Genomic DNA, 72,089 nt, shown 5'->3' with positions numbered 1-72,089 from the left:
ATATTTCCCTCGATGAGAGCGTTCATACTTACAAACAATTCTTTTTAACCTAGTCGTGTGTCTAACTGAATCTGACAGTGTTTATTTGACTATGTTGATAACATGATCCCAGGAATCAACACGCATCTTTGACATTTTAAAGGAAAAACAGCATATTTAGCTGCAGAGGACAGAACTATTGATCTCATGTTTTCTCTATGCATTGGCTCTTCACATTTCAATTTATTGGCCATAAGAGCTTTGGCGCTCAAAAGATCGAAATATATTGTCCGATTTTTAGATCTTATTCGTCTTTGTTTTGTTGTCAAGCCAAATAAAAAGGTTGCCTTTAAGTTATGAACAGTTTCCCTCTCTACAATAAAAGAAACATATTCAAGTAAAAAGTAAAACAAAGGACACACGACAAAAGCATCCAAAATATTGTACAAAAAAATTCGACGATCTTTACAGGATTGTAGAAAACAATACATTCTATCGAAGCCTGTTATTGAGCTGTAATTTTTTTTTACTCACATAAAGAATGACTTGTCGTGTTAGGCAAAGACTCAGGCAGTTTCAACTTTCTTATGAACTTTTGACATATCTTGTTAGATGCATCAGTACATTAAGGCGAAATCCTCATCCTTAAGGCCCCGACCCTAGATGTAAATAATGTCTTGCAGACTTTGTAAAGGGAAACAGCGTACTCTACTATTTGACAGGGAGTTTCTTATGGGATTCGGGTATTGTAGAGTAATTATATTACCATTTATTGCTTTCATTTCTAAATCCCAAGGTAGGATTTTCTATAGCATTGAAAAAATATTCTTTGGATTCATTTTGTCTAATGATATCCACTGTCGATGTAGAATCAAAGGCATGTTCCCCATGGGTACAACTATGCTCAAGAGGACCAATCCACTACCGCAATGTTCTATGAGTCTCTGGAATATAGGTTTGGTGAAAGAGAAACAAAAGCCAGGTTATCTCCTAAGTATCCTCCATGGACTCCCCAGTAACTTTGCACAATATGGTTTTGAATAGCAACTAGTCTCTTTAAATGTGTGATCGCAGTGATGAAAAAGAGTAGGAATCACTTCTTTAGTTTTAAGCTATAAGGTTTGTGTGTCCATTAAAGGCATATCTCCGTCTCTAGTGCTGTTTATAGACATGCTATGCCAATGTATATTTGTATGTAAAATACATAAATTTCAAATGATAAGGAAAAGTTTTTCCAAAAAAAAGTATGAATACCAACCCAAAGGTTTTGTTTGAATTCTTAAAATGGTTGGAGGGATTTGTAGAGATATATACATGATATTGAGAAATCTATATTTGTAAAAGTGGTTTGATATTTATTAATAATGGTTCACCCACACACTCATCCCTTCATTTGCATCCAGTGATTAAATGTATGTACCTACAATATTCATTAGGGTGGGTCGTTTTTGTTTAATATTTTTATAGCCATGAACAAAGTTCATTTCTGTTAGGGGCACAATCAAAAACTGACATTGGCAAAGTTAGAGGTCTTTCAGTGGCTACGCTAAGCATTTATTAATATTATACATAGATGTGTGTCTGAGCTCTCTTACTCATTAATGTAGTCCCCCTTAGAAGCAATGATGGCTTCCAGGCGGTGACAAAAGGCCTGGCAGTCGCTACAGATGTAGTCCTTTTTCCTGGCGTCCAAAAAGGCTGACAGTTTCTTTGAGAGCCTCAGTATTTGGATGACTTTTCTCCTACATGGAAAAAAAAAGTTATAACTACATAAACCGTCGCATCGCGTGGTTATTCCACACGCCGTTGATTGTATTTTATCACATAAACTTTTCCCGAAATGAATCGGAAAAGGACGAATATCAGTTGATAGTTAGTAACTTCTTCCGACTATGAAACTATTGTTTAATGATTGTTCAAAATTGTTTAAAAAGAGCTAATTATAATTCAACCAATCAATGGTAAGAACAATGATTCGGAAAAAAAGAAGTATACACATCGATGGTTCACAACAAAATACACTGTATATTTTTGTGTTTGTGAGATAACCCCGTGCTCAGAAATACAAAAGTGTATACTGTATTTGGTTGTGAACTTTCCAAGTTTCCCCCTTCTTTTCCACTAATCTTTGCTCTTAACATTGATTAGTTGGATAGGAATGAGTTCTTATTAAGATGTGAACCATCATCAACTACTATTCAATACTATTTCCATAGATAGAAGAATTGCCTAACAACCAATAGATTTTGAGTTTTTTTCTGTATCTGCTCAAAGGAAAGGTTACGAGATACAATAGACGTTCAATGTCATGATTACAATCATAACAAGTAAGTATGTTCTCATAGTACGAACATTGGGTTATTTATTGCTTTGGCATCAGTAAAAATATATCTTAATCAGGAACCTGTTTTTTTAAGGTCTGAACTATGAGTAAAACCCTCCTAAAGTTCGAAACAAGTACTTGTAAGTAATCCAACTTTCAGGACAACCATGAGGAACTTAGGGGCGCCCTCCTATGTCTCTAACAAACGCCAGTTACTCTCAGATACCACCAAAAGGTCAAGACGCATAATCTTCTCCTCAACTGGATGAAACATCATTTTTTGGCCTTGGATGGCGTGGAAACAATCCAGCTCAGACTATAACCCCATGAACTAATGCATTTAGGGCACCGTTGAGCAGGAAGTGGTGAAAGTTTGAAGGTTGTGAAGGAATAGACCTATATGTCTGTTGAAATCGTCAAAAACAAGTGTAGGGCCCTCAACCCCTAGAATAAGGCAATTATTGGCACTGATAGGGGCCGTTTGAAAATAAATATGTATGTTCCGGGTTGAGTCGTAAAATGGGGGCCTGAAAGGTTGCTGTTTTTTTTTATTTGTTGTTTTCATACCGAAGATAGTCTTACGACTTACAACACTAATGATGACAAAACCCATTCACTTTGTATTTCACTTGCATTTACTTTGTATAGTTTTTTGAGAACTATTTATAAAGTATTGATAATTACAATTAATTATTATTGTAAAAAATACATATTATTTGGCTAATGATGGATCAAGATGAAAATAACCCAATCTTTAACAGAGAATACAAAATTTTATTGTGGGCCCAAAAATTTTTATCAATAAGAACAAAACTTGAACCATTTGATTATTATAGATTAAGAATAAACAGTCAAAATTCAACGGGAATCAAATTGGGGAAAATGCTTCAAAAATCTTCAGGATCTGATCAAAAAGAAAACGCTATTTTCCCTTTGCAAATTCAATTTTCAAGTTTATTTTTTATTATGTTGGTACATGTGTCGACAAAGTTTCAATTATTGTTACTTATCTTGACTGATAAAAAGGTTGGACGCCTTTTGATGTGCTTTTCATTTTCTTTAATATTGAAAAATAGGAAAAAAATAACGATTTATGGAAAAATTCTTTAAAAACTATAGAATGATTGTTTATTCTTCCAAATTTATCATTTTCTAAAAGATAACCATTACCAAAGAATATTCAATATATGAAAAGTTTTTAAAGAATTTCCCCCTAAAATAATTTTTCTTTCCATTATTTTCAATGATAGAAAATTGCAGAGAACACAAATATCTTCAGAATAAACTAATGAAACAAAATGGTGTTGTGGACATGTTTACTAATATAATAAGGAAATTTAATTGAGAGTAATTAAAATGTTCTGATGAATTTCTTTCTTTTGGAGTTATCAACAAATAACTTTTGTACAAAAAATTAACCAAATTCTAACAACCATTTTCGAGAGGGAAATCAAAAAAAGTATTACCTCTTCTTGACATGGGAATGATGAGGACCCAGAGCGTAGGAGAAAGTCTGGTTCAGATGTACATAATAAAAAGAGGACTTCAGGGTTTCATGGACGACATCAAAACTGTAAATTCAGAATTGTCCCACAACCAACATAAAGAGCATTGCCAAGAGCTTCAAGGTGGGCCAGACAGACAATCAGGGCAGCTTTAAGGGTCTTAAGGGCGTTCTTCTTTGTCCTTAGAAAGGTTCCAGCTACTGTCAGATACCAGCTAAAGGTCTAAGGCCCTCAAACCTGTACTCAACTGAATGAAGCATCATGTTTTGGTCTTGTAGGTACAATGTTGCCACACTCTGGGCGCTGTCAAGAAGATGACCTGTGCTACCCTGCACAAAACTTGAAGGCTTCGGTTGGGAAGGAATGGGTTAATATGTCCGTGGACTTAGTCAAAAGCACGTGTTATGTGTTCAAATTCCAAATTGAGGCTATGATTGGAACCGATAGAAGCAGTTTGGGCAGTAAAACGTGGCCTCGAGAGGTTGCTTTAGAAATAATTCAATATATATATTTTTTTTCAACAATAGTAAAAAATAAAAATTCAACAAAACTTGTAAACAAGGCCTTTCCAAACTTGATCACTCAATATGGTAACCTTCAGCATCAAACAAAGCCTTTACGCAAGGCCAGAAAGTCTTGCAGGAGAGGATGATAAACTCCGCAAGCATGTTGTCCCACGTAACCACTATGGTGGCATTCAGTGAGTCCACATCTGGGTGTCGATTTTTGTTGGTTTCTCTCTCCTAAATGATCAACACAGCAAAGTCCAAAATCTGGCGAGGATGGGGCCAAATCTTTAAACCTCTCGATCCTCTTGGCGTTAAATACCTCATTCAGAAGGTGGCATGGGGTCCATATGTATTCTCTATCCTTCTTCATCTTGACCACCTTGAATACTAGGCTCTTGGAGCACTTCACAATGTCCATAAAGATTATCCACTTCAACTTTACTTCAGCATCTAGGTGATATGAGATGTGCGGCCTTTTGAGGTTTTGCTCACTCATGATGAGGAGATGACGAAATTTTTATCATAGTTTGTTTATGCACAAAGGATGGGTGAACCAGAATGTCAAAAAATAAAAACCAAACCTTCATATACTTGAACGTGTTTCTGCCCAATAATGTATATATGCATATGCTATACTTGTTAGAAGTTTCAAAACTAAGTTCTGTGTACTTTATGAGAAATTTAAAAAGGTTTAACATATGTAAAAAACATTTTCTTCTCCACATTGTAGTTTCAACTGAATTAAGGAACCTTCAAAATACGTTTCATCGTCCTAAAATTTGAAATGGAAAAGTCTTTCATGCTATTAAAAAATTTCCCACCCTGATTTTCGAGCCACTCTAATGTACATTGTACATACTTAAACTGGCGTATTAATATATAAATGAATAATGTACTATTTTCGTTGCCAAATTTTCAAAGAAATAAAAAAGTTAATTATAAAAAAGCTCATTTGCGCATGTTAATGGAAAAATAATGATCCTAAGAAGACGATATTAAAGCCTTGCCTTTATGCAATTCTTTTCCTAGTCCTTTGGTCATATTACTGATTTCGTATGGAAATCCATGATCAACTCTTTAACAATTTTACAACCAGTTTGTTTCCCTATCATAAAGAAGTTTTGGGTCTAAATAAACTAAATTTAGGTATGTCATAAAATTGAAAATTATTAATTGAATCTACAAGCATTAGAAGACATAAAAATAGGTACTAGAAAAACTATCCGAGACGTCATGACGTGAAAATCATATTTATAGAATATCGTATAAGTATTCACGTTGTGAGAATAATGAAAAGAAGAAAGGGATTATCTGTTTAAGAACAAGCCTCACTAACTGAAATTTATTATATTGATGATATCAAAATTCTATTTAAAGTTTAAAGACCGCACGATCAAATTGACTGGACTTGTATATAATATGTCCATATTAAACAAATATCAATTATATTGGTAACTTGTTGAACACTTTTTCAGTGGTTTAATATTGTATTTGACTCTTTCAAAAATCCTCTTCGCTTTATCATTGAAATAGACAACTTATAATGTGGTTTTCTCTGTTTCATAAAAAAATCCCAGCTTACTTTTATGTTATCGCCACACATATTTGTTTGTTCTATACCCCAAGGGAGTACCTTCAAGTGTGAGTAATATCATTGCAAAATAATTTCCTTGATTTATTTTTAAATTCAATCCAATATTTTAAGAAATGGATCGAGAGGATTGGTAGGAGGAGGGGGGGGGGATAAATAGCTTAGGGCCCCTTAAAAAAATATGATTGATTACTCTCCGCCCTCGGCTTAGCCCGCGGATAGTGTGAGATTGCTAAAAAAAAACACCACCATTTCATCTAAGGAGCCCCTCTAATACCAAAAAATAAGTTGCAAGGGGTACTTGGGATACCCCTGAATCCATAAGAACAACTGATATTCATCCAATATTTATCAAGTATTATACCATATTTTAAGAGCCCAAAGCTATGGGTGTGTAAAAACAGATCTTCAAAATGATAGGCATCCATTCAATTTACATTTATACACATTCTATTTTATAAAAATTGAACAAAAATAGGCCAATGCATATTTGTTTGATATTATCTTTAAAAAATAATCAATTTCTATTTAAGTTGTGTTTGTAAATGCTGCGCGCCTATAAATTTATGAGGAAGGAGATGGAGCCATTTTATTTATAGGTTTATCAGTTTCATACATTCAAGTGATAAATATGTTTGTGGGTCGTATACATATATTATGTAAAAACATGGAACGCAAAAAACATTTAAAAATATGCAAATATCATTGGGGGGGCGGGGCTATATGTTGTAGTCTTTTTTTTTCCTTTTTGATGACCATAATTAAGATTTTTAAATAATAACTTTTAACATGCAAAAAAGCAGAGTTTGAAGGCCTCTGTTTCCTTAAATGCACTGGCTTTCAAACTGTGATTGATATAAATCATTCCAAGGAACACAAAATAACTGACTTTGCACTTTTACTTCAAGTCGAGCCTCAAGTATTTGCTTTCAAGTCCCAGTGGAGTTATCAGATTTCTTTTGAGCTCATTTTAGGTCCATCATATAAGATCCATAATGTTAAGGCTTTTTTTGCATTCAGTTTGAATCAGCTTGCAATTCCATGTGAAGTCATGACTCAGCGGTTCCCTTTCCCCATTGGGATATACATTCTAACACCGCGTTCTCAAGTTCAAATCCCCACCTCTAGCTTAAAGGAACTTCATCTTATACATAGAAAAACCAACTAGGGTTTTTCTCAATGAATTTATTGGTTTTAAACCTCTAAGAAATTCCCATAAAATTCTGTATTAAATTATGTATTTTAATTTGATACATTGATTGGCAGGTACAGTATGGGGTTGTACTGCGGTCTTTTCGGTACGGCCCTTACGGTTCGGTATATTTTTATCCTCGGTGTGGCGCCTATATATATAATCATATGCTAAATATTTTGGTTATTTTTTTAAAATTAATGGATTTAGATAGTGAAGTAATATTTAAATTCATAAGTATTCATTGATATCAGAAAAAAATTATGTATTTGTTTATACAAAAAGAGATAATAACTTACAAAATGATAAAATACATCCCCAGTTGACAAAAATCTAGTAGTATGGTGGAAGTATAATTTAAATAAATTTCCCTAAGTTTCCCGTGTTCTTTTAACTTCACAATACCTTGCAACTACAGGTATATCTTTATCAAGTTAAATATTTTTTTTACACAGCTGCCGATATTTTTCAAATTTATCAATTCATGAATAATAGTATTATATAAACAGTGGATATTATATCAACATCTGTTTTTTTAGAGAAATTAAGTGTATTTAGTTATAATTTATTTAACCAGAAAAGAAATGATTAAAGAATAAAATATCGAAATTTTCTGAAAAACTCCATTAATTCTATTAAACAAAACATTTTACTATTTTAACATAAGGAACTGTATACCGTGAAGGGTGTACCACGGTTCGTATAGAACCGTGAGTTCATTGTACCGTTCCAGACCTAATACATATTAGGTCGATTTTCGGTGGAGAACCGGGCAAAGTATAACTATGCCTTATTGTCCTAAATACCTTCCCAATTTCCGGTATCATTTGTCGTTGAGTCTTTAGGTCAATTTTTAATGTAGTATTGGGGTAAAGAGGCAAAGTAGAACTAGGAAATCAAACTCCACAAATTCACGAAAAACGATACAGACAATAGGGAAGGGTCCATAGGGCTATTAGACATGTTTCTACTTTGTCCGTTGCTCCAACAAAATGGACCTATTGAAGAAGATTTTATACTTTTAAAGATGCTATCATTATTCTTAATTTCTTAAGAAGGGAACGTTGAAGTATAAAGTAATAATTGGTGCGTACGCTTATGAAAGACGGATAGTAACAATGAAAATTAGGCCGGGAGTTATTAGGGGACTCCAAGTAGAATTGAGGATGGACATCGGAGTAATTACACCCTAAATAAGGAGTGTAATTTGTGTTTATTTCCTTCGTCTCACGGCTGCTTGCAACTGATTCAATAAAATTTCATGACAGCTAAGCTGCTCTCCTTCCTAACCTTACTCCAGTAGTCGAGGTTACCATGTGTGTATGGTTTTTTTGTTTTTTTTTCAAATACAGGACATATGTATTCAACACTGTCAATGATACCCAACGTAGTACCAAAATGATTCAAATGTTAGAAATTTATTAAAACAACAATTTTATACCTTACTAATCTTTTTTTTTACTTCGCAAACATTAACTTAACTTGTAGTAACCTAACTACAATGTTACTCAAAATGATACCTTTTTGAAGGTACTTTAAAAATTGAGAAGTTTTTTTTTTTGTATAAAATTATGGACTTAACATTCCATCAATCTAAATTACTTTAGGGAGAAATTTTTAAAATACTATGTTGGGTCATTAAAGGTAGGGACTGTTCCAGTTAATAAACAATGAGAAACATAATTTCAAAAATCAACAGTTGTCAGCATGGAGGTGAAAAGGCAAAAGTCTCTGATATTTTCAACGCCCCAGTAAGTGCTGAGTATATCATGAAGGTCGTAGGGTACTCCCAAAATCTTATTTACAAGATTAAAAACATAGTGGCTTTAGGTCAGTGCTTTGAGAGGTCCCCTGGCAGCAATAGAAGCTGGAAAATTGGGAGGACGTGGACACTGCAATCACCAGAAGTCAGGACCAATCAATGAGGCAAGATGCAAAGGCTCTCAATGTCATTAATTGGAATGTAAGGAGGTATGTGAAGGATTTGGGGAAATCCTCTTATGTACGACGACATCAGCAAATGATTTCAATGGCAAAACAGGCCGACTGGGTCAAGAGGAGCGAGAAGTTAGTTACTTGATTAAAGCCAAATGGGTCAATAGCTCAACCTCTCCTCAGATTTTCCCCCCTCGACTATGCCATTTTGGGTGTAGTTGGGAAGAGAGGATTGAGCACCAAAATTTAGATGACATCAAGGCCGCCGCCTAAAAGCAGGGGCGGCCACTTTTGAGGTATTCATCAAGAAGTGCAGAGGCGATTTAAGGCCCAGAATGGAGGTCATCGTAGCAGCCAAATGCAATAATTTACAACATAGAAAGATATATCAATTAAAAAGTACGTGATAAAGCCTTAATGTTGTACTTTTTTCATTCTTGAATTAGTTTACACTATTTTTTACTTATCAAAAAGTCCACGCCATTTTACCTCGTATTCGTCTGAATAGGGAAGAGACGTGGACTTTACATACAAAGAGCTTCAGTCTTAACTCAGAGCTTAGTTATTTTTATAAACACACATTCGGATATGGCTTGAAAAAAGTATAGTTTTGTTACTTAAGTATAAATTATTTTGAATGAAAGGTGAAGAGATGGTTAAAAGATCATGATGTGGACTATCTATATATGCATTCCAATCCTTGCTATATTTTTTTTGTTTTTAAAGAAAGGTTAAGAGATGCACCTAATGAATATATCCATGTGTCAACATTCCTTGATGTCCAAAATAGTCATTCCAAAAAGAGTTTATAAATGAAATACGTAGATGCATATGGAAAAAAATCCAGTCGATCGTGATTAGAAACTGAAGAGACTAAAGTTCAAGGAGAGAAATAGTTTGACTCTACATATAGTATTGAAAGAGATCAGGGGTCCATATAAATTGTTTATGATGTTAAAATGAAGTTAATTTTTTTGAATGACGATAATAAACTATTAAATACCTACCTTAAGTTAATGTTAACTTGCTTTTATTCTTGGGGGGGGATTTGAAAAAATGATTGGTATCTTTAATCACATACCATCGTAGGCGGGCCGTTTTGAGAAGGTAAAATGACTTTTTTTTATAAATAAATAAATGGCTAGTGATAAAAAGTTAATGCGTACTTTAAAAAACAGTGTGCAAAATTTCAAGTCTGAAAAATAATTTTTTTACCTCCCGACACTCGATTGAAATTCACAATGTTTTAATTTTGCTGAAAAGCTTACCTTTATTATATCAAAAATATTTAATATAAAAGGATTAGTAATATATTTATAGGTTATTGCTAATTATATTCATAAGTAGATTTTTCTAAAATAGCAAAGGTTTTACACATAAATTTACCCAGAAATAAATATTTTTCAGGCTTTATATACATTTTTTTTTTCTTTTTACGAGCAGCATTTTATTGTTTTTTAACAACAATTACTACAGCCAGTGCTGGTTTTAAGGGGTACTTGGCCTAGGCCTTGTGCTTTTACATCAAATAAAGGATCCTTGCATTTTATCTTTATTTAAAGCCCCCCTCAATGTAAAACCAGCCTGACAACAGCCATTTTCATATGAATCAATCAAAGTAAACTTATTATTCGTACTTTTTTGTCAATATAAAGAATAGCAATAGCTTATTACAGTTAGAACTATTAGTTGAATGTCATAAGTTAATAATTCCATCGCACAACCGACGAGTCTTTCCAGTATTAGAGTAAAATGTCCTACATACTTTTTATTCGGTTCCAAAATCAAGGACACAAGTTTTTTTTGTTTTTTTTCGGTAAAAATATCAGCTAATTTTAAATTATTAAACGAATAATCTTGTTTTGAATCAAAAAATATACCTATTACTGACAGACGAATATTTCCTTAATCTTCTTTTCTTTTAACAATCATTTCGACCCACCCTAATATAAAGTAGGGTGGCCGAACCCCAAAAAGTTAGAAAATTGAATACGCCTGGTTATATTTCAATGTTATGCATTAAAGTAAGCACACATTCCGTATTTCAGACGGATGGAAAACATTTTTAGCTGCCGAATCGGGATTGAAATATGACTGTTTCATTTTATTTTATTATACCTCATTTTTTGGCGTACACCACATGGTAATTGGAAAATTCAAGTTCGATAGTTACTAAAAGTATAGACTAGTCATTCTCAAACTGTTTAATTGACTTGCCCCCTTCTAAACATGTTTTGGAGTCTAAAAAAGAGTTATTTTCGGCAAATTACTGTTTTTCTAACTTTTTTATAAATGTATATCTATTCCAACAACGAATAATCGTTTATTTAAATATTTTTATATGTACAGGGTGAGGACATGTTTTTATTTTGTCTCATTTTTATGGCAAACTTTTGAAACAAAAGTTGATAATTTAACCATTTTCTATAGATTTTATTCCATATGTCCCCCTCAATTTCATAGCTTCTATACAGGGACGAACAGAAGACAGCTGGGTTTGATGAAGTCTGAGGACAAGTTGTTCTACTAATCCATGATCATGGCCTACAGGTTATCGATATTAGGGTGTGAAGTCTTGATCGTCTTTTCCTCTATTGCCCACCAAACAGCAAAGTCCAAGGGGTTCACGTCGGGTGAGGACGAAGGCAAGAAGTCTGCCAGCCAGAAGGCAGCCATGTTCTCCCAGCAGAAATGCTAAACCTTCTTGGATAAACACATAGTTGTCCCTGGCGAACGTGCTCTTCAAACATAGCAAGACATGGTACCTGAGGACCTTGTAGTAGACGTTCGTGTTGATTTCCTTGTTGGCCTTGAAGAAGTAGGGATGCATCTAGCTGCCGTCGAACACCACGACGCCGAGGACCATGACCTGAGCTGAATGTTTGGTCCTGAAGGTTCCCTCGACCTGAGCTCTTGATTCAGCCAAAAAGGACTCATTTCTCCTGTTCAGAACAGCGTTCACTGTGAAGATCTGCTTGTCGCAGATCAACTTGTGTGCAGAGGAGATCGCACACCCTCTGCTGTTTTCCTTGTTACTCCGACATTTTTGATCTCACAAAAATTTTAACAAACATCAAATTGTAGCGTTTTGTCAGCTTTTTTTAATGGCGCAAGTACAAAATTGTCATACTTTTAGAACTGAGGCTTGACGGACTCGATTAGGATTCTAATTTTTGAGTCCTCACTCTGTAAACATATTTTATGGGCTGGAGGTAAGTAAAAAAGGTAGGAACCCCAAAAAAATGTATTACTTTAGTTGCAATTTTATTATATTATGTGGTCTGAAAAGTTTCCAACCTCAACCTGAAGATGGTAGCACTCGTAAATAAAAGCTAGTTACATCTTGTATATGGGTTCTGTTAACAGTTATTCACCAAAGATTCAGTTGTTATATACAGTCGTTTGAGGGAATTACTATGAGAGTTGTTATTTTTTTTAAATGAATAGATCGAATAACGCTCTGTTGGTCCAGTTTTGGGGCAATAAATCTGAGTTTTAGCGTCGATTAATTACTGTAGATGAAACTTGAAGACATCATTATATGCCTAAAATAAAAAATACATTCCAAATAGTGGACATGCAAAGATGTACGTCATATGAAGATGCAATCACCTATGCCAACCATTATTTTGCAGAGAAAAACACCAAGTACTATTTGCTGGGAGAATTGTTTAGGTCAGAAACTTTTCAGAACACCTCCGTAAAGAAAAAAATAACATGGAGGAGTGGGTTTCATTAACAGGTGACTACAGAGGTAGGCCTTTGGGCTCCATACTTAACACAAATACCACTTCGTATCAAGCAATTATATAGGTAGGGTTAAGAACGATTTTTAAATAAGGCCAATGGGGGCCGAACTAAACCGATCAAGGCGAACTTTTTAAGGCACCAAATTATTTGTGTGGAAGAAAAATCCCTAGGGTCCCAGACCGGTGTGTATGTACTGAAAGCATCCTTGTTATTAGATATATACCTAGATATTTTCTTATCAGGTGCTAAACACAAATATCATATTTTCAATACTATTCGAAAATGCTGAGATACTCTTCGGAGTGGGTGTCGTCAATGAATTCTATTTTATACTTTATTTATTTATTTTTGCCAAATAATGAATATTAACAACAATAGTGAGAAATGATATCATTTTTTTTTGTTTGGCAGTGATTTCACTTTATATAGTAGGCCTATTACATAATGTTATAATCATGACAAGGTAGAAAAAAAACTGCATAGAGAATTGACCAAAGAATATTATACATCATCCCACATGCGTCAATTGCAAAAAGCTTTTTGCTAAAGAAGTGAATTCATTAAAATTCTAATTTCATTGTTTTTTCTAACTATAAGAAACCTTAGTTCGATATTCATTGTTAGAAATAAATCAATTTGCTTTGTAACAATGTTTCCAAATAAATTGGAGATTTTTCATATAACTATATCTGAGCTCCCACATTCAATTTTCCGGACTTTGTTTACAGATAATGTAAAGGCCACAAGAGCTTATTGCTGTCCAAAGCTTTTAAACTACTTAAAGTACAAGCGGACTTCAAAAGTCATTGTGCACGACCATGAGAAAAAGTTTGTGGTTGACGCAGTAATTAATCGGCAAAGTGCAAGGGTCATCACCTGTAATCCGAGTAAAGTCCCATCAGTTTTGAAAAACAAGAATCCGCCAGTATCAAGTTTTTGTAGTTCTGCTCAGCGATGTATCCATCATGCCACCACGTTTAATCGAGGCTGGACTTAAGATCTATAAGGCTGAGTACCTATAGATCCTGATACACGTCTTGCTACCCTGAATGGAGGATAAGTTTGGCCTGAAAAACGTGGTGCATCTACAGGTGCTCTACTCCGTGTCATCCCCCCAAAACAACTCAGCAATTCCTATGTGAGAGAATCCCGTTTTTCGTGAAGGCTGAAATCAGACCGAGCAATAATCCAGATTTGATTTGAACATTCTCGATTGCTATTTTTGGGTCATCCTTCAAGAACAGGATAACAAACGCTCCTACTAAAATCTAAATCACCAAAAACTGCAGGATGATCCCAGCTGAGCTTGTAATCAAGGCTCCAGCACGATTCAAGGTAAGGATGACTAAGATTATGGAAGCTGGGGGAGGTCACATCAAATGAATCAAAACCCAATATCACTGCAACAGCTTCACATATTTTCATTAGATTTGGTCGATAAATGGCCATGCTATAAATATTATAATTTGCCGAAATTAAATTCCCAATTGATCTGCATAGCCTTGTATATCTATAGTTGAGAAGGGTTGAGACGTGATTTTTTTCGATTTGATATTGTTTTTTCTTTGTTTTTTTTTTATAAAAAAATTAGTTGTAATATTTTTTATACAAAATTACAGCTAAGCTTCTATTTTTCAAAAAAAAAAAATCCAACTCTTAGGGTTACCACGTTAATTTTTGGTTTCTTTTTTTTAACATACCGGTGGATATCATTATTTTCATTTATGGTTATAAGTAAAAAAGGGATGTGTGTAAAGAAAAACTAAGTTTAGGGATTAGAAAAGGAAAAAAATGTGTGTGCTCTTTCTTCTTTTTTGTTCATTATTCAATCATTTGTGCGAGTGTTAACATCATTCTGTAAAAGAATATCCTTGCCTATCTTTGGTATAAATTGTTTAAAAAATGCTTCACATTTTTTTTTTTTTTTTTTTTTTTTTTTTTTTGGTCTTCTTGTTGACAAATAAATAAATATACAGGGTGACCCATAAATCTAAGGACAACAACTTCATCTTAATTCAACTTTAACTATCTTTGTTTCATGTGATTTACGCAACCTCCACTTTTGTTTGTTATAAAACAAACTTCTTTATTTTCAACGTGATCTTGAGCCACTAACGACGATATCATGAACCCGAATCGCATCATCATTTTGCTTTATTCACAAGAGAAGAGCTGTATGGTCGTTACCAAGGCCATGAAAGACCTCTATGTGCCTTATCATAGGCCACTAAACGATCAATCTGTACAAGGAGAACGGGAATGTCTATGGCAGGTCCAGGAAAGCGGTAGTTTCTCAGTAAGGCCACAATTGCCAAGAGGTTGAGCTGGGTGAAGGCACTTTTGTAGTTCTCAATTTTTTATACATGTTTCAATCATTTGGACTGACAAGAAAATCGTATCCGTAGAGCTGGCATACAACAACCACAACATCCGGTTGCTGGGTCGGATCATAGAAGGAATTCCCCTGAACAGGTACAGTGTATTCAAGGGTAAAAATTTGGCCTCAGTCATGGTCAGTGTGGGTGTCACCTCCTGCAGGATGAAAACGCCCTTGATGTTAATTCTAATAAACGTCCAATAAAAATTTGGACATGTTACAGTCACAAGTACTTCTCCGGATCCAGTAACAGCATTGGAAAGGCCGTTACTGCTTTCATCAGAACGGAGAACCTTAAGATACTACAAAGCCTATACAAGAGGGGTGTCAAACCATTTTCGATCACTTTTAGAGGAAGTGCATTTGGCCAATTTCTTTCCCATGTCTCAACGTAATGGACTCCTCCATATAGTCTATTCTAAAGAGGGCTCCGTTAGTGGGACTTCCTACTGCAGTGTCGACGACTTGAATGCCGCAATGGTGATTGCAAGGCACAACTTGTAAGAGGAGACCATCTTTATAGTGTGTAAAGCAGTTCCGAAGCGTCTAAGAGCTGTAGTTTCTGTAAATAGTGACCATATGGAATGAACTGGCACTCACTTTGAAGAAAATTTCACGTTAATTGAAATGGTGTAAAAAGATGTTTCGAGAAATGAATATTAATGTACTTTCTTGCCTGTTGAAGTTGTCCTAAGACTATATCTCGCTCCTTCCAACTCCTTACGTTCATACACAAATCCCATCTCTACTTATAATGAAATAAAACCTAACGAATACATTGGAACTTGTCTAGCTGGTACAGCTTTTTCATGGTAGCCCTGATCCTTACAATAACCTGATCACGAGTTATATGATAAATTCTTCATTTTGTCTGGTTCAACTAGTTTTATCATTGCAAACTTAACGTATAATTTGGTTGGTTGGGTTACTAGAATTTTTGGTTTGAACCGGTCTCGTTCTTTACAAAAAAAAAAAACAGTTGTAATCGACAGCAGACAAAGTAAAATAACATTTTTCTGAAAAAAATAATTTATTTCTATTTTGGTTATGGTTGACTAGGGATATGAAAATTGTCAAAATCCCGACAAGCGTAAATAAATAAAGTGCATTTTGCCAACATATAAAATATTTCTCCTCCTATTAATTATTTATCGAACGTATCAAAGAGCAAAGAACCCTATATTTTATAGGGATCTCTGTCAGCAATATATGTCTTTTTCAAAGTTAGTATAATATTTTGTCAAATTTTCTCGGCCGTGTGTTTGTACGCTCATCCCAAGTTCGATAATTTTCACGACGCAATGTATTTATTTTAAATAACGGAATTTTATACTTCCCAAACAAAATCCATAAATTGTAGGATTTAGATTAAAGACAACGAAGGAGTAGTTGGTCATCTTCATTGGATTTGTAGATGAAGTTTCGGTAGATTGCGCGTCATGGAGATCTGGACTTTATTATTTATTCGCGATAAAGTGTAATAAATTGAAATGAAACCCCACAATCGTTTAGGCCGTATTGCCATTCGAAATATTTTAATGAGCCGTAGAACATATTAAATTAAATATTTTGAAAAACGGCTACATAAAACCTAACTATTAAATACAAAATTTATTTCAACTTGAGGTCAAATCTAATTTTTCAACACCAAACTGCTTCTAAAAAGGCCAATCTGGCAACCCTGTTAGTGTCTCACAAAATACAAAATGACGACAAATATTTTTCAATCTTGGAACGTATTGTTTCTACGTGTTTTAATGAAATTTCGGCAATTTTGCTAAAAATGACTACCTAAACATTAGGTGGGCCGTAATGCAGGCCACGGGTTGGATATCCCTGGCTTAGAACTTAACATACATGAAGTTTTAATTAACTTAATTTAACATGTGGAGGAGAGTCGACAATCCCTGAGACACCTTTTTTTAAATTTATGTCGACAATTTAAATTTTAGTGTAGATCGGTCTAAAAAAGTCAATTTTTAAAAATTCTAGCCGTGATCCGAGTTTCACCACTAATATATATTATTAGTATAAACATGCTTCAATTTGAATTCTTAGTTCTATTTTAAATGCTATATATATACATATATAATATATAGAGTAGGGCGGTTTATGTTTACACCTTTTTCGAATTTCGATTACGGTTAGTGGGGAAAAGCTATCATATCGTATGAAAATTATCTATGATAAATTACATTGTCCCACGAGAGAATCTTTAGGTAAGACATCTCGATCAAACTATGAAAAAAGGCAACAGGTCTTTATTTAGTTAATATAGATCCTAAAAAGATATTTTAATTTAGATCTCATTAAATAATTTTGAAAAAAAAATTTTTAACCTGTAAAAAGTGAATAAAAAGTTGTAGTTTTTTAGGAAACTGTCCTTTTGAACAAAATAATTTAGGTAAATTTGATGATCCGCATATAGCTTGCATCATTTTTTTACCTTTTCAGAAAGGAAAAATCTAAATTTTTTAATATTATTCTATCTTTTTGTTGCATAGAGTAGCTTTAGAAAAAAAAATTATCAATGTTTTTTATAGGTAAGAGTAATGTCTCCCATAATGAATTAATGAAAAATAATGATTAATGTACTTTAATTCTTATTGACGAAATAAATAATTGATGTCTCCTTTCAAACTTTTAACTAGATGTGCTACCTAATAAAGACATTGTACGACTATGAAATTATGCAAAGTTACTTTCTTTACCAACACACATTTTTTGCAAACTAATCGTCATCGAAATTTGAAAAAAAAAGTTGAAAACAAACCACCCTAATATACAGTCTTCCTAATTTTAGAAGTTTACCTCAGCCCACATTGTGTGGGTCTTAACAAAGAAGAATTAAAGAAGACAAGAAAAATTGAAAATGGACGATAAAAAGTATTGTATTTTTTTTTTTTTTTTATTCATTCTTAATTTGTAAAATTGCTCTTGACAACAGCTCCATTTTTTATTTTCTTTAATGCATGCGGAAAAATTAGATAGTATATAAATTGCACAAAAATAGGCATGTAAGCCCATATAAGGAAAGGGTCAACTATCCATTTTCATTATAATTCATTCATTCTTCCTGGAAAGTAAGTTTTTGTGGAAATAATAATAGTAATTCATTTTGATATTGGTGTATAAAATATGATCTGGAACGCGTGTAGGACTTTTTGTAGGAGTAACAAAGGCAGGTCTTTTATTTTTTAAGCTATTATCATTAGCGTTGTGCCAGTCCTTTTTTATTCGGCACTGTCCAGTCTTATGACCCGCCCTATCAGTCCTTTGGACTGTCAATCCTGATTTAAAAAAAGGGTGATTTCATCAGGGACCGAAATTTATAAATTTTAGGACTGATCCAGTCGGGAGTGTAGTTTTCAGTACTAAATAAGGACCACCAGCACCAATTATCATTATTATTTAGAAAGGAACATCTTAATGAATCGGAAATTTATTCGTCGATTATCTTCAAACTCGGTGAAAGATAGGTTTTGTGACTCAAGGTTCCTTTTGTAAAGTTTCGACTCAATTAAGAACAAAAAAGTAAAATGGAGCAGCAAAGGAGTAAAATTTTGCAGCTTCTTTCAAGTGGCATGTCCTCCATGGCCATATCCAAGGAGCTTGGATCACATTTAGTGAGACACGTCTTCAGAATTTAAAAAATCTGGCTGGAACCATGGTATTAGGTGTTTTGGCTAGCATAGGCGAAGGCTTCCCTCCCGTTTTTGTGGAGAGGAAGGAGCGGCTTAATGCAAATGCTAAAATCGAACTTCTGCATATAAAAGTGCTGGGTTAGAGAAAATTTCGGGGACAACTTTGTCTAGACTCAAGACAGAGCTTTTTGTCATTTCCCCGCTAAGACCCAGTCCTTCCTGACTTTCATTACTTTAGGGACCTCAACATAAGGTCTACCTCCATAGACTACTCTATCTGGGTGCATCTGGAGGAGAGGGTGTGTGCTACTCCTCACAGGAGTGTCCATTGTCAAGTCTCTAGAGGCTTCCAAGAAGAAGAAGTGGACCAAGCTCGGATCTGACTACATAGTCAAGGCCTGCAAGGGATTTAGGCTTCCTATTGAGACAATTATCATAGCTGAGGGCTCACATACTGAATGAAAGTTATGCCAATAACTATTCTCTGATGATTTTGTAAAATAAATGTCCTCACAACACCTCTTGTTTAAAATCTGCTCTTGAAAAATTGAAAATAATAAAATGTGTACCAGTAGATAAGATCAACCCTGTATGATTGTAATAATTAGTTGCGTTTGCTCATAAAAGACGGAGAATAGCAATGAAGGTTTTGGAGTTAGAGTACAATTGAAGATCAACATCGGAGTAGTTCCAGTTTAGTTATCATCAATAGTTAATATTCATTCCAACTTATTTGAGGGTCCGCAGTAAACTTTACCTTTATAATGCCTAACTTCAACACTTATTACTTATCCATCAGAACCAGGACAACCAATCCTAGAGACCAGCCCCTTTGCCTTTGGATGTCGTCAACCACTACTACAAAGTCATCCTTCATTAAATTCATCACCTTGGTTTTCCTTTTAGATCTTAATTGTAAACTAAAGACATACTCTTTCATCCCGCAATTTCTAAAATGATTTATCAGATGCTAAGTTTTTTCCAGTGTTATATTGACGACCAATTATTTTCAATTAGTACATTTGGTAGATCAGAGAGGATAAATCCTGTTATCAGTATCGAAAGCGTGTGGCAACATCTTCCACATTAGAAAATAATACTGAAATAGATCCACTATTCATTACAGATTCAATTTAGATACAAAGCATTCGAGAAATGCTTTGGAGATAAACGAACCCAACGAAATTGTCGATTAACGATGGTTTTTGTAATTTTAATGATACTTTCCCAAATCCCACGTTGGTAAGGAGCTTTAGGTGGGATGAATTTCCAGCCTATTACAAATTTAGGTACATTTTTTACTATTTCATCATCCTTTTGACTTAAAAATTTTGATATCGCCCAATTTGCGCCAACAAATTCTTACTGTGTTCGCTCCTCATGACACTGCGGTTGCCTCTCTTGCTTACAAACCTTCTGAGAGAGATAAGACACTCCGGAATACTCAAAGAATTGACCTTTTTCAAGTGAACGTCTAGAGTGATTATATCGGTAAATAAAAATGGGATAAACCCCCATTGTCTACAGAAGTTTGAGCAAGTAGTCTTGTAAATTCAGCTCTTACTTTAGGTAAATTGCCAATTATTTGTGCTTGAAGTCTTGGGAAAGACCTTTTATACCGACTACAATTCCTGAAATATGAAATAATCAATCTGTTACATCCGATGATCCAACAATGTTCACGTATAGATGTATTTACTATAGTTAAACGCGTATGAAGCAATCTTTGTGTTCATTTTCAATAAGTAATTTCGAAATTTTTGATTCCTTTGGGAGGAGGATTGGATCCCTTACTTCCATATTTCTAAGACGCCCTTCAACACGAATTAATTAATTGTTTGAATGAATAAATAATTAAGTAATCACTGCATGAAAGCACCTCCTGAGATTCTAATTTTTGGAAACGTGACAAAACAAATCGAATTTTACTTTACTAAGTTCATCTATAATTAGAACTCCAACTTTACATTCATCTCTTGATGTTAGATCAGGGATGGGCAACTTCCATGATAAAGATGAGCAATTTTTTTTACAACACGTCATTGGAGGGCCACATGACCACGGAATCAATGATATAAAGTGATTAATAACTTTTGCAGACAAAACTGCCGCTTCGAGTTCGAGTCTAGCTAAAGTAACTTCCCTGACAGACCCTAGTCTTATACGACTAACGATAAAATATAGATGAACTTCTCCGTTCGCACCACGCACTCAAAGATACGCAATAGCACCATATGCATTATTTGACGCATAAGAGAAAATGCAAATATCAAGTCAAGTGTTTTTATCTATGTGTGTGCTCACGCTTCAGGGTATTCTAAAATTTTGAAGTTTTTTCAAATCTTCATTCCAAAAGGTTCATGTTTTAGATATCTCTACAGGAACTTCCTCATCTCAATCATAATAACCTTACCATATATCTTGAAGTGTTACCTTTGTCAAGAATAATACTGTAATGTTCTACGAACACCACCAACAGACGGAAGCAACGGACCGGAGTAAAATCAATAAGAACACCTTTGGATTGGGGGTACAATCATACACTAAAACATATATTCTGTAAGGGATTACATTTAAAAGGATGTACATACTATAAAACTATTAAAATATACCAACTCGTAAAAACAAGGTACCTACCTATCTATTTAAAACAAATCCCTACGTCATGATTTAAAAGTAAATAAAAGACAATACATAATAAATACTGCGCTATAAAATCCCTTGGAGTCAAAATATTTAGCCACTCTGATAAAATGATGCGTTTTTCTGAGTCCAGTTAATTATGTTCGCGACATGCCATCTCTTTTTCAGAATCTGGTAGCTTATATTCATACTCGAGCTATGTTCAGAATCTCTTCATGAGATTCTGGTGGCTCATGTTCAGGAATACTCCTTCATCTTCGGAGTCGAGCTTTTTATTTTCCAGACATTCGGTATCTTCTACCGATTCGGGTGGTTCATTTTCTGAATTTTCTATCTCATCAACTACAGATTTTTGCATGGAAGCAAGCACTTTGAATAACTCAACTCATATAGATCCAATATTAAGATCTTGAAGTTGAGTACAACAAGTGAGGCATTAGTCGTTCATAAATGATTGAAAACATAAAGCAAAAACTTAAATTCTCAAAATTTAAGTCCACTACAGAAGATATTATTGTTGTAATTTACAAAAACATTTGAAAGATTACAATACATTGTAGGGAGTGATTTTTTTTAATATATGTTGTTACTTTGATATTTCCTATATGTAATGTATTATGTAGAATAAAGAATGTATTCTGAAGATTCCATTATTACTGAATAAAAATAGTATGGAGTCTTATTAGTTTCCTCACAGCTTCGGCTTGATCTCAACGGCTTAGACTTTCGAATGCACGAACCTTTGTCGTATTAATCATTTGCTACAGGCAAAAACGATCTAAAAAATGAAAGTTGCGTTAAATCTAAAATAAAAATCGGTCAAAAAAAAACCGTACACATAAAAGAAGAGAAGCCCAAACTTCTTTGAGGCCATCAGTTATTCTACCTCTATATGGGAAACTTGAGAGAGGTGAAATAATCCCTAATCTTATGTTTATTACTTCAGACTCTTGAAGTATTTTTAGATTTTAAATGAACTTAAACAAAACATTAATATACTTATATATATATATATAAAATAAGAAATAACGATTATAAAAAATAAGTCAAAGGTCTTTAAAGCAACCATTACCTTAAATTAAGCAAAAATAATATATAAATACTAGCACAAACACGCTATCTTAAAAATATTTTATTTATATTTAGCTTGTTTATGTTAAAATTCTAAACTAAAACGATCTATTATATACTATAATTATATAATAGGTAAATTTATATTGTATAACCTCCTTGTATATTAAATTTTTTGCTGTTTTGTCTCCATTTGAAGTAAATATAATCAAACTTGTACCTCCTTTATACACTCTTGAATATGCAACACATAATTGACTATGTGAAAATATTAATTTTGGTAAATATAAAGTATTTTTTCAAATGTTTGACCCAGTGATTTATTTATTGTCATTGGCATTTCTAGCTTGCCATGTTCCTTCTTCAACCATAATGAAGATTAAAGAAACATACTAAGATTAACTCCCTCATTCTCTTCCTAGTTCGCTTTTTTAATTCGAATTTTATATACATTCTTTTATTACAGTAATTCGTTTTTGGATTTTTTTGGATTAAAAAAAAACAAAACTTTGAAACACGGGGAATCGATCTTGTTTTATGAAAAAAAAATCAACTTATTAGAGAAAAATAAAACGTCTCCTCCAGAGTCCAGGAATTTGGTATGATCAGAATTAAACATACCCTGACGTATGTAACTTGAAAAAACAACTTTTATTTTACATCTAAAGTCTATATTTGTCTCCGGTTTTGTAATATATTCGTTTTTATCATTGTTTTTTTAAGCAGTACTACATCAAACACAATCACACACATATAAATTACTTTAATGTAAGTAAAGTATGTAGGATAATTGAAATAGAAAAGCAATAAATAAATTTGAAAGGTTACGTTGACGACTTCGATGACTTGAATTGTTCCGAAAATTTCAAAAGTATTCAATAAGGTGTCCAGTGATCGATGTTTGCATTTTATTTCGAAAATATCCGGCTCGAAGAACTAAATGTTAGAAAACCTTCAACTGCCGTAATTCCCTTCTTTACCATTTTGACAGAACATTAATTATTTAATAAAAGTCGACTGTAATTATTTCTTACATAGCATAATATATTCTATTTATTTTCCTAGCAGTATATGGAAGTCAAAGTGCACACTGATTAAAATCTTCTCTCAACTTTAATAGTAGAGAATACCTTTAAATGTTTAATTATGAAAATTCAATGTAGAATGGGCATTTAAAAAAAAAATACACATGGTAACCCTGACAATTTGAAGAATGTTTTCGAGGAGAGAAGGAATAATGCTCATGACGTTTCATTAGATCAGCTACAATCAACTGTTACAAGGGACGAAGGAGAGAAGGAAATAAATATGGGCATTTGCTTGAATTATTCCGATATCGATCTCCAATTCTACTTTGAGTCCAATAAGGACTTAAAATAAAAACTCTGCAACAAATCTTTAGGGTTACACTCCGTCTTTTATGAGTATACACAAATGTTCAATCTAGTTTTCAATATAATTGAATCTATTTAGGAAAGGATGTTCACTACATAGGAGTTAAATAATAATGAAAACTCTGAATGAAAAGATAATTCATTCTTCAGTGTCCCAATTCCAAAAAAAAAAACGGGCCAACTAAAAATACACCGGATGTTCTATCAATGTCAATATTACTCCAATCATAACCCAGTCTTGCCATACATTATTTATACAAATACTATACTACAAATCACTCACTCATTAATGAGTGAACAAGAAATCCATATTTCCGCTAATAAAGTGAAGGGCATTCGTCTCCTGGAGTAGGTTCTCATCTAATAAATTCATCAATGTTCCTTCATTTCAAAGAATTGGAGTAACTCTGCTCCGGTTCTGCTCTGCCTCTACAATCATGACCATGCGGTGTATTTTTCTTTCATCTATTGTTATTAATTTGCCTTAGTTGAATCTTGCCTGAGCATGATTTAAAGCAACTGACTCTACATAAACAACCCATGGGCTAGGGGTTCATTTTTGAAGTATTTGGAGGGATCTAAATAATTTTATCTCAGAGCTCTGCGTTGTCCCTGGCTATACCAAAAATCGATATATTATTTAATGATGTTAAGTATATTTGGTATATAGTTCTTCCCAACTATGGAATTAGGATCCATTCAAATTCAACCAATTAACGTTCAGACACCCTTATTAGGAGGAAGAAGTAAAAAATCGACAGTTAATAACAAAATACACCGTATATTTTTGTGTTAAGGATTTAACCCTCTGTTAAAGCTTTAAAGTTAAGTACAGAAACGAAACCACGCGATCAATATTTGTAGAAGCTAGTGATACCTGTTTTGTCCGCTAGGAGCGTTGAATATTTCTTCATAACTATCTGCCCATCCTCCATGAATTCACGCTTTTAACGGAATTAAGAAGGCGAGTTCTGGAGAGGGAATAAAAGTCTGAATACAGCATAAATCAAAAATGATATAGTGAAGTCATCTGTGGTTTCATTAAAAGTACCATCTTGCAAGGGAAAAAGTCGTGTCCGAGAACATGTATCTCCTTAAGCTATCAGGCACGGTTTGTTACTTTGTTTTGAAGCTTTAATGACGACTAACTTATAGCACTAACTTACAGCTCTGATGACAGAGAAGAGACCGAAGGAAATAAGTAAAGACATTGGCAAGAACTAATTTGATGTTAATCCTTAATTCTACTCTGAATCAAACAAGGATTCCGTAACAAATCCACAATCCTCTCCGTTTTTTATTAGCAGACTCGAATGTTCAATCCGGTTTTCAATATAATTTAATCTATTTTGGAAAGGAAGTTCAACACTCAAGAACTACATAATAATGACAACAGCTATATAAAAGAAAATTCATTCTTAAGTTTAGCAGTTCCAAAAAAAAACGTCACTTGTTCAAAAAATAAAATTTTGGTGTTTAAGGGCACATATAATATCTTCTAACATTTACAGAGTTTTCATGAAATTATTTCATTCTAATATGAAGCGTATTACAGGCCCCTTTTCAGCTGTAGGTGTACATTTTACTATTGGATAAACTTATTTCATGACATTGTAGTAATTTCTTAGTTCTTCTACCGCATTTGTTGGGGGAGCCCTTGAGCCTTCGCTTAAAGGTTTCTAGTATTATATGCTACAACTACATATAAGAGTGTTAGCTTTTTAGGAGTGCGATTAGAAAAGGAAAAACAGTTGATGCGTGTTCTTTCTTCTTTTTTATTCATTATTTAATAAATATGTGTGTGTTAACATCTCCCTCTGAGAGAAGAATTATCACCTAACTTTGGTGTAAATTGTTTTAAAATGCACAATGAAATAAATATATTGAAATATAATAATGATATTTTCCCTGCACTAATGATATTTTGAATATAAAAGTATCTCCTCTTAATAGCAATAATTAATTTTTCCCTCCAAAATCATAAACAGGCAGCTGATATTAACAAGGGTATTAATTCATGTGTACCATATATATCGCTCCCGCCTTTTCCTCGCGCTCTTACAAAAAAACAATACTATATATGGTTAATAGAAATACAAGGTTAGACCATCATGTAATCGGGCTTGCTAGAATTCTCAATCTGATGTATTGTACCGACTGCTGGGCAAGACAGGCAGATTTTGAGATCATCATAGCCCCTTATAGTCTATGACATCACTATTACTAGAATTTTAAATTTAATGTATCGTACCGACTGTTGGGAAAGAAAAACAGATTTTGAACAAACACGCAACCACTCATCTATTATGACGTCAATATTAAAAGCGTGGTGGAAGTCAAACATCAGTCGTACACGCGTTATGGTATAACCTTGGTGTAAGCTAATATTAAATATATATTATAATTGATGTATATTTCAGTTTATATGACCGACAAAAGTTAGTATTAGATTTTTGATACATTACATAATGAAATTAATTATGTTTCCATTTATGAATTCGAAACTAGGACTTATTTACTATTTGGAAAAAATATGTTTATAATACGTCTGAACGTGTTTCTTAATAATTGTTCTCTAAATTTTACATTTACTGTTACAATATCTATAATAACCATGGTATTGCCCATGGTAGGTTACCGTTGCACACCATGGAAAAGAACTATCCACAGAAGTACAAGATGTATACTTAACATTTTTGTATATAAAAGGAAATGTGCATAACTTATCGTCAGTTGTTCCACAGTCTAAATATAAAAATTGTAATTATAATGGAGCACTTACCGATAATAATATTTATGTTATTACCTTGTAAGTTTAGAAAGGCTGTAATACAAAAGTAGATTAAAGCAAAAAAAAATGAATAAATGTAATATTATTATTTATTAATTAAATTTTTTTATACTTCATTACTTCTTTCAAAAAGACAAGATACTTAAAGTTAAAACGTATGATTATACGTTCTAGCTATCATTCAATATTTTCGTCGTTCTTACGAGGGAGGTCTGAAAAGTTTCCGACCTAACAAAATTACAAGACCTTTCTTCTGAATTTTTATTTTTCAACATAGTATCCATGAAACTTTACTCACTTCTCCCAGAGATGATCCCATCTCTGCAACCCGTCCAAGTAGTACTCGGCCTGTTCTCAGCAAAATAATTGTTTGTGAAGGTTCATTCAATTACTACTTTGGAATGACAATACAACACAAATCAAAGATGAGTTGGATTCAGTGAATTTGTACCATCATTTACAGGTGGATAATCGATTTTGTGCATTTTTTCAAAAATAATCACACCAACTCACTCAAACGACTACTATATAACAACTGTGCTTTCAAAATGATTGAAACTTTGGTGAGTAACTATCAACAGATGCTAAATAGATGTGACAAGCTTTTATCTACGAGTGCTGCCATCTTCACATTGAGATCGGAAACTTTTCAGACCACACTCCTAAAGTAAAAAGATAGCTAGAACCGTAGGAAGGAAAGACTGGTGATTGGACCGTTGAATGGTAAAAAAGATCTTAACGATTAAAAACAAAAAGACTGAAAAGAGGGGAGACTGATTAGGAAATCAGTCCTAGGACCGATCCAACACTACCCAATCGCCTTCCATATCCCTTTGTCTTATCTTCATTAGGCTAAATAATTAGTGAGAATGTTCTAACCTTCTTTGAAAGCTGGATAGTTAATTCCATAATTTGTTAATATCTTAGCAACTAATGAAATAACACAACCCAAAAATCGGATACAGAAAGTTTGTGACAAAGTAAAAGAGGATTAAAAAGTCCTACTTACGTCCACAACCTGCAGAACAGGTTCCGTAGGAAGTATACTCATTTCCAGCCCCAACTGACGTGGCACACCAGTACGAGGATCCATAATCTGCAGCTGTACACCTCCAGTATAGTGTTCCGTGGTACGCAAATGGAAATACGCAGTCAATTCCATCAACAGTTTTGCAAGCTAAAACCGAAGAGTATAAATTCCATTAATTGATTCATGGCAAATTTAAAGGATATCAGTGCAGTTCCAATACTCGTTGGTTTGCATTCAATACTCACATAAAAATTTATCACAATACATTGGTTACATAAAACGTTATTTTGGTAATTTTTAAAGCAGGATTACAAATAAAGTTGTGTAGTGATTTAGGTGAATCTTTGTAGGAATATTATATATGTTAACAGTAAAATACCATTGGCTTTTGAGACATCAAGGTCAAAGATAAGGTCACCAAAAACAAATATAGATAAATAACACAAATTTTACCTCAGGACATTTTGCCTTAAGCCATTTCGCCTCAGGATATTTTGACTTAAAGTAATTTTCCTTTAAGGATGGTTCGTTTTAATATATAAATGTATGAGCTTTATAAGCCGTTATTGCTTATTTTTGTTTGAAATTGGTGTTCCCTTTGAATTTTCTAATTCAAAATATGTAATATTCATTGCTATAAAAGGAATCTAATGATTGTTTTCTGTTGTAATAATTATGGAATGATACTTCTGCCTAATAATATGCTTGTTCGTCAATCCATGAGTCTTTCCTAGAATGGATAATCCGTCATGACTGAGGATAATTACTAATGGAGAAGTGTATAGCAATTATTTTATTCGAATCGTTGCCATGTTTATTTATTTTCGTTTCATTATACTAATTTTATCACTTACTTTGTCACTGGTTCGAATTCATTATATGGTGAGATTTTGTTGTTGTACCCATTGAAATTTTGGAGCCTAGTTCCATCATTTTTTCAACAGAAAACAACAATTTAATGCGTTCTATAGTTACACATATTACATATTTTGATTTCAAAATGAAGCATCAATTTTTACCAAAAATGACATATGAATCTATTCTATTTATATATTAAGGGGAAATGGTTTAAGGCAAAATTACTTAGCGCCTCTTTTTATTACTAGGAAAATTATTTTAGCCCGAGGTTTGAATTCTCTAGAATACTGACTTTTATTATTATTTTATATTTACATTTTATTAGATATGAACACTAATGTATATTGTTCAAAAGTGTAAAAAAAATTGGAATGCCGGTGAGCGTATATTTAAGGAAGTGTACAGGATGCACAAACTATCTATGCCGCCAATTTAGCACGCTCTCTTGGGCAAACGCCGGCTCTTAGAGAGCTGATATGTTTTTGTTTGTTCTTGTTAAATAGCTTGTTCAAACTTGCACCAGTTGTAAAAAAATTGATAAATTATTTGTCCCAAATATTTAGGGAAGGCACGGAGCCGATGCAGGAGTGAAATTTGGAATTTGAGGCCTTTAAAAGGTGATTTTGAGGGAAAATCAATGCGGGCAGAGTCTCAAATGCCTGCTAGACAATTTTGACAACTTCATCTCAATGGACTTTTTCCTTCCAAACTGGCATGATCCGACGGATTTTCTTGTGCGGGGCTCGATCGAACAACAAACCAACAAAATCCCCTGTATTACCAAAGTTGGATCACGAAATAATTCAAGAATTTGGGCGAAGGCCTGCTTGCACTGTCGGCCTCGTATAGAGACTCTAATTGAGGCTGGAGGTGATTTTATTGAATAAAATAAATCAAAATCCATCAAGCTTTCATAATCTTGTTTTATTTTTCTATAATACTGATGATTAATTATCTAGGTATGATATAGATCTAGTCATATCTTTATCTACTTTAATTCATTGAAAGATAATAGGTCAACGTTTTGAAGAATGTTCCTCAAAAAATATTTTTCCTTCTAATTTTCTTAGCAAACTCAATGTTTTAAACAGTTGCAAGCATCCCTTCACCATTGTTTCCCGGGTGGCATTCAAATGCAATTTGCAAAAAAAAAAAAAAAACCTACAAGCTTGCATAGTCAATAAAGTCAGATCTAAAAATATGAAGACCTCTCAAAAATTAATGGAGTCGTACTTTTAACATATATTCCTACAATGCTTCATCATCCAAATTAATCTGAAAGAGTAATACTGGACAATTTGCAACATTAATTAGAACTGACTCAATAAAATTATAATAACTCAAATGTATTGTCAGTGCGTGTTTGATAGATTCTATCTACTAATCCCCCCAAAAAAAAAAAAAAAAATATGCAAAAGATAAAACACATGTGTTCACAGGCTTCATACAATGATGGCGCTTTTTTAATTCACCCATTTTCAGAAAGTAACAACCAGTGGTGTAGTGTTCCTTATTTAGGACCTCGGTCCAGTTCAGCCTCATTTTTCGGTCCTTACAGAAGATAAAATTGATCCCTTGTGATGTCAATGAGAGCGTTTTTTCTTTTTAAATTATTCCGTTATAAAAAAGAATAAATTATAAAGTAATTAATAATATTGTATTATAATGATAAAAAATATTCTTTTTAGCAAGATATATGCAATAATCTTAATACAAATTAGATACGTCTCATTTGTCTTAATAAACCATCGATATTTTGACAAAAACATTGATAGGAACGACAGTTAAGGACCCATCCCAAGAACCGATAGGACTGGTCCGAATAAATAAGGACCGACACACCACTAGCAACAACTTTCAAAAGACAGCTGTCAAAATTTCATAACTGTTTGTTTATTTAGTTTTTTTTTTAGTTATTGTGGCTAGTGGGACGCTACTTTTGATATTTCCAAAGCCCTTGATCCAAAACTATTTCGTGTTGTAATTTTACGCTGCTTCTTGATGGGGAAAAAGTACCTTTCAAGCCAATTAATAGCTTAAAATGTGTTATGGGGACTCTGCAATATATTGCAACAAAAATATTGCTCCTCTAAATAAATACTTTTTCTTTTCAAAATCAGTTTTTAAAAAAGCTGACAATAATGTCTGATTTCTTTGGATGTTAGCGCAAAGATCATGTATAAATTATCTCCCTTCTCCCTAACTACATACAATTAAAAATATTGACTCACTTCCAGGTATCGTCCTTGTTGGAGACTCTGTAAGGACAAAAGAATACAAAATCGTATGAAAATATAGTCTATTATCAAATAATTACCTGCACAACCTGGAGAGCAATAATCGTACTTATTATAATTTAGCCATTCGTCTACTGAGGTAGCACACCAGGGTAAGGTCAAATTGTTTCTTATACATCCATTGTATTTTGTTCCTAAATATTTGAACGGGAAAATACAGGGTCCAGTGGGGGTTTCACAAGTATGAGAGGCTAATAGACAATAGTATAAGAAAATTTTAATATTTCCTTTCTGAAAATGTAAAAAAAAATGCACGCTATACGCGGATCATCAAACTTTCTCAAGCTGTTTTGTTACATAATAAAGGTTTTAGAAGAATACTTTTTATAGGTTAAAAAAAGTCTATCACAATTATTTAATGCAAAATCACTAAAAGGTTCTTCTAGTATCCATATTCACTAAGTAAAGAGTGTTTCCCTTTTTTCATAATTTGATTGATATATGCGACCTAAAGATACCTCATAGAGCAATACAATTTTTCATAGGTAATTTTTATACCATATGACAACTTTTCCGCACTAGCCGTAATCTAATTCGAAATAAGTTGAAAATAAAACCGCTCAAATGTACCCCTCTGATAATAAAAAACCTTTATTATTTTCATTCAAAATTCAACTGGAATCGAATGATACTTGCTCTCAAAATGATAAAATAACGGTTTGTTAAACCTTTATTTTATCATTTTGTATCAGACCTCGTATATGGTTTGAAAGCTATAAAAATACTTACAAGCCAAGGACAAAAATGGAAGGATGAGGACTGAAAACATCATTTTTTTACTTCTTGTCTCTTTAGATTCTGGAATACGAATTATTATAGGATAAGCCTTAGATCTGCAAAAAAAAAAAACTTTTAATGAAATGGAAAAAGTGCAACAAATAGCAAGATTTATCAATTAATTGTCATTGGGGAAAACTGCACTGGAGAAAGTTTACCTGTGTATAAAATTTTCCATAATTTACTAACAAAATCTGAATACCTCGACGAAAAACTTGTTTTGTGCAACAACAGAGCCAGCAAGCACGTTAAAACCACCACCGACGATTCACAAAGCATTTAGGGCCTTCCAATTACTCCAAAATGAACCCCGAACCAATGGATCGTTTAAGATACCAGCAGGGACACCATATCACAAAGCATTTATACCCCCTCCAAATACTTCACAACGAACTAAGGTAATTGGCAATTTTCTCTAGGGGCATCTATATGCAATAATTAGTTCCCTCATTTGTAAAAAAGTGCTCATGGGGACGTAGATTATTTATGAAGATATGTATCTACATTTCATAATTATAAATTCTTCAAACTAGAACCAAGCAAGGGAAGGATAACCCAATGCTCGGAACAACGTTTTTATTTATGAAAAGAATATAAATCTCAATTTCATATGATGGAAACTCACTTTTACAAGAGTTCAATCAAGACAATTTTATAGATAATACGATATTAGCTGGGTAGTATACACATTAATCAATTATCAATTTATATAAGTATTACGCCATTGATAATTTTGGCAAGAATTAATCCGATGTTATGAACAATTATACCGTCCAAAAAATCAATGTATAACTTAACAAATCTGTACCCCCTCTGTCCTTTACTTGCACAGACGAATATTCAGTCAGGTTTAAAATATAATTGAATCTATTTAGGAAAGGAAATTCACTACTCAGGAATTAAATAATAACTACAACTGCTAAGAAAAACAAAAATCATTCTTCAAATTACCAATTCCGTAAAAAAAACAAGGCCAGCTAAAAAAAAAATTAGACGATTTACATTGCTATCTATAATATACAACGGTCCACAGGTTGTTTAGGCGAACTTCTGTGCCCCAAAGCAGTTGGTTAAACTCCACATCCACCGCGTTTCTAAGCATCAACAATGTTGGTTTACGATGATATTAAACACAACATTTTTTTTTTTCTTTTCACAATGATAATGTATACCACCACGACTTTACCTCGCAACGATATTCCCCCAAACTTTTTACCACAATCATTTTACAGTGAATCTAAAATGACTGATATTGTCAACATACGCTATAAACATGTGTACCAACATAATAAAAAAATATATTTGTCAATTGAATTTGGAAATTAAAAATAATATGTTTTTTTTATCCTAGAAGTACAAGGTATACAATACAATCTACATACATATATGCCACATACCTCAAAGAAGACCAAACAGTTGGTAAACGTGATAACCTACAATACGTAGAACTACGTTTTTTTGTAGTTCTTGTTGTATTTAAGTAAGAATAATTCACTATAACATAACTATCTTATTTCACATAAATTATACAAAGTTATAAAACGAAATATTACCAAAGTTGGATATCACATAACATTAGGTTTTTATATGATATAAGTATTCATGACAACCCTTGTACCGTATACTGTACAAGGGGATGTGTGCAAAGAAAAAACTAAGTATAGCAATTAGAAAAGGAACAGTCGATGCGTGTGCCCTTTCTTCTATTTTATTTATTATTTAACATATGTGTGTGTGTGTTAACATCTCCCTCTAAAAGAAGAATTATCGCCTAACTTTGATGTGAATTGTTTTACAAATGTATAATATAATAAATACAAGCAGCTGATATAAACAAAGGTCTTAATTCAGGTGTACCATATGTCTTGCTCCTGGCTACTCCTCGCACTCTTATAAAAAAAATCTAAGTTTACGTACCTAAATTAAGAGATGATCTTTGAATTATGCAACCACTTTTTAAAAATGACACCTACAAAAGTGATGTATTGGATCTCTGATCCTTGTCATGAGTCCTCTTGGCTTGAAGTCTGTAACATTTCATAAAAAAAGTTACAAAAAAGTCCGCTTTAAGTATTTCTTTATGAAGTCGACACCATTTGGACTCAGTCCCAGAGCCGTTTTCTATATGGGACCCTGTGCTGTGTATAATTTTAAATATAGTCACCGAGAATACATTTTTACAAAAAGGCGATTAATAATTGGAAGGAACAAACTTTTATAGCAAGAAAGGGCAGTTTAACAAAATAAATCTAAAAAAAACCCGCCAATTAATGAAATGTAAACAAATTTATTAAAGCCTGTAAAAATAAAAATAAAGATAGACTTTATCTAATAAAATCCATTGAAAAAAAAAAGGCATTGCATTTATTGTCTAAAAAGTGAAATAATTTTTAAAAAAAAATCAATTTACAAAATGAATGAATGAAAAGGGCTTTATCTTGCTCATTCTAAAACTGCCTTTGCTCGAGCTTGCTGTTAACTTTAGGTAATTGTCATTTATACACATCATTCGTGTAAATAGATAAATAGATTGAATTATATTAAAAGCCTGATTGAATATTAGCGTGTGCTCATAAAAGACTAAGGGTAAACTTGAGGATTTGTTACTGAGTAAGTCCTAAACATACTCCAGAGAGGCTTGAATGTTGGTAATGTTATTATGGTGGACTCTACAGGCTTTGGACTCAATATGCCACCATATTGAAAAGTCCAAAGGATTCAGATCGGAGGACTTGGGAGGCCAAAAGTCTTTTGTCCAGAAATTCATGTTTTCTATATTCCAGGCTCGAACCATATTTGCATTGTAAGCTGAGGCACTATCTTGTTGAAACCCAAAAGTATTGTGGATCTACTGCAAAGACTTGGCTCTTCAAGATCTTTAAGAATTCCGCTGCTCTTAGCAAATACATTGGTACTTGTACTTAAGTGTCTTTAAGTCATATAATTTAATACCAGTACTTAATTATTTGTGAAATACGAGTACGGACATTTGGCTTAAAAAGTAGTACTTATGAATACTTAAGTACTTCTAAGTACTTTTGACAGTAAATTAGTGAAATTTTTTACCTATTTCGTTTAAAAATGTTTCAAAACAAAAAATATATTCAATAATTGTGATTAAGATGATTAGAACTGTCATCTATATTTCGGACGATAAATTGCCTCCTTTGCAAGGAATTCCACAGCTAACTTCCATTAATTTACTTCCTATGAAAGTAGACTAACTCATAAAATAGGATTGAGACGAAACAAAAAGTAAATATATTCTTCATAGTAATTGCACTTGTACTTAAAAATTAGTGAAATACGTTTGAAAAATATAAGCTATAGACTTGTACTTAAAAAATTTACTAAGTACTTTATTTTGACTTAAGTACATTTAAATTTACATGGCCCATCCTTACTGTTCATATATGAATGCATAGATTACTTAACATTAAGTTAAGTAATCCATGATTAATGTTACATATTATATAGCGATAAATATTTTTGCTTGGGATCTACATATTCATTATAATAATTAATGGGTTATTATTAGAACATACTATAGTGATAATTAACAATAATTAGACATACATATTTATCACCTATGTGTGAAATCTACATTTATATTTTAATTAATAGGGAGCTATACGGGGGAGTTTATCAGTGACTAGTAAGTGTTAGTAACTAATATATAAATAGATGTCGCTAGTACGCACTACTTATTATTGATAGAAGGGAAAGAGAGAGAAAATAATAACATCAGTCTTCATCACGGAGTTGAACTTATTTGAAGGAAAAGCCGCTCCGTTAGTGATTGTCTGATTACTACTACCACGGGAGTTATGTGCTCACTGGCTGCCATTACAGGAGAATGGATCTCCCTGGGAGAAAAGGAGCTGTATCATCGTATCGAACTCTATGGATCTCCTCCCTCCGTTCCTTCTGGAATGAAAATCTTTCCAGCTCCATACGGTGGACCCATACTTCATGTGGGAGGGGGGTGGGAGTGCCATTCACATCACAGAGGCTTCAGGAAGGGAAATATCTCCCATTCGGAAGATCTCTAATTTTGAAGTCTTTGATGCGGGATGGACGGACAAAGAGGTATGCGCTGCGGCCACTCAGGGTGCATTATCCCAAGAGAAAATTCATATAATATAGAGCCTTTTCATATTACGTCGACATTGTTGTTCATGTCGACCATTTTGGGGGTCAAAACAACCAAGTTTTATAAGAATGCAATCCATTTTTTTCCATTAATATTAAGGAAAATAGTCTTAATTATTGAAACTCAAAATGGACCAAGAAATAGAAGGACTTCAACCTCTGGCCTAAATCAAAAATATATCCTCTATTGCTTAGTTGTATTATATATTAGACCCTAATATGTTATTACATCGTTCGACAATCGTTATTTCCGTATTGTAGATAAAAATTAACTATTAGAAAGAATAAGATATTTTGTCCTAATCATCCTACTTCTCTCGTTCCTAATCGACCCCTAAAAAAAAGTACAAATCTAACCATATTTTACGGATTTTCTGTACATATACTTTGATTTAATTCAAATATCACTGTCTATCCTTGGTATCAAGTACTATTCAATGCAAGTGCTTTTATATTCATCATTGATGTAGTTTCATGAAGATCTATTGGAAATTTTTGTCTATTTTATGTAGTAAAAATATCAACTGTCCCAACCTGTCGTCTTCCATGATGCAATGTATGATGTCAGTGAAAACGATTAATTATTTTTTCATTTGCATATATTTCCAGACTCCAATCCTTTTGACACAGGACGGAACCGTTTATCTCTACGATCTCTTTGGTGATGAACTCCTTAAAAAGTTTAATCTTGGCTCTGAAGTGAAGGATACTAAAGTTAGATCCTGTCAATTCTTTGATCGTGATAAATCTGGTACAGGGATTGCTGTACTCACAAATTCATACCGATTTTTTTATGTTAATTCTATACTGGGTTCCCCTACACCAAGAATTCGTAGAATGCCTGATGTTCATTTAGAGGATCCTCTTGTATGGACTCTGTTTTTTGAAGCTGACGAACGGACGCCCAAAATCCTTGTTTCCTCAAAAGGTGGTGATTTTTTTCTTTCTTAACGATATTTTTTTTTTCATATGAGATAATGTTTTTTGCTATTTTTTTTTAGGAGGAGAGGATCTGGTATTGATTTCTCCAGGTGGAAGTTCTCTGTTGTTATTAGAAGAAGGTTCTGGATATGGAGTTGTTACACATATGGAGACTTCATTTGATCGACAGAAATTAGTCGTTGTTTTTTCGTCGGGCTTGGTTTGGATTGGGTCTGCTAATGAGAAACTAACAGTAAGGATATAATTGTATTTGAGGATCCCTAAAGTATCACCTTTTTTTTTTGTTATGGTTTTAGAAAATAGCTAGCTATAAATTAGACTTTAATGAAGTGTCCAAAGTGGCGTGGTGCTCTAGCGATGCCGTTGTTGTATTTCCTGCAGATGATTCCTCTCCCGTCATTGTCACAGTAAAAGGTTCTGGAGAGATGATTTTTATTTTGGGTTTTATAGCCTGTGTTCAAGAAGTGGATGGCTTAAGGATTTTTAGCCGGAGTTGTGGTCAGGAATTACTTCAGCCTGTACCCAAAATTGTGGAAGAAACATTTAAAATTGGTTCAATTTCTTCTTCTGCCATGTTACATCTTGCATCTGAAGAGTTTAGGAACAAAAGTTATAAAGCTGATGAATATCTTAGGTAAAAATCAGTCTTTTATTTTAGCATTCATCATTTTAACATACTTTATGTATCTATATATGTAAGAATGGTTATGCCCGAATTAGGAACAGCAGTGTCCAAATGTATTAAAACAGCAGGATACATGTTTAATACCTATCATCAAAAGTCCCTAATGAAGAGTGCTCAATTTGGAAAGGCATTCATTACACTTGTTCAAACACATTCCGACAGTTTTCCTAAAATGTGCAAAACCTTAAGAGTGTTAAACGCATTGAGAAACGTTCGAATAGGAATACCTCTCACCATAACTCAGTATGAGACTCTGACACCTGCAGTTGTAATTGATCGACTTCTTGCGCGTCGATTATATCCAATTGCGGCGAAAATGTGTACACATCTGGATATTCCTCAAAAAGATGGAATTAATCGTGTCATGGCTCATTGGGCTTGTTATAAGGTAAGATACTTACAAATTTTGATTTTAATAAATAATAAAATAAAAATATTCTCTTAGGTATCTATTCAAGAGGATAACTCGTCTACAGCTAGAGAAATCCATTTAAAACTGGGAACTCATCCCTCTATCTCATACTGTGATATTGCCTCTAAAGCAGCGGACTATGGCAAAAATGAACTCGCCTTTCGATTACTTGAGCATGAAGTTCGTGTTGTGAGGCAAATTCCATTATTGATGAAATTAGGCAAAGAATCGGAGGCACTTGCCAAAGCGCTTGCAACTGGAGATCGGGATTTAGCTTTCTTAGTCATTTTTAAATTAAAACAAAAGTTAAATTCATCGGACTTTCATATGTTGATACGCAAGTATCCCTTAGGTATGTCAGATTTCATTATCAAATTCAAAATATCGCGCCTCTATAACCAATTACTCTTCTTTTTTTTAATTCTAGGTAAAGTAATCTATCAAAATTACTGTCAACAGTACGATTTAGATGCTTTAAATGACTGGTATGTCCAAGAAGATGACTTTCCTGCCTTAGCGAGTGATTCCTTTCGAAGAGCATGGGAATCATCTCGCCAAGAAGAGCGCTTAGCTATCCTTGTTCAGTCAACAGAAAATTTTAGAAAGGGAAAAGGCGTTGAACTTTGTGGCTACGTAAACGATTCCTCAAAACTTCTTCGTTTACAAGATAATTTAGAGGGGAAAATGGAAACTTGCTTCATTGGAAAGTCGTTGCATGAAACTGTGTCGGATTTGATTAAACTGGATGACATGAAAACAGCAGAGAAAGTCAAATCCGAATTCAAAATCCCGGATAAACGATTTATCTATTTGAAATTGTCAGCTTGGGCTGAGGGAGGGAAATGGAGCGACATCAAGAGTATTGCAAAACAAAAGAAACCACCTCTCCCTATTAGCTCCATATTGAAGATTGTTCATCGTTTTGGAGGTGATGCAAAAGTCAAAGAGTTCAACGCTGAGAATATTATTGTCAAAACTAATTAAAGACTCTTGAGTATCAACTCATTTTATTTATTAATTGTTATGATTCTGCTATTTTTTAGATGAAAAAAAAAATATATTTATGAATGTGAACAAGTTTAAAAGTCCGTTTCTTTTGAGTTCTTGTAAATTTAAACTCTCCCAGAGCATAAGTCGAATCTTAAGTCTTTGGTAACAAGTACAAGTCCTTGTATGTTTTCACTTCAGAAATAGAAAGAGCACTTCGAGTCTAGTCTTTGATTGTGTTATCAAGTCGAGTCGCTAGTGTTCAAAATATGGAACCCCCTTTCGGAATCTAGTCACAAAAAGAAGATGAATGGTTTCCCTATTAGAACATGAGTGCAAATAGTGGCTAATAAAAGGGAATGTCATTCGAAAACAGTAGTCTGAGCTTAAAGGACTCTAGGCAAAAATTGGACACTCAAGGCAAGGAAGGTAGAATTTAGTAGTTCTCAATTCTGATTAGCTTAAAATTAGAAACTGCTACATGTTCCTCCAGACACGCAGCCAGTTTGAAAAGGACGTCTCCCCCGTAGTGAAAAGAGAAAAATAAGGGCGATTACATCACAACTATAACACGATATTATAGATCGGTGTTAGCAGAGACCTATAGGGCTCTGGGTGTTATTAACATAGTCTTCCTTATCTTTTGATTGAATTGTTTCTTTTTTCTTTAACCGCTCTTTCCATAGTCCTTTAGTCCGAGCTACATGACTCTTGCGTCTTTTATTCTGAGGAATCACAGTATTCAAATTTAGCGTGTGGATCATTTAGAAAACCGCAGTTAAGTATAGGACTCTAAATGATCATGAGTAAGTTAGACATTTAAAAGAAAGTGGAGTATTTCATCAGCTATTATGATGAATTACTATATCATAACAAACAGTTAAAAATAATATTATATCGTCATTGCTGAAATTGTCTTTTTTTTAAAGATTATATGTAATGATATAATAATGCGCGTTCGATAATTAATTAACATTATAGTACGTACAAGTAATATGAACAGTTTTTAACGAGAGAAAAAAGTATATAATATGTTTATATATAAGAAGTAACACAAAAATCAAAATTGACTAATAAAAGAGATGGTATAAAAGTCTAAAGTTTAGATTACATAATTAATAAATCAAAGTGAAACTAGAGAGGGTGGGGGGGAAATAAAACGGGAAAAAATCATACTATAACATATTCAAAATATTTGGTACATCCTGACTGACACATAAAACCTTTGGTCAATTGTATATATTTATTTAAGAGTCTAACATAAGTTCCTTGGAGAATGAGAGGATAATATCCAAGGACTCTTTACTGCATGAAGTAATCCGAATGTTCACCATCCTTTTCGAATCTTTTAGCTTCTTCTTGCATACTTTCTTTTATCTTTTGGATTGCAGCAGATTCATTCTGGTCCTGAAACATAAAATATGAAGACATTTTAGGACTTTTCCCATGTAAAAAAGGTTTTTTGTATACTTAAAAAGTAAGTAGATATAAATTAAAGTTTTAATTAAATTTATATAACTGCTTCCAGTTAGTTTAAAAGAGAGAGAGAGAGAGAGATAGGTTTGGATCTCAAGTATGTTCATTTTTATTCCTTTCATAAAAAAGAAGCCATTGAATAATTATATTTTCTTAATGACACTTGGATACTTCAAAAAAGAAAGTCAAATAAGACTGAAAATCAATTTTTTTTAATTTTATTAAAAAATAAAAAAACACAAGGCAAAACAATAAACGCAAAGATAGAAAAAAAAAATATGCATATATAAAGAGCTGAATGTTGAGACTACGCCTGGAGGTAATTTGTATTGAGTCTATTATTTACATTTTTAACAACTTCTCCTCCAAATGATCCTCCGCCACTTCCCATTCCAAATTCATTCAGATTTCCCGACTCTTCAACTCCTCTTGGTGTTCCGGGTGCGGGTGAGCTCTTCATATTATCCAATGTATCTCCGTTCAGCATAGTATTCCCATTACCTCCCCCATTTCCAGGAGGACCTGGTGGACCCCCTGGACCACCACCAGGCCCTCCTAAAGGTCCTCCAACTTCAGGACCAGATGGTGGGCCACCACACATATCCTACGCAAATAAATGTATTACTATTTCCCAAAGAAACTATAAGTTCTTGTGACCTACCCCAGGCATGTTGTTACCAGCTCCAGCAGGCTTCATCAATGTGTACATATTATCTCCCGAAGAGTTATTTGAGTCTTGCGGACTTGGCATGATTGGAGTACTAGATCCTGGTTGTGAAGATGCACTTGGAGGGCCAGGATAACCACCAGGGGACATTCCAGCCTTTAATATGAGATATTTTAATGCTACAATACACATACAAAGAGATAATTACAATAATTGACTTACAGCATTTGGTGGCCATGGAGGACGGCCGCCCATTGGAGCCATATGACCTGGAGGTGGACCTCGCATTCCATATGGACCCATGGGTCCTCCTCCCATAGGCCCAGGTCCTCTAGGAGGTGTCATTCTTGGTGGCATTCCACCAGCCATCATGGGATTACCTGGATGCTGAAGGGAGATGGAAATATATTAAATGACTCAATTTTACACGAATTGATAATTAACTTACATGAGGAGGAAGGCCATTTACACTGTAGCCGGAATTCACAAAACCCTAAAAATAGTAAAAGTTAGACACACGACTTAAGCAATAATAGTACTCATTATGGTCTTACATAGTCATGAAATGCCTTAGCCTCACTACTGTGATCGCATGTATCCCTTCGCTCTGGAGCAGCGCAGTACAGATCCCAAAAAACACTAATCAAATCAAATAAATCATCCGACTATTTTAAGAATAAATCAACACCACTTACCACCACCACGAGTGTAAAAAGCCTGGAGGTTCTCCTAATGTGATGTTTTTTTCCCATCGAATCTTAAAAAGTATAGGTTAGTTAAGCCTCACATCAAGAAAAATAGCAATAAAACGACTTACTTCATTCAAAAACGTTTGAGCTGCTTTTTGAGCTCCAACGTGGAGCAAGTACTCATAAACATAGAGGGCCAATCTGAAAAGATTTGTAAAAGTGGTTAAAACGTGATTAAGTAGATATTGAAAACCTTTTGAATATCAAAATATACGATATTTTTATGGGTATAGTATAAGCAAATTGTTTAATTTTATTTTTTTCATGCAAAATCAGGGGGAGAGGGGGTTATTAAAAAACATAATTTCGAAAAGTTATCATTATAGAATATGGTTTAATATGTATGTATTGACGAAAAAAGACCACAAGTGTTATTTGCACATATTTTTTTCTTTTGCAAATCGTGTACATATTGTGGAATCTCAAGCCATAAAATCATAATTTATAAAGCATGCCCTGGGAGAACTAATTATGCATAGGAATTGTTTATAACATTAACAACTTGAATGTAAGTGGGTACACAGTCAATAATGTTCAAATAAGATATTTTAACAAAAGTGTCTAGATCAGGAATGCCCAGCCCTTTTTCATCATGGATAACATTACAAATTTAAATATAAGGAGTTCATTATTTTCAAAACCAGTTCTTTCAAAGTTAATAGAAATACAAACCGGATTCACAAAATTTGATATACCCTTACATGTAAATCCAGAGTGTTTTACAGCTTCCCGTTAATTTGTAATTGGTAGTATTATTTAATTCCTGAGTATTGAACATGCTTTCCTAAATAGATTCAAATATATTTAAAAACCAGATTGTATACTCATAAAAGACGGAGTGTAACCCATAAGGGTTGTTACGGAGTTATAATTGTAAGTCCTTATTGAACTAAAGGTAGAATTGGGGATCCACATCAGAGTAATTATAGTAAATGTCTTTGTTTATATCCTTTTCTCCTTCCTCTCTTGTATCAGCTGAGTGTAGCTGATCTAATTAAACGTCATGAGCATTATTCTTTCTCTCCTCCAAAACATTCTTCAAATTGTCAGGGTTACCATGTTGATTTTCGGTTTCTTTTTTTAACATGCCCATTCTACAATTGATTTTCATCATTGGGTATTTCTATTAACCTTGCTTATTTCCAATTTTTAATTTTGTTACATTTAAATACACAGTAAACCTATATATATATTTTTTTTTACTTGAATGTCAACTTTTTTTATATAATATGCACAGGAAATTCTTGTTTTATTTCAAAGTCACTTAATCTTGCTTTAGTTTGGTCCATAAGTAGTATATTCCAGTGTTGATGCTCCATTGGTTAAAATCAACAAGCCATCTCTCTGATTGGCTGAACGAATTTTTCATTTTAATGGTATTTTTTTAGGGTAACAACCAGTTATTTTCGGGGAAATATGTCTGAGTGGAATTTGCGTTTATAACCTGAACTGCAGCTGTGACAAAGGGGGGAGGAGAAGGAAATAACTAAGGACATAGGCAAGAATTAATCCGCTATCGATCTTCAATTCTACTCTGATACCAACAAGGACTTACAATTTTTAAGACTGATACAAATCAGGTCATGGTTTCTCTACGTCTTTTATCAGCACGCACAGATGTTTAATCTGGTTTTATATATAATTGAATGTAGTAGACAAGGAAGTTCACACATCAAATCCATGGGATAACTTTGGTGTCCAGAATTTTGACGTACTCATCAGCCTTCAGCCTGTATCCTACAGGGATCCAGAATTCATGGCCTTCCCATTGGATGCAACCAGGTCCAACATCATCACTGAAGGAGGGTGTTTGGGGGTGGAGATATATCGGTGCTCCTCTGCTACATTCCCTAATTTCAGAACTGGATCATTCTTCCTATTGAAGACAGGGTCAACAGTAAAGGTCTTCACATAAGAAAATACTTTTCTCTGCTGTTCTGTCAATAAAAGCCGCGGAATATGCCACAGAGACTTTCCTCCTGTCTTTTTTTAGAGCCCTGTACACCACTGAAGGAGACTTGTTCGCCATCCCTGCCATGTCAGTACTTGAGGAATTCGGTCTTTTCTTTAAGGCCGACTTCAGGGGATTGACAAACCTGAGGGTTTCCTGCCTGCTCCTGGAGAGTGTCTGTGGTACTACCCGGCCTTCAACCGCACAGAGACATTGTAAATCGTCTTCTTCGAAGTCCCAGTCTGCTCACAGATGGCCTTCTAAGACAATCCTGTGCGGAGGAGCTCTGGGATCTCAATAGTATTCTCGTACTGTGTGGCCATGGTGGCGACAAAAACAATGTTTTTCTTATGTGTTCTACAACATTGTTCATCGGAACATTGTAAAAAAATTACTCTTAACCTCTCAAAATTTGCATGATACAGATGAGTAAATAATAACGGTTCCCTCGGGTACATTTTGTCCTTGACTTAAAAGTACATTTATGGTATACTATGTACAGCAATGATTGCAATAGATATGGTAAGTTAACATTAAAACAATTTTGGTAAAGAATTAAGAAAAAAGAGAAAATCTAAATGTTTTGATGAATTAAAGGGTTTGGATTCAAATTTACGGGAGGAATTTAAATTTCTAATAATGTTAACAATAGATTATAACCTTCATTCATTATTGGTACCGAATTTGGCCTCAATATGGGATTTTAAAATTAAAGACTATCAACTTCAAATGATTTCATTGTGAGGAATAAAATTTTCCAAAAGATTAATCAGAATAACTTATTAATAAAAATTGACAAATATTCGTGGAAGAATACAAATCCAATCCGCATTTACTTTTGTGTTCAATATATAATGTACTTTTATTTTATTAGGGGTTCAAAATGACTCTTACAACTAATACCTCTTCAAATAACTAAGTCCCTACAGTTGTTTTGATAAACATTATGTTCCTATGTACAACTTTCTAACAGGACCAAGGTAGATGCTTAAGCTTTTATAATCAGAGACGTACGAGGGGTTTTTGTTTCAAGTAAAGGCGGGTTACTACTTCTATCATGGGTGTTCACCCAATATCAGAGAGATAAAATTGATTACTTGGGCTGAGCAGAAACAACTTACTCTACCTGCTTTAAGTTCATCTAAGGATTGAAACCGTATGACGTCACTAAATATCCATATTTAAAGTGGGAATTGAATGTCTGGGGTTGAATTTTACAGGGAATACATCTCTGGGAATGAAATTACTAGGAGTTAAAATATAGGGAATGAATTTACTTGGAATAAAATTACCTAGCACAATAAAATACAGTGAGGATTTAGCTTCAATCTTAAAGTAAGAAAACATAGCACGATCAGACAACGGGAGTAAATCTACTTCTCTTTTTAAAGGATCATCTAAACCAGATACTCTTCTTCAATGTTTAAAATCAGAACCTGTTTCATCCCAAGCAGGGCAAAGAGTCCATATTCCGTGCATATAACACTTTTGTATAACTACTAGAGGTGGATTCAGTCTAGGCCCTAGCTCGAAATCTCGCAGTCAAAGCCTAATTTTTCCCAGCCCTGACCCGAATCTTCCAGCCCGACATTTATTTCTAGTGTAAAAGGATTCCTTTATAATGAATACATTTTCGATTTGTCAACCGATGAAAAATAAGATGAAGTTGACGTTATTGATTATTATTTATTTGTAAGTGTCAACTAATATCTTTTTTAGATCGTATTCTTATGATTGATTTCGTACCAACATACGCTAAACACCTAAAATCTATAATCAACCAAACTCCAACATTAGAAATTATCATAAACCTATTGAAATACGTTTATCAATATATAAAGCTTCAAAATTAATTGATTTTTATTAAAATTGATCGGGATTTGATTGTGCAGGGGCGTCCGCCGGGGGGGGGGGCTGTAGGTCATTCTTCCAAATTATACATTGGAACAAAAAATTGTATTTTTTCAAAAAAAAAAAAAAAAAAAAAAAACTGGCCCAAAATGTAATCCTGCGGACGCCACTGTTGTGTGATATAATTACTTCATTTTTTTTATTACATTTTGTTGTTTCAAATATATTTTGCTCACAAGAGTATATATTATAATACTTTTATTGTATAAATTCTCATATTTTAGCCCAATCCACCTCTAATTACTATAACAATTTGAATGTTTTGGTCAACTACGAGAGCGCCAACTTCTTCTTCGATCTCATCATCACTCTATATATGTATTTTATCTCTAAGGTGTGCACGTATACCCAATATATTTCCTAAAACCCTTGGATATTATAATCTTAAAACTTCAGCAACTTTCTCTATCAACATGAATAGGTTTTGTGATTCAAAATGTGTCTTATGTTTACTATGTATGAAGAAAAATGCCATGATAAATTAAATTTAGTAAGCACAAAAATTAATAACGTAGATTTTTCTCTCCACCTAACAAGAAATATTTTAAATAACAGAACCTCTTTATTTTGACAGGGAGAGGTGTAGAGGTTTAAAGATTATAAAATGCAAAGTTTTTAAAAATAAATTGCGTGTACCTACACGATAACCTGCCTTAGGGGTAAATTCAGGTATATATATTTAAATTGTGTACAAGTTGCGATTGTGAACAACAGGTCGTTAACTTTATTATATCACGCAACCTTTTCATCTGAAAAGAAACGGGGGTAAAAGATCCATAATCAGTTGGACCTTAGACAATTCTTCCCAACTAAGGAATAACTATTAAATAATTGTTGGGAATTGTTCAAAAGACAATTCAACCAATCTACGTTCAGAACACTGATGAGACATATTCTGTCGTACAATATAAAGTTAAAATGCCCACAGTGTATAATTTGAATAAGCTATAATTTAATGATAGTATCAATGTAAGGTTTGTTAATCAATTAACATGAATTATGTTCTAATAAAATATGGTGCTTTGAGACGTAGAAGTGTTTGTTTACACAAGTCGTGAACAAGCTGCGATTTTGTTCAAGTTGCAATATAGTACTTGGTATTAGGATAATGTAATAAATAAATATTCCATGGACGATCGATATATTAATGGTGTAATTTTCGGCTATTTTAATACAAATAACTAAGTTATAAGTATTCTACGGCACATTTTAAAGTTCAAATATCCACCGTTCATAAGTACATACTAACCACGTCATTTTAATAGATCAAAATGAAATTATGGTATCAATTAATAGATGGTAATTATAATAACTAATTTTGCAACTAAATAATGCATTTCAGGATGAAGAAATTGCAACTTGTACAGACATCGTAACTAGTTCAAAACATAATATGTTGTAAATAAGACACAATATTTTATATTAATCTCCTGCAAACTCCCGGAATAATATATGTAAATATTTGTGGAGAAATTACTTTTCTCTGGCTTGTGCATCAGACGGTGCTCCAGTGGACTTCCCTTTCGCATACATTCTAGCAGATCCACCTAATGTCATTTAATTAAGACGGACATTCAGTGTAGAAACTTAAGGAATAATTGCAGAGCGTGAAGAGCCGACGCAAATAACAGCTATTTATTAGATATAACCAGTCACTTTAATTATAAATAATCACAGCAATTAAATAATAGTATATATTATTATAACAAGGATGTAGGCTAGTAATAAGATGTTGTTTATATCTGTCAGTAGTATCACATAGGTACAAAACACACGCACTAGAGATCGAGTAACGATGAACGTAAGTCCAATATATTTATTCGTTAAGACCAGTTGGTTTTTTATAAAATAAATTTGTTAAAAAGTACAAATTATTCACAAAGAAACACTGAGGACGAACACTAGTAAGAAAAATTGCAGCGAGACACTTCCATATGAGGAGTTTACTGCTGATACTACTCTTTAGGAGACGACAAGGATGATATTAATGATGATGATGACGATGAACTGTCGCCTTTGACAGCCCAACTCTCCCTCAACTCACAGTATAAAACTATACAAGTACATACATACATACAATATTTGTTTCATATACATAATAATGGGATCTCTCTTTTACGCCGGTGTGTACCCTGCGTTCAACTCTGAAAGAGGCAATGAAACATTAGCAGTCTTTAGCATATGATATGTATACAAGTAGTAATTTAAAATTGCGAGGAATAATTTTAGATAAATAATTTAGAATAAATATGAAAAGATAATGTAATAATTGAATTCAGGGGTCTCAGCAGGGGGTGGGGGGAGGGACTGTAGACCCTTTCACCCCAATTAAAGGAATTTTTGCTTTTTACTAGAAAAATAAATATTTGAAATATAATTTACTTTTTCAAAAAAAATTCAAAAAAATTTAATTTTCTTTGAATAACTATAGATTTTTGAAATTTTTCATCAAAAAATTTAATTTTTTGTGAACAACTTTGGATTTTGAATTTTTTTTTTCCACAAAATTTAATATTGGGTATTTAATTTTTGAAAATTTTCGGGAAAAAAATTAATATTTGGTATTAAGTATTTGAAAATTTTCTCCCAAAAATTTAATATTTGTTAAGAATAAATAAAAGAAAGAAATATTAAATATTTTTCAAAAATCTACGACTATTCGCTAAAAAATTTAATTTTTGGAAATAAATCTAAAAAATTTAATTTTTTTTCCAAAAAATTTAAAATTTGAAAATTACTTTAATTTTAAAATTAAACTTCCAAAAATTGAAATAGATATAAATTTTTGAGATTTTTCCCTAAAAAATGTAATATTTGAAATTAAATTTTGAGTTTTGTTATGCGAAAAAATTATTTTTTTGCGAACAACTGTGGATTTTTGAAATTTTTTCCCAAAAATGTAATATTTTTAATTTTCTACAAAACATTTTATTTTTGAAATTTTTCTTCAAAATCTTTTTTTTTTTGAATAGTTGTGGATTTTTGATTTTTTTTTTCAACTATTGTAATATTTGAAATTTAGTTTTTGCATTTATTTTCAAAAAAAAATAATATTTGAAAACTAAGACTGACTCGCTAATCCTCTTTTTTCTGTTTTAAAACTCATTCAGTATTCGTTCTCCCTTTTTCCGTTATACAATAATTCGTTTTTTGGATATTTCATTTTTTGGTGGATTTTCGAATTGGCAACCTATACCTTAGAAAAAAACTTTGAGAGACCTTTGATCTTGATTTATGAAAAAAAAAAATCAAGTTATTAGCGAAAAAAAAACTTGCCCTCCAGAGCCCAGGAATCTAGTCTGATCAAAATGAAACAGGGCCTCAAGTACGTAACTCAGAATTTGGAACAACTTTTATTTTATAAATAAAGTATATATCTGTCTCCGTTTTTGTTGAAATAAATAGACTAATATTATAATATAATAGTAGATAGATACGAAATATATGTATTTATACAACATAGGATAAAGATTTTTAATAGCAAGAAAATACAATTTTGGGTGGGGGGGGGGGTCTTGAGAGAACACACGGTAGTTAGAAAATGGTTTGACTGTGTGGATCTGCGCACGCGTAGAACTCAAAAATGAAGTGTAGTAGTAAAATAATAGCTTGCTAGCTAGAGAAAGGAATAATAAGCGATCGATATTTTTGAGCTTCTGCGTCCGTGGATTCTTCTGTACTACATAAACATATATGATATAATATATTTTCGGAGGAATAACAAAAAAAAAAAAAAAAGTTATAACCGTATCAATGTACCAAGTACAGTAACATTCATTATAATTTTTACCCTCTTCTCCAAGTTCCAACTGAAATACAAATCATGTATATTAATAGCCCAAGTACAACTCTTTTCTGGACATATCGATTATGCTTTTTATGTTTATGGGTATTTGAAGTACTGAAGAGGTAATGCTGATTAGTAAGCTGACTTTACATTAATATAACGCTCTTTGATGAAAGAATGGGTAATTGGGACTTTTAGGTAGGAGGAATATTCATGAATTGATTATAAAAGATTTAGATGAGGAGAGTCCACAGGGGGTGGATTGGAGGGGATCTAAAATTAAGGAAGTTTTGCTTTTTATTAGAAAATTAAATATTTCAAATTTAATTTATTTTTCAAAAAAAAAAATTCAAAAAAATTTGATAGTGTATCAATAGCTATGAATTTTTGATTTTTTTTTCCAAAAAATTTTATATTTGAATTTTTTTTTCCAAAAATTCAATATTTGAAATTCAATTTTTGAATTTTTTTTCCAAAAAAAAAAAAAATTGCTTGAAGACCTGTTTGCTAATGAAATATTTTTCCACAAAATGGAATATTTGAAATTTTTTTCAAAAAAATTTAATTCCATATGAACAGCTGAGGATTTTTGATTTTTTTTCCCCATTATATTTAATTTTTGTCTGAATAGTTGTGGAAATTAAAGGTATGAAATTCAATTTTTGAATTTTTTTTTCCAAAAAAAAAAAAAAAATTGCTTGAAGACCTGTTTGCTAATGAAATATTTTTCCACAAAATTGAATATTTGAAATTTTTTTCAAAAAAATTTAATTCCATATGAACAGCTGAGGATTTTTGATTTTTTCCCCCATTATATTTAATTTTTGTCTGAATAGTTGTGGAAATTAAATGTATGAAATTTAATTTTTGAATATTTTTTTCTCAAAAAAAATTCCAATGTAATCCTGCAGATGCCTCTGAGCGTAGCCTAGGAACGATATTTTTGAAGAATTATTTATGTCGTTACATTTATTGTGTCACGCAACCTTTACTTTGAAAAGAACTAGAAAAAGGCACAAAATCAATTAGTAGTTAGGCAAGGTTAATAGAAATACAAGGTTATACCATAACAAATGTACAACTGATATTTGACTTCCACCACACCTTTTGATATGGACGTCATAGTGTATGAGTGGTTGTGTGTTTTGTCAAAATCTGCCTTTCTTATCCAGCAGTCGGTACGATACATCAAATTGAACATTTTAGTAAAAGTGACGTCATAGACTGTATATAGTTTTGTGTTTTGTAAAAATATGTCTTTTTTACCCAGCAGTCGTGATGGTACATCAAACTGAAAATTCTAGCATCCCAATTACATGATTGGCTAACCTTGTATTTCTATTAACCATAGTATATATGCATATATATATTCAGTCATGAGAATATGTAGTCTATCAATTAATTTATTTATCTGACAACATTTTTTAAAGATTAATTAATTTGAGCCGGTCTTTTTTCTGATTGCATCATATAAAATATCGGACCGAATATCAAACTTTCTAAGAATTACCTCCAATACCGATAAGATGCAGATATTGGATATTTTCCCTGATGTATCGGTTTTCTATTTTTATCCGACATATCAGCCCAAGTCTTGTTTAAATATAATTTTACAATGTTTTCCTTTTCTAATGTTATTTTAATGTCGAAGGTTCTCCTCTAAATATAGCAGTAATTCTTCTTCTCTCCCCCAAAATCATGAAACAGGCAGCTGATGTTAATAAGTAAATGATGTTAATACAATATTTTTTTTAGCTGGTCCGTTAATTTGTAATTGGTAATATAAAGAACAAATTATCCGCACGTCGTTGCCTTTATTGTGTCACACAGCCCTTCTTCCATAAAGAAACAAGAAAATGTACAAAAACAGTTGGTAGTTCAACAATTGTAGAAAAAATTTCACACGTTAGAATTCAACCAATCAACATTCTGATTATTCATAAGTGGAGAAAAATAAACATAAGTTTCCAAAAAAGACAACAAACTACCATGTAAATTTTTGTGTTAGCAAGGTAACGCCGTCTAAGACGTATGCCATAACTTTTATTTTGTCACGCAACCTTTAATCCAAAAAGAAATAGAAAAAGGCCCAAAATCAGTTGATGTTTAAATAATTTTTCCCAACCATAGAATTATTATGTATTAATTAATAAAAAATTTCAAATCTTAGTTTCAGAACACCGATAAGGTGAAAAGAAGGAGAAACATCAACAGCTGACAGAAAAATAGAATGCGTATTTTTGTTTTTGTGAGATGAGGCCGTGAGACCCTTATGAAGAATGATGAAAATCCAGCGTAGAATGGGCATGTTAAAAAAAAGAAACCGAAAATCAACATATTAACCCTGACAATTTGGAGAATGTCTAGGAGGAATATAACGGTTAAAAGTATTTTGCGTGTTCGGCGATTTTTTGCTATTGAAAAATATGGATCAATGAATTTGCATCAAATTTTGTATAAAAAATAAAATTAAGAACTCCAAAACACTTAAAATGTCAACAGTGACATACGGTGAAACTGTTCTTAGTAAAATTTAAAAAAATGTTTAGATGTGGTACAAACTCTTCCAAGATGGGCGGTAAAATGCCAATGACGAGCCTCGCTCTGGACACACAAGCACGTCAACAATAGATAAAAACGTTGAAGCAGTGAAGAAAATTGTTTTTGAAAACAGTCGAATCACTATCAGAGAAGTTGCTGAGGATATTGAGATATTGGTTGACTCGTGCCATCATTTTTTTTTTCGAACGTTTTAGGAATGAGACAAGTGTCAGCGAAGTTTGTACCGAAACTGCTTAATTTTGAAGAAAAGAATGGTTGCATTTTTGGCCAAAAACAACAACACAATATTACCTCATCCACTATATTCACTGGATTTGAGCTCATGTGACTTTTTCTTGTTCCCAAAACTTGAGAGACGGATAAAAGGACGGAGATTAGCAACGATTGAGGAGATGAAGACTGCATTGTAGGAAGAGCTCAAGGCCATACCGAAAAGTGCTTATGAGAAGTTCTTTGAGGATTGGAAAAATCGTCGGCACAAGAGTATTGTATCTGAGGATAATTACTTTGAAGGAGACAACATAAAAGTTGAGGACTAAATATGTATTTTTTCCTACAAATACCAAGCCACCTTACTTTATGAAGACACCTCGTATTTAAATATCTCCTCAGCTAGAGATAGCTTCTTACTGAAAAGCAACTTTTAAATATTTAGTTTGGATATTTTTTTTTAAATTGTGTACCCTTAAGATATGAATCTGTTGGCTAACGAAACAAATCAATTGTGGCAAGACGTGGATACTGGTACATCTAATCATTTGTAAAAAATGGCATAAGCAAATAATTTTTCATTCATTTGGAATCAGAAAATATTTTGATATTAAACCATGTCTAATTAAAACCTATACATGTATATTATTAGTTTATCAAGCCTTTTTTGAAAAATAAACCAAAGGTAAGTAATAACTCTCAATTCAGGGAGAGACGTAACACCACGAGGATCCATTAAAAGATGAACAAGAAAGAAAAATGTGCACACGTACAGCAGTCGAAACGATATGCTATTGATTCTTCTAGCAGTAGTGACGTCATATACTATGAGTGGTTGCGTGTTTAGTCTAAATCTGCCTATCTTACCCAGCAGTCGGTACAATACAACAGATTGAAAATTTTAGCATGCCCGATTACATGATGGTCTAACCTTGTATTTCTATTAACCTTGGTGTGACCAATCTTTTCCGTGTGTCCCTTAGTATTTATGATTATTCTTCTGCAAGATTTTTCCATCCCGGTATTGGAAAATGGAAAAATTGTGCCAAAAACAAATTTGAAATGGATTAATTTCAGTATAATAGTATATGTTTTTGCTTCTCTTATTCTAGCAATCATTAATTAATCAGTCCTTTGTGAGTATCTCCAATTAAAAGAAGAATTCTTGCCTATATTTGATGTCAATTGACTTAAAAATCCATAATAAAATAAATATATATATATCAATCCTACATTTTATTAAAATAATTTATGTGTGTGTCTAATGTCCGTTCGTCACGCTTCGATAAAAGATTAACACTTCAAAAACGAAGACATATAGAGACTTTAGACATGAAAATAAAAGTTGTTCAGAATTCTGAGTTACGTACGTAGAACTATGTTTCATTCTGATCATACCAGATTCCTAGGCTCTGGAGGAGAAGATTTTTTTTCTCAATAATATGTTGATTATTTTCACAAAACAAGATCGATTCCCCGTGTCTCGAACTTTTTTTGAGGTAATTCGAAAATGCGCCAAAAAAATTAAAAATCCAAAAACGAATTATTGAACAAACAGAGAAAGGGAGAACGTATATTAAATACGAATTAAAAAAGGGAATTAGGTAAATGATGGAAGAAGATAATTAATGAGTTAGTTTTAGTTTGTATCTTCATTATGGTTCAAGAAGGGATAAGGCAAGTTAGCAAGTCACTTCCTTAACTATTACAGTAGGAGTTTTGTTTGTTTACAAGACTCCAAATTTTATTGGCCTTTTTTCAATAAATGGAGGCAGGTATTTCATTCAATAACGTTTTCTTGAAATTTTTATTTATTTACTTTTTTAAATATGACTTTTTTCTTAGAAAAGATCAATCTTTTATATTATTTTTATAACCTTTTTAAGAAATTTTCAAATTATTAAACACCCTAACACATTTATTTCTATTGTGTCACTGATTACTGGGAAACAAAGCATTATACCTAATTTATATATTTTTTCTATTACTAATAAGCTCTTTTTATGGATATGATTTATATAAAATCCCGGTATCGTAAGCAGTGATGGGCAAGTTTTTAACTAGCTAAGTTATTGTTAATTTCGTTTTCTATAAAAATTAACTAATTAACTTTAAGTTAATTTTGAGTATTTTTTAATTAGCTTTAGTGTAATTTAAGTTAAGTTAACTTACCGAACCTTGGTTAAGTTAATGTTAATTTTGATATAAAAAAATAAATATTTAAGTTCAAATCAATTGAGAAGTTTATCAAGGCTACATAATAAAGATTATTCTGTCGGTCTGTCTGGCTGGGATTTCCTCCACTTCTAATTGAACTATCAAGACAAAAATATAGATTCAAAGTCACAACATCCTCTGTTTTGAAGCGAAAAAGTAATGCAAGGAAGGCTTGATAACTACTGGAGGAGGTTAATGTGGATTGAAACACGTTCAACGACGTGTCAGTAGATTCTCACTTAAACTTTAACTTAATAAAGGTAAGTTAAAGTTAAGATAATGCAGTTTAAAAAGATTAACTAGTTCAGTTAAAAGTTTATTTTGATAAATATAAAATAAACTAGTTAATTTATATTTAAAATAATACTGTTTAAATCATTAACTAGTTAAGTTAAAAGTTAATTAACTTAACTAACTAACTTATATAGGTTAAGTTAAATTACATTAACTTGCCCAACTCTGGTCGTAAGTATTGCATTTAAAGAAACTGTAATTACGATGAAAGTTTTGCATTTTAAGGTATGAGTGGGTTGTAAATTGTAAGCATTTTTAGAGTGAGAGTTTTGTTGTAGGTTATCTACAATGGTGTAAATCCGATGTGCGTTTTAGCTGGCCCGTTAATTTGTAATTGGTAATATAAGGAAGGAATTTTCTTTTCTTTGCCAGTTGTCATTATTATTTCATTCCTGTGTGGTGAACATGCTTTCCTAAATAGATTCAATTTTATTCAAAACCTGTTTGAATGTTCATGTGTGCTCATTAAAGACTGAGGATTGTTGCGGAGTTATAATTTTAAGCCCTTTTTGGACTCAGAGTAGAATTGGGAATCGACATCGGAGTAATTATAGCAAATGTCCTTGTGTATATCATTGTTTCCTTCCTCTCTTGTCACAGCTGATTGAAACAGATCCAATGAAACGTCATGAGGATTATTCTTTCTCTCCCCCAACACATTCTTCAAATTGTCAGGGTTACCATGTTGATTTTCGGTTTCTTTTTTTTTTAACATGATGGCCATTCTATACTGGATTTCATCATTGGTAATGTAATAGGTTTTTTATTTTCCAAAGAGCATAAAGTGAATATTTGTGAGTGCTCATGAATGACGAAGAGTAATACTCCCTGATTTCTCTCTGAGTTATAAGTGTAAGCCCACGTTGAACTAGGAGTAGGATTGAAGATCGACATGACAAATGAGTAATGGACATGAGATCTAAACTTCTCTCCTCCAAAACATTATTCAAATAGTCATGGTTACCATGTTGATTTTCGGTTTTTTTACATGGCCAAGATGCTCAGGATTTAGAATGCTAACCTTAATTGTAAGAGAAAGTTAATATATATTTCATATTTAGTGGTGAAAATTGTGGGTATTTTAGGGATGCTAAAAACAAAAAAACCGAAAATCAACAAGGTCACCCTGACAATTTGAAGAATGTTTTGGAGGATAGAAGATTAGCTGTCATGGTGTTTCATTCGATCAGCTACAATCAGCAAGAGAGAAGGTGGAGAAGGAGATAATAAAAAAAGGCAATCAACACGAATAACTCCGGACTTGCTATTATATCAGATCCTGAAGGTTACTCTCTGTCTTTTATGAGCACACACGAATGTTCAGCCAGGTCAGGAAAGGAAGTTCACTGAGGAGTTAAATAACAACGACAGCAGCTAAGGAAAGGAAAATGCATTCTTCAGATTATCAATTCCAAAAAAATGGCCAGTTAAAAAATACACACGATTTATATCACTATTCATATATAAAACAATACCTATATTAAAAATCTGAATATCAAAACTATTGTATTTTTCAATCAATTATAGAATTCCCTTTGTCTTTGATTTTTCCCAATCCTATGAGTAAATAAATCCTCATTAAATTCCAACAAAATTAGTTTTTCAAAATGCATGCCACACTGGTCTCTTATTAATCTACATACTCAAACTGTTTTACACTTTTATGTACCACTTTAAATCTTTGTACTATATTTTGTCAGTCTGTAATCCTTTTTAGCCAGTTTGGGTTACTAATCTCCACGAGCTCTACATCGTTCCTCGTGCATTTATACTAATCTAAAAATCAACACTGATGAGAATTGTAATTTTGAATACATTAATGGGTATTCACTAATTCGAATTCGAATTATCATTTGAATTAGTAAATGTACATACAATTACTTTTGAAATTGACTTCCACGTTTAAATTATTATATAAAGTCAGGTCCGATTTTAGAGGTGAGATATTTAGGGTCTACTGCCCTATCCCATCAAGCATAAATTGCAAAATCAATATTTTCTTTAAAATAGGTCATTTGAAGGAAACAAATAAAAACAGTCTCCTGTATTGTATTTTTTTTACAACATTCGAAATTAAATTCAAATTGTTAATTTAAATGAAATAAAATAGCCTTGCTTATTTATCCTTGCTCTAGGCATTTCTCATGATAAAACCGGCCTTGTTTCAAATAACAAAACATTCAACGATATATTATCGTTTTGGTACATTCGTAGGTAAAATTCATGCCGCAATGACTGCTGAAGGAGATATAGCTGTTCTCATGCAAAAGGTTGCATAGGAACGTACTGCTATTATTAATAAAATTGACTGTAAAATCCCTCTTAAATATCCTTCTGTCACGGATAAATCCATAACAAACTCTTGATATACTATGGATTTTGTCGAAGAACGTGAGAAAAAAGTGATAAGGGAACTTCTGGGAAAAAAAATTTACTAACAAAACATAGGATCATATTTCGAATTTCAAAAATGAAGACACATGGAAACCGATCAGTTGATTAGTTGACAAATGGAAACAGCCGATATGGTTCCATTTTGATACCACTATCACCAAAAAGCTGCTTGATGATGTCATAATCAAAATAGAGAGCAATAGTTTTGAAATAAGAGTAATTGTTTGTGATCTTGTGAACCACACGCTTCGTTCTGAACTTGGGATTGACAAACGAAACTTTTCCTTCACCAATCCATTTGATTTCAGCAGAGTTGTCTACATTTTTCCTGATTCTCCTCATCCTCTCAAGCTCTGTAGGAATCATTTTCTAGACAAAAGGTTTATGGTTCCTGCAGAGGATGGAACATTAGTCCCTCTTGTTAAGACTGATTTTGAGGGATTATTGATGAAAGATTCCGTAGAATTTAAAATTGATTTTAAGCTTAAACCTCTTCACATTTATTGCAAAGGAGGAGCGAGACAACGAATAAGATTGGCTGCACAAGTTTTGAGTAATACAGTAGCCAAAGCTTGCACCATTCATAGCCAAAGTAAAGAAGCAAGAGCCAAGGAAAACGCAGTAGAAATAATCAACAATTGGGTTGATGTAGTAAATAGCAGGCAAATTTATGACAAGGTCAAGCTCAGATGTGCACTGGGTATCAATTTTGAAGATCAATTTATTGCCTTGGATAAAATGGAATTGTTTTTGGATACATTTAAGGTCCTTGGAAGGGGAAATAAGAGTGAATTGTCATGGCAGAGAGGTATGCGAGTTTCAAACAAATCAACTCGAGTCTTGTACCACGATTTGATTTCTAATGGTCCTTTTTCGTTCATTTTGATGTCCAGAACTAATCAAGATTGCCTTGAAATTTTTTTTACCCGTTTGAGTTGTGCTGGTGGTGATGATGATCACCTTGGAGCCGTTGGAGCAATGAAAAGGATGAGAATTCTGGAAATTGGAAAAAATTGTGAAACTTTGGTGATCAATCTGGCTATTCAGATTGAAAAAGAATATGACATTTACAGAATTGAGGATGAAGAGGAAAAAGAATCCGTAACAAAGCAAATCACTGGAGACATCTTAGATATCACAATGGCTGAAGAAAGCTGTTCGGAAGTTGAATTTACGTTTGAAATCCCTCATGAAGTTCATGTGGATTTTGCAATAAACCATCAACTAGATCAGTTTAAAAAATGGGATCTTAAGTTTCAGGGGCTCAGTTATGTATCGGGTTTTATTGTCCACAAGACGAAGCTTTTATATCCGGATTTGGGGAAGAGGACAAGTGACATATATTTGAATGATCATGGACTGACACCATAGATATATCATTTGTCTAGAGGAGGACTGATGGTGCCATCTGATTATTTTTTAAGAGATTGTGAAGTTTTCGACCAGAAGTTCAAGGAATTCCATTTACCTCTATTAGATTATCGTCCAAAAGTAATCGAACGTTTTTGTCAAGTTTTGGAAGACTCCTTTGGAGGCAAGTATGACAAGGCTGTTCTGAATCTCTTTGCCAAGACAAGGACAATGATACAAATAAGATACCTCAATGCACAATTAGAATTTAATACTGGAGGGAGTGAAAAAATAAGAGGAAAAAAGCAAATCGGCCAATTTCAAGTTTAATTGTAATTTAACCAAATATTCAATATAATATTAATTATCACCAAATAGATTATTTTATATATGTATAGTATATAACTTATCTACGGCAAAAACCAATTCTTATTATTTCCTATGTTCTGCATTATAAATTTATCCTTCAATAAAAAGTGAAGCACATCTACTGTTCATTATGTAATCGTTAGTATAATACACAAGCCTCTAAATTTCATATTAGTGATATACTGTTTATAGTTGATGGAACTGGGGAGTCGAGGGGGCCCAGGTCCTCCCAATAATTTCATAGCAATATTTATTACTTGCAACTATTAAGAAGCCAATAAAGGTGGCACAGGAAATTTGAAATCCTTAAAATGGCTAGCAACCCCTCACCAAGGAGAATCGTGCCACCTTCCCCAGATTTTTTACTTCATCTCCCTAATATTTTTTAACTTAATACACCTTTGTGATAATAGGACCTTGCTTGAAAAGTAGAAAAATGTCAAAGAAATAGAACAACAATTTATATACTTAGTACGTTTAAACAATATAGCTTTATCCCGTCCGTGACGTCACAATTTTTTTATTTTATTTTTTGTTTGCATAGAAATGCCCCGGCCTTAAATATAGTCACCTTGAACACTTTTGAATAAAAAGGGATATTGAAAAAATGAAACAGTTCTAATGAATTCTATTAATATTTAGAGTGGACCAAGGTTAATAGAAATACAAGGTTAGACCATCCTGTTATCGGGCTTGCTAGAATTTTCAATCTGATGTATTATACCTAGGGTTGTTGGAATCGTTGAAAAAAATCGAATTTGATTGGTTGAAAGAGATTATATATAAAAAATGAATAAAATACATTGGTACCCTTGCATCTTCTAAACAACTTTTCCTCCATTTTTTACTAATCATCAGCAAAGCAACTTCCCCTCGCTGCTTTCTCACGAGCATCATCGTCATGCAGAAAAAAAACGTCCTCTCTTCATGGGTTTCTAACAACGGAGGTATTGATGTGTGTAATTATGATTTGGAGCTTCATTGCTCATAGTGCGAGGAAGGATACTCCTGGTCAGCTTCTCTTCAAAGAATTCAATTCGCTTTGTTTAGTGTCATGGGTAAAAATTTAAGTGCTAGACTGAATGATGACATCCAATTTTTAACAAAAAAAAGAGAATGGTAGCGAATAATTCAGAAGCTAATAGAAAAAAAAGCCAAATTTCAATCAAAGTCTTCTGACTTGGACCAACTTTGTACTTTTTGATTGTGCCTTTATTTTTCATATGTTTTTAATGTTTATTTTGATTTAAGTACTTATAAAATACCCCTTCAATTAGAAATATATAGCCTTATTTTGGTGATTTTCCCTACCAAAATACTTTTAAAAACTCATTATTTTGTAGCAAAACACTTTAAGATAGATATTCCCTATAGATAAGGGTGATAATTTTGGTAAGAATAGAAAAGCGTGCGAGGAGAAAAGAAGAATTACTTATGGCATCATTGATTAAATAATATACATCTTCTTCTATCAATCAGGGACGTTGTTATTCCCGCCTTTATTATTCAATATTAATATAATATGAGATGGTGATAGTCGATAGAGAACTGAATAAAATCCCCAAAATGACGTCGCCTTCTGTCTAGATTTATGAAAATGGAGGCCCAGGAATTTGGAAAATACTTACCGGATGAGAAACAGATGGTTTGTCGGATTTGTCGATATAAATGTGCCTTTAGTCCCCTGTCTAGAATTACACGCCACTCATTATCCTCATCTCATAACATGAGTATGGATACTCATCTATAAAATCAATTTGACGATGAATACATCAAGTCAGACTTTAACTTTGATCTCACAACGATGCTTATTGCATGTAATATAACCTTATCCATTGCTAATCATCTACGTTCAAAAAATTTATGGAGAAATACAAGGGTAAACATATCCCTTCCCGAGGAACCATCATTAAATTAATGGAGGATGTTGGTACTGATGTCATATATAGAAATACATATAAAAATGTTTTGAGTCATCCACACCAAATGATGATCAAGTTATCAGTAAAAAGTATTTACGAATATCGAAATGGAACTCTGAATTTTGTACTATCTCACAGTAAGTATTCAATTTTTTTTTAAATCTAACCATAAAATATGATTCTATTTTAGCTAAACATATCAAGAATTATGATACACAACTCAGTAAAGGGCAAAAACAACAGCTTAAATGGTCACAACAACGGGGGTAGTAGCTTTGGATGGTTTGCAACTAGTTTGTCTGAGACTACTTACTTCGCTTTAAGACTTGGGTATGATAATTAGGTTTTCCAATATTACATAGTCAATAAATATTACTTTTTTATCACTAAAGACTTAGCTATGGCTGATGGGCTCCAAGAAATGGTGTTCAGAAAACTCATAAAAGGCAAAAACAACTGTTTAAATGGTCACAACAACGAGGGTAGATACATTGGGTGTTGCATTATAATTAACAATTGTGTATATCCATCATGATAATAGTATGTTGTTATATAAGCATACCTAAATAACGGGGAAAATCTTTTTGATTCTCTTAATAGGGAGTAATATCGCCGGACATTACTACATAATTAGCTTTTGCTCTAAATCTTTACGATGAATTTATTTATAACATTTTATTAGTATATTTATTGTCTAATTTTATGATTTTGACATTTACTTTATTATTAATAATTAGTTAGATCTCATCGGTAGAGATATATCTATCCTGTGCACAATTGTATATAGCAACTTCCACATGAAGAAGAGGGTTGATTATCTTTTTGATTAAACTCCACGTCTCGCTTGTGTATTGCAACCTAAAGTTATGACATATTTAACTGAATTCCGATGTTAAAACATGAAAAAATTATCTGGATCAATCTATTATTTCAATATTCTGTATTTATAATTTATTATTATTAATAGTTATATGATTTTAATTGTTTAATTTTGTATATTTAACTTAAATGTTTAATGGTTTATTTTTTAATATGTAGATTATATTTAATTAAAGCCTTCTTTTTTAAACTTTGAGCTCCAAATATATTTCAAATACTCTACTTTGTCGTTTCATTAGCTATTATTCTGAGAATAAGGTTCATAATGAATTACAATTTCATGGAGTGTGACGTTTTCAAATCTACTGTAACGGATAAAAAACGTCGAAGTCAATTATACGTAGTATATCTTCATTAAACATTTTGCTAATAAATACATTCGTTATACCCTCAAAAATCATAATAAAGCAGGCAGATGATAATCACATCAGTATTTTAAACAATGACACCATATGTCTTTTTTTTCCCTCCTCCTTGCACGCGTTTTTCTCTACAATATTATCAACTATACCTATAGAATAAACAAAGATCCATATTGGAAACGCGTGAGCGCAGTGTCTTGTCCTGCTTACAGGAGTCCTTGATTATACTTAAAGTTGATAATCTTTTTGAGAAAAACGCGTTCAAGGAGAAGGGGTGGGGAGAAAGACTGATAGGAATCATTGGTGGGGAGAAAGACTGATAGGAATCATTGTTTAAAATATTGGTGTGATTATCAGCTGCCTGCTTTATTACGATTTTTGAGGGTATAACGAAAGTATGTATTTGCAAAAAGTTTATAAATATATACTCCGTATCATTGACTTAGACGTTTTTTATCCCTTACAGTAGATTTGAAAACGTCACACTCCAAGAAATTGTAATTCATCATGAACCATATTCTCAGAATAATAACTAATGAAACGACAAAGTAGAGTATTTCGAATTATATTGGAAGTTCCAAGTTTAAAAAAGAAGGCTTAAATTAAATATAATCCACATACTAAAAAATAAACCAGAATGGTACAACATTCAGAGTTCCATTTCGAAAGTAGTAAATATTTTATACTTTTTACTGATCACTTTGATCGTAATTTGGTGTGGATGACTCTAAACATGCTGAAAGTTCCCTCAACTTCACAATTTACAATGGGGTATTTCTATAAATTTTTTGAACGTAGGATTATTAACAATGGCTAAAGGTATATTACATGCAATACGCATCTTTGTGAGATCAGAGTTAAAGTCCGACTAGATGTATTCATCATTAACTTGATTTTTTAGATGAATATCCATGCTCTTGATATGAGATGAGGATAATGAGTGGCGTTAAATTCTAGACGGGGGGACTAAAGGCACAATTATATCGACAAATCCGACAAGCCATCTGTTTCTCGTCCGGTAAGTATTTCCAAATTCATGGGCCTCTATTTCCAGAAATCCAGACAGGAGACGTTATTTTAGGCATTTTATTCAGTTCTCTATCGACTATCAGTATCTAATATTGAATAATAAAGGCGGGAATTGATAACGTTCTTGATAGAGGAAGATGTTTACTATTTTTGACAATGGACAATGATACCATAAGTATTTCTTCCCCACTTTCCCCTACACGATGTTAAGTCAGTGACCCTTGGTCAACTACCGATATTAGTAGAAATAATTGACAGCTCTTTTATTCAGTTATTCATAATAAAACGATCGCATTTGTATAGCTATTGTCATTAATGTCGTGCACGAACACTTAGCCGAAAAAAATAATAAATATGATTACTCATGCTGCAATACGAGGTAGTTATGATTCGCATTCATGTTACACCAATTTTAAAAGATAAAATATTTAATTATTTGCCACAAATCGCAATGATTAAGCGCTGGTTTAATTATTTCCTACTTTTTATTTCAAATAAATAATATTTATTCTAAATCTTCTGTTTCTTTATGACAACTTAGCAAAGTATAGAAAGTCTCCTCAGCCACCTTTTTTTATTTATAAGCAATCAAAATCGAAGTAATGTTTTTAATTAGTTGTAAAAGTTGGCATTACTGCTCTCTATTATTCCTAAATGAATTAAATTTTCATTATATCATGACGCATTAGTTAATGGTTAAATTTATTAATAGTTTGAACGACTTGAGAATTTGTAATTTTACCGAATGTTTTTTTTTAAAACATTTGTCCTATAACTAATTGTTGTAAAATAGCCCTATAGAAAATGATTGGTATTTCGACTGACATTGTTTTACAATCAAAAATTAATCTAACAATTCCAACCATATATTATTTAAAGTAAATTAAAAGTAAGAGAAATAATATGCTAATTCAATCTAAAAATCGAGGTATTGCATTGCATTGTGTTGATCCCTCGTTGAGAAGATATAGGAAGTAAAAGGTGAGAAAAATAAATAAACGTCTGGAGTAGTTTATGAAAAACAAGCTAGAATTATAATTCTCCTTGATTGTCATATGAGTTGTAGTGAACCCAATCCAAGGCAATGGGAGCAGATAACATATCATCCGTGATGGCAAATGACTCACACAGTGCTAGACTGTCCTTTCCTAAATCATTACACAGCTCTCTAGAGTGTTGTTTTAAGTCTTCCGCCTGCTCTGGAGTTATCAATCCCGAAAGGAGGTACCACGTTAAATTTCGTTCAATGAGCCCAATCAAATAAAGTTCATGAACTTTGGACAAAACACCCTTCAGCCCCTCTGAGCATTGTTCCAGTGCAATCTCAAATCTAACCCGATAATGAAAGTTGAAAGGGGGAAAAAGGTAATTAAGTACATCCGTAATCTATCCGTGAGGTAGACAGCTCACCTTTCAGCAATAAGCCTGTCACCAAAGGATCTTGCAGCATGTTGAATCAAATCACTTTCACACAACATCCAGGTCTCAAAGATATCGTCAGAAGTTTTGCTAATCGACATCTTTGCCTGTAGTTCCCTAAACAGATTTTCTTCCCGTTCCTCAACAAGATGCATAATATAGGAAGGATTTGTAATGGATTTATCTGTAATAGAAGGATATTTACGAGGGATTTTCCCTCCATTTTTATGAATAATAGCAAGACGTTCCTTTGCAACCTTTTGCATGAGGACAGCATTGTCTCCTTCGGCAGTCATGGCTGCATGAGCTAGACCTAAGAATGTGCCAAAACGATTAGCCGACAAATATCCCTATTGAAAAACAAACAAAAGTAGGTAAAAAATGGATTATCATAGAAAAATGGCTACCTGGCCCCCACACCGTTCTCTACAAACCGATACTGCCTCTTCTAGATTCCAGGAAGAAATGGGTTTAAGAGCACAGCACATTGTCACAGCATGCGCATTCTCGGAACCATCTTCTTTCTGATTAGCCCAATAGTCCTTGACATGGTCAAGTCCAAAATTGATGGCAATAGTGTTTGCCAAGAGTGGCATTAGGGCTCTTTGTTGAAGCTGATACACTAATATTGGAGTATCGGACTTCCCAGTTGGCCCTACGGTTAAACGTGTTGAAGCGTAGCGTATAGCAATGGCTAAGCATGCCTTAGCACCTCCAAGAGACATAGAGGCAATACAAATTCTTCCAGAGAGCAACTGATCTGCAACTGTTAAAAATCGAGCTCGAAGTGAAGTTATTTGCGATTTAAATTCTCCTTCGGGAGTGACATCACTCCATCTATTCAATAAATTTTCTCTGGGTATTTTTACGTTATCAAATGATAGCTTAGCATTGTCGACTCCATTAAGTCCCATCTATTAAAGATATAAAATTATATATTAATTATAATCCGGTATCCAGATCAATCAGAGGGCATGAAATATATTCGCTTTACACTATTTTGCCTCAAAGATATTTCGCCTTAAAATATAAATAAATAATGATAGAATGCACAATGCATACTATCAAAATTTCACTTTGTAATCAGTTTGAACCAGAGACAAAATAGTTAATAAAATTAGTATAGTAAGAAAAATATAAATAGACAAACAGGACAACGATTCGAACGGGAAAAGTGCTTATCACTAATCCGTTACTAATTATCATAAGACATAATGTATTATTCAGGTTTGAGAATACTCATGGATTGAAGAACATGCATAATGCAAAAAAATGTCATAATTCCGTCATTATTGCAATAGAAAACAACCATTTAACATGTTTTATAGTAATACGTATTACATATTTTGATTTCAAAATTCAAAGGGAACATCAATTTCAACCAAAAATAAACAATAACGACGTATAAACCTCATTTACTTATACTTTAAGGCAAAATATCCTAGAGACGAAATGGTTTAAGGCTAAAATACAGGGCACCCAATTAAAAATGAACTTTCCTTAAATCCCATGTCCTCAATTGTTACTCCAGGTAAAACATTCATGTCCTTATCTCTTACTGGAACCAGAAATCCTTGAATCCCTTCCTTCTTTCCATTGATGGTTAGCTGAGCAAAGACAATAACATGATGAGCGTGGACAGCACCATTTGTAATCCAGTATTTTTGAGCCAAAGGTGTTGGAGTATGTATAGTAAACTCCTGATTCTCATTATCGTACACAGCTGTAGTTTGCATTTCAATTGCGTTATTTCCAAAGCCTAACTCTGTTAAACCAAAGCATCCGACATCACTAAGATTATCAATGCCTGCCAACAATTTATCGTGATGTCGCTTCGTTCCCAGTTTAAAGACAGTTCCTCCAAAAAGATTAAACTGAACAGTCATTTTTGTGGTCATGGCTGGATCAATAATGGCAGCGATTTCGTGTGCAGCGAATATCCGCCATGGATTATCCTTGAAATCTGTAACTGAGAGGAATTTGTGATCGCATATTTTCTAAAGGGTTAAAAAGATGGATTCAATATTTATATAATATTGTAATAATGAAGTTTAAACCTGAAGCTTTTGGAGCGCCAATTCTCTTTCCTCTTCAAGAGAGATATTATATCGAGGTTTCATGAGTGGATCCGACAAAAAACTACGTAAGTTATTTCGCATTTCGTGATTGTCATGGTCCAGGATTCGAGTTAGCTCGGAAATTGAAAAGTTCGCCTTTGGCCATGATAATCTCAACTCTTGAGGAGAGGCCGTATTATTCAACTGGCGGATAAAGAGGAATTGGGATTTGGAGTAGCTTTTAAGAGTGTTTCGTAGCATTCTTACAAGTTTATGTAATCTAAAGACTACGGTTGTTATGTTACTTAATTGTCCTGATGTCAACAAGAACGATGACGTCAGAAGGAAAGAGTTACGTCATGAATTGCAGAAAAAAGTGCATTTCTAGCTAACTACTAAACGCCACGGTGATTGGCTATTTAGAACGTTCTTATAGTATTTTTTTTTCTAGTTGTATCAAGACATATGGGCGGACATATGTTGGATTCAATGGCTGATGACCTGATTTCAGATATTTTAAATTACTTCTGTAGTGTATGTAAACTCTCTTCTTCTCCCCTTGTCTTATTATTTAATATGATCTAAAGACTATGTCTAAAGTATTATTCTTATGGTATAAATAGCCTGACATCACTTATGAGCTATCTTAATGTAGATTAGTAGTTTATATTATGTACAAAGAATAATATACATAATGTGTTCCTATTAAATCTATCATAGTATTATTCCTCCAAGCCTTCTCCTAGTTTCTCTCGGTCGCTCATGGATTCCCTGTATTAATAGTTTGTGTCTTATCAACCTCGCTAAGAATCAACAACTTTTTGCCACTGGCAAATTATGATTATTTAAAAATAGCTATGAATTATACAATTACCTAATAAATCTTTTAACTATAATTACCCTTCCCTTTATTATATCGTCCAACCTTTTATACAAAAAAAAAGAAAAAAGGCTCAAAATCAGTTGTTAGTTAGCCTATTTTTGTCGTTCAAGGATTGTTGATAATTGTTCATAATTTAAAAGGAGATAATTGTATCATTCAAACAATCAACGTACATCATTAACATTTTGAAAGTCAAAATTAATCTATATTTAAACTTTCAAATTGGAATAAAATTTAATATACTTCATAAAATAATCTGTTCAAAAAAACTTTATTAACCTAAAGGACTCTAGGAAAAGAGTGGACACTCAAGCCAAGGAAGGTAGGATTTAGTAGTTCTCAATTCTGATTAGCTTAAAATTAGAAGGTGCTACATGTTCCTCCAGTCACGGAGCCAGTTTTGAACAGGCCGTCTCACCTCTAGTGAAAAGAGAAGAATAGGGGCGACTACGTCACAAGAATAGCACTATATTATTTATAGGTCGATGTTAGGAACATAGTCTTCCTTGTCTTTTGATTGAATTGTTTATTTTTCCCTTAACCGCTCTTTCCCTAGAACCCTTTATATTAACCTATTGACATCTCTAAACCCCTTATAATTAAGGTAATAATTTATTGCTATTAATATTAATTAGTATTTAAAAATAAAAATATTTAATGCGCCATCTAGGTTTTAAGATACCGAACTATTACAATTCGAATGTTTTGGTTAAACATTTGATATAGGCTATAGCTTCTTTTTTAACGGCGTCAACTACTTTTTCACACCATGAGTCATAACTCTATGTTAGTCCGGATCTAACTGAAGTCTCGTCTAAGACAAGAAAAATAATAAACTGAAATGTGTTCAGATACATGACGATTATTCATGAGCCCGCTACAATTTTCGTGGAGGTTATCAACAATAAAACCTACATAGTACAACCAATAAAAGAAACCAAATATTATAATATATATTTCTAATATTATACTCGTATTTAACCTATATTCATAATTCCAATTAATTATTTTGCATCAACATCTAGATAATCTATATATTCCATAAATAATTATTAATTACTCATTCTAAATATAATTAAAGAAAAGAGTAAAGATCAAATTCTCATACCTGTATTTGAGTCCACCTTTTCAGCGTTTTGGGAAAGTTTGAATCATTATGCTACGGATCTTTCTGGTCCCGAGTTCTCTTACTGCAAGTTTTTGGGGTTCTGAGTACAAGTCTTCATGCTCCAAGTCCTTGGTAAAAATAAATTATGTCTGGATCTACCTGTAGTCTCGTCTATGGAAAGATTTCCTTTCCCACATGTCGCTATCTTTATTGTATGACGCAACCTTTCCTCAAAAAAGAAACTTGAAAAAGGCCTGAAATCATCTGGTAGTTATCCAAATAAGTCAATCATACCAACCACTAATTATATCTTATATACTTATATCACTTTCATATTATTTATTCACCATTTTTAAAATAAATTACATATTATTACAATCCACATAGAATTTTCTTCGATACTGTATTATAATATGGCTTAGTAATATTTTATTAAAAGAGTAGTTATGATTAGTTATTACATTATTTATATGAAGAAATAGCCAAAAATTCTTCATATAAATAATAAAATGGCCAATATATATATTATATAAACGACGAGGGATCAACAAGAAATTGTACCACAATTTGTTTTTTAACCTTTGACAACAATAGTTTACTTTTGGACTTGGAACTTGTGATGGAAGATATCCTAGTCTCGTTATTCTTCTTTCATTAATGATCGAAGGCCCTTTGATCCTTTCAAATATTCGTCAAATTATTAGGGCGACCACTGACCAACTTCATTTCCTTACCAGCATGCCATATTTTAACAACTATATACAGTCCTCAATTATAGTCTCTATATAAGAGGCCGAAAGCACGAGCAGACCTTCTCCACATCGTCCCTAAGCAATTTTTTTTGGATACTTTCTTAATCTGACTGATAAGCTTGTTTTAGATGTTGCAGGGGTTCAGTTGGTTTGTCGTTCGATCGCACCCCACACAAAAAAAATCCATTGGAAGTAGATCCGGCAAGTTTGGAGGCCAAAGGTTCGGCAATTTTTTTTTTACCGATGAGTGGCAGGGAGCTGAGTCCTTTAGAAGTGCCAAATTCACTTTTAACTTTGCAAACGAATATCTCACTGAGTCCCAGAGTTCGAGCAATTATTATATTGTCGCTTTCGGTACGAATTTTTCAAAATATTTTTGACAAGGAATTTCTACAATTGATTCAATTTTCCACACCTGTTGCAATTTTGAACAAGCTATCTTAATATAAAAATTAGCTGAATAAGTGCACGCGTTTGCCCAAGAGAGCAACATAAAGTGGTGGCATAGATCGCTTGCGTACCCTGTACCTACATAATACATAACATGGCCCACATTTTATTTTTGAAAACAAATATATCTTTCTTCATTTGATTATAAATATCATTCAGGCCTATTATTGATTGATTGTTTTTATTTTTATTATTTGCAGCATGATTTAATGTTATGTTCCTATAAACCGAGAAATGCATTTCCTTATATGCACTTCACATTTAACATATTGTGTGGAAAATAATCATAGTGAAAAAATAATTGTTATTACAGAGTAATTCCTTCAAAAAGTTGCGAAAGCCCCGTGACAAAAATCTATTTCTGTCCTTAAATATTAAATTTTCAAGGATGGATGATAGATTATAATTATTATATTTATATCATTTATGTTCAAATATTTTGACTACCATGACAAATGAATGTTTTAAGTTGTATCCATTTTTTACTTAATTTATCAATTATACTTTCAATTTGCTTGGACGATGTGATCAATATTTTCACAAATACGAGGTCTGGAATGTTATGACCTCAACAGGAAGATTGGCACACTCGTAAATAAAAGCTAGTCGCATCTAAAGGATTATAGGGACCTTGAGTCCTTCGGTCGCATCTATCTAGCATCTAATGACAGTTACTCATCAAAGTTTCAGCCATTTTGGACGTGCAGTTGTTACGTTACAGTCGTTTGAGTGACCTAATGGGTGTGTTTTTGTGGGAAAAAAATCTGAATTTTTAATTTTAATTTCGAACATAGTCCCCTTGTAACTCTACACACTTCTCCTAGATCTCTGTAACCCGTCTCGTCTGTAACTTCGCTTGGGGAAGTGTGTAGAAGGAGACTATGATGAAGATTAAGAAAAAATATGAGAATATTTGGTTTCTTATATTGGTTGTATTTACTATGTACGAAACTTGTAGCGGACTCATTCATCAGTACACATTTAAGTTTTATATTTTTCTTGACTTAAACGAGAATGATCAGTAGATTCGGACCAACATAGGGTGATGATGTGAAAAAGTAGTTGACGCCGTTAAAAAAGAAGAATTAGTTAACCAAAACATTCGAATTGCAATAGTTCGGTATGTTTAAACATAGATGGCGCTTTAAAATATTTTTATTTAAATATTTATCTTTAATTCTACAGTCGTATTTATATATTCAATGATATGCCCAACTGGATCCAGTCTCTCGTCTGAGAAAACTTGCTAATTTAATTATACTTCTAATATGGCTTAAACTTGAATTATTCTCGAGACCCAACAAGGGGATAAAAACAGACCCATAGTCAATTATTTATAAACTTTCTTGACAGCTAACATTTTGAGCTCGTTTACATGAATATCTCGATTATTCCCTGTTGAAAGGAGCCGTCTGAGAATGAAATACCTGGTAAGGGGGCATCCGTAAAAACTTCCGGCGTTGGAATAAATATTATTTTCAATGGTGCACAGCCTATTATTGGTTCTTCCTAATATATAATATATCTTTCTAACTCTCAGAGGAGATTTGTATTTCTGGATTGAAAGGGTGATCAAAATTTCCCTTTTTAAATTTAAGGGAAGGTGTCTCTAAAAGAGTGGGTCGATTTCAAACGTTGGTCTCATATTTTTATTAACCAAGTTATTTGTTGAAGGTCTCGGAGCGACAACCCTCGCCTTTTTCAGAATTTAGCACCAGGATCTTGGATCTTTTCCACAGTTATTTGTTGAAGATCTTGGACCGAAAACACTGGCCTTTGGTGGAACTTAGCGGCAAGATCTTGGACCATTTGCACATTTATTTGTTGAAGGTTTTGGACTGACAGCCATCGCCTTAGGAGGCATGAAGTTGCAAGATTTTGGATCTTTTCTGCAGTTATTTGTTGAAGGTTTCGGACAGACAACCTTCTCCTATGGCGGAATTTAGCGGCCACATCCGGATCTTTTGCGCTTTCTCCTCAGGAAGGGCAGTAGTTATGTACACATTGTATTAATAACAACCCTAGATTAATTAGCTGCTTGCTTGGAATCCAAGAATTACTATTCCAATTGACCTTGAAACCAAGGATTTGGTATAACATCAATGCTAAGCACTAAGAGAGTGAGGCATGCCCAACAACAGTAGCCTCCAAAATTATGTCATCTAAATAGAAGCTACAACTTATCTTAAGTTGTAACCTAATACATATGACATCAATTGTTTCAAAAGCTTAGTAAAAATTATAGGCGCTGATGTCAGGCCGAAACATAAAACCAGGGTTGTTGATTTATTTAATTAAAATCCATTTTTATGAAGAAAATTTTGACAGCAGTAATAAGAAATATAATTGTTAATTAATGGATTCTACTAGTGCTATTCACAACAAAAAGCTACTAGAGCTGTGGAGTCGGAGTCGAACTTGCTCTGAGTTGGGGCTATAGCATTGAA

The 72,089-nt window shown here is 32.9% G+C and overlaps 4 protein-coding genes across 12 annotated transcripts; 1 reads left to right on the top strand and 3 right to left on the bottom strand.

Annotated features, from left to right (window-relative positions):
- Positions 1 to 26,309: 26,309 nt before the first annotated feature.
- Positions 26,310 to 33,242, bottom strand: LOC121127722 (matrix metalloproteinase-9). 7 transcript variants are annotated; one of them, XM_071893204.1, is made up of 7 exons: positions 33,220 to 33,242; positions 31,619 to 31,722; positions 30,910 to 31,080; positions 30,824 to 30,850; positions 27,714 to 27,881; positions 26,720 to 26,737; positions 26,310 to 26,658 (listed from the first exon to the last, which is right to left on the bottom strand). In XM_071893204.1, exons 2-7 carry the CDS (start codon positions 31,659 to 31,661, stop codon positions 26,489 to 26,491), a joined length of 597 nt encoding a protein of 198 aa, XP_071749305.1. In that variant the 5' UTR covers positions 31,662 to 31,722; positions 33,220 to 33,242; the 3' UTR covers positions 26,310 to 26,488. The 7 variants fall into 7 exon arrangements, with proteins under 7 accessions (XP_071749305.1, XP_071749303.1, XP_071749307.1 ...); XM_071893202.1 differs by lacking the exon at positions 33,220 to 33,242 and adding an exon at positions 33,064 to 33,213; XM_071893206.1 differs by lacking the exon at positions 33,220 to 33,242 and adding an exon at positions 32,669 to 32,795.
- A 2,126-nt stretch (positions 33,243 to 35,368) lies between these two features.
- Vps16A (vacuolar protein sorting 16) lies at positions 35,369 to 38,931 on the top strand. 2 transcript variants are annotated; one of them, XM_040723203.2, is made up of 7 exons: positions 35,369 to 35,755; positions 36,428 to 36,746; positions 36,820 to 36,992; positions 37,057 to 37,394; positions 37,461 to 37,833; positions 37,891 to 38,209; positions 38,285 to 38,931. In XM_040723203.2, the coding sequence occupies exons 1-7, from the start codon at positions 35,639 to 35,641 to the stop codon at positions 38,839 to 38,841; spliced, it is 2,196 nt and encodes a 731-aa protein (XP_040579137.1). In that variant the 5' UTR covers positions 35,369 to 35,638; the 3' UTR covers positions 38,842 to 38,931. The 2 variants fall into 2 exon arrangements, with proteins under 2 accessions (XP_040579137.1, XP_040579138.1); XM_040723204.2 differs by having other exon boundaries at positions 35,381 to 36,374.
- A 916-nt stretch (positions 38,932 to 39,847) lies between these two features.
- On the bottom strand, positions 39,848 to 47,673 carry Ssdp (Sequence-specific single-stranded DNA-binding protein). Of its 2 annotated transcripts, none has more exons than XM_040723593.2 (9): positions 47,076 to 47,673; positions 41,805 to 41,877; positions 41,683 to 41,744; positions 41,542 to 41,626; positions 41,436 to 41,480; positions 41,210 to 41,374; positions 40,982 to 41,143; positions 40,667 to 40,924; positions 39,848 to 40,251 (listed from the first exon to the last, which is right to left on the bottom strand). In XM_040723593.2, the coding sequence occupies exons 1-9, from the start codon at positions 47,153 to 47,155 to the stop codon at positions 40,147 to 40,149; spliced, it is 1,035 nt and encodes a 344-aa protein (XP_040579527.1). In that variant the 5' UTR covers positions 47,156 to 47,673; the 3' UTR covers positions 39,848 to 40,146. The 2 variants fall into 2 exon arrangements, with proteins under 2 accessions (XP_040579527.1, XP_071749300.1); XM_071893199.1 differs by lacking the exon at positions 47,076 to 47,673 and adding an exon at positions 42,438 to 42,924.
- Positions 47,674 to 63,817: 16,144 nt separating this feature from the next.
- LOC121127602 (uncharacterized) lies at positions 63,818 to 66,773 on the bottom strand. The gene is made up of 5 exons (XM_071892685.1): positions 66,450 to 66,773; positions 65,865 to 66,389; positions 64,800 to 65,306; positions 64,384 to 64,742; positions 63,818 to 64,303 (listed from the first exon to the last, which is right to left on the bottom strand). The coding sequence occupies exons 1-5, from the start codon at positions 66,708 to 66,710 to the stop codon at positions 64,006 to 64,008; spliced, it is 1,950 nt and encodes a 649-aa protein (XP_071748786.1). The 5' UTR covers positions 66,711 to 66,773; the 3' UTR covers positions 63,818 to 64,005.
- Between the last annotated feature and the right edge of the window lie 5,316 nt (positions 66,774 to 72,089).

The sequence above is a fragment of the Lepeophtheirus salmonis genome, chromosome 13 (assembly GCF_016086655.4).
Source record: "Lepeophtheirus salmonis chromosome 13, UVic_Lsal_1.4, whole genome shotgun sequence".
NCBI lineage: Eukaryota > Metazoa > Arthropoda > Copepoda > Siphonostomatoida > Caligidae > Lepeophtheirus > Lepeophtheirus salmonis.
Note: the sequence above shows the minus strand (reverse complement) of the source record. Positions and strands in the feature narration are given on the sequence as shown.

Excerpts from the sequence above, each read along its gene's own strand:
- LOC121127602 (XM_071892685.1), bottom strand. The coding sequence starts at position 66,710 with ATGCTACGAAACACTCTTAAAAGCTACTCCAAATCCCAATTCCTCTTT. Across the intron at positions 65,307-65,864 it reads CATTTTTAATTGGGTGCCCT|ATGGGACTTAATGGAGTCGA; the intron begins GTATTTTAGCCT and ends TATCTTTAATAG. Across the intron at positions 64,304-64,383 it reads GACAGGCTTATTGCTGAAAG|ATTTGAGATTGCACTGGAAC; the intron begins GTGAGCTGTCTA and ends TTATCGGGTTAG.
- LOC121127722 (XM_071893200.1), bottom strand. The coding sequence starts at position 31,945 with ATGCTTTGTGAATCGTCGGTGGTGGTTTTAACGTGCTTGCTGGCTCTG. Across the intron at positions 31,081-31,618 it reads TCCATTTTTGTCCTTGGCTT|CCTCTCATACTTGTGAAACC; the intron begins GTAAGTATTTTT and ends ATTGTCTATTAG. Across the intron at positions 27,882-30,823 it reads AACAAGGACGATACCTGGAA|CTTGCAAAACTGTTGATGGA; the intron begins GTGAGTCAATAT and ends CTTCGGTTTTAG.
- Ssdp (XM_040723593.2), bottom strand. The coding sequence starts at position 47,155 with ATGACATTAGGTGGATCTGCTAGAATGTATGCGAAAGGGAAGTCCACT. Across the intron at positions 41,745-41,804 it reads CTCAAACGTTTTTGAATGAA|ATTCGATGGGAAAAAAACAT; the intron begins GTAAGTCGTTTT and ends ATACTTTTTAAG. Across the intron at positions 40,252-40,666 it reads GAGGAGAAGTTGTTAAAAAT|GACCAGAATGAATCTGCTGC; the intron begins GTAAATAATAGA and ends TTTATGTTTCAG.
- Vps16A (XM_040723203.2), top strand. The coding sequence starts at position 35,639 with ATGTGGGAGGGGGGTGGGAGTGCCATTCACATCACAGAGGCTTCAGGA. Across the intron at positions 37,395-37,460 it reads AAAGCTGATGAATATCTTAG|AATGGTTATGCCCGAATTAG; the intron begins GTAAAAATCAGT and ends TATATATGTAAG. Across the intron at positions 37,834-37,890 it reads CTCATTGGGCTTGTTATAAG|GTATCTATTCAAGAGGATAA; the intron begins GTAAGATACTTA and ends ATATTCTCTTAG.